Source organism: Stegodyphus dumicola, chromosome 3 (assembly GCF_044657685.1).
Source record: "Stegodyphus dumicola isolate Sdum_Otavi_A_Nest chromosome 3, ASM4465768v1".
NCBI classification, from domain to species: domain Eukaryota; kingdom Metazoa; phylum Arthropoda; class Arachnida; order Araneae; family Eresidae; genus Stegodyphus; species Stegodyphus dumicola.
Window position 1 is genome coordinate 268614334 of NC_140770.1, and position 72089 is coordinate 268686422.

The window sequence follows — 72089 nt, forward strand, 5'->3', positions numbered from 1 at the left end:
ATAATGAATAAGAAGAGTAAAGATTTTGTGGAGAGGAAATGCATCTTCAAAACAAAAGCTTGGGTCCACTTTTTTTATTACCAGGTAAAATAATCATGTATTTATTATATATCCAGAAAGCCTTTTCTTAGATATTACTGATGTATAGGAGGACTGTCATTGCTGGATAATTCTGCCCATATTCTCTTATTTTAATATATTTGTATTTGATTTATGCATTACCAATTAATGTACACTTTGCGTTTGAAAGCGTTTTGTTATAAAAACTGCATTTTGAATTTCAAAAGTGTTATTAAAAAACAAAAATGTGTAATTTGGGAAACATTTAAATTTCCATAATTTCATTTGTGATGTTTCCGTTATACAGTTTTCATTGGGTGTAAATACTTACATGAAATGCTCCAAGACTCTGCTCTAGTTTCGGATATATTAACTCCAAATGTGTTCCAGTGCATGATTTAAAAGTTATATTTTTATTTTTCTCTATTCTAGCAAACGTATTAAGACTGGCACTGCACAGTGACCTAAAATAAGGCTTTCATTGCTTTTAAAAGAAAAAAGACATTAAAAGAAAGATTTTCCTCCAAAACAATGCATTCAAATGATCTTGCGATAGAGATTAAAAAACTGTGTTATGAAAGTAAAAGATATAAGGAAACATCTTATTTTCAAGTGTTCAAAATCAGAAGATGGAAATAGCCCAGATAAGACGAAAAAAGTCGGAAACTTCAAGTCTTTTTTTTTTTTTTTTTTTTTTTTTTTTACTGTAATCAGAAAGAAAAAAAGGCAGCCTTGCGTAACAGGCGCTGGGATTCGGAAAATCACGTGGAAGGTCATTGGCTGTCTCACCTGCTTCGTTCTACGATGACTAAAAGAAACAGGTTTCTATAGTATTAAGAGTGGATGAAATGCGGATGGTGTGTATCCCGCGAGCTGCTGTGTCAACTCTTCTGCATGGCATCCGCCCACTACTTCTGTAAGCCACATTGAACCTAGCCCTGCAGATGCGTTTGCAATGTTGACGTGAATACCTACTGTTACCTGTGAAATATGCCAAATGATGATGTCGATTAGATTTTTAATGCTTCGCACGAAAGCATATAAGAATGTAGGTCAAAGGCGTGTCCATTTTCTTTTGCATTCCGTCACTGTAAAGTCGATGTTCGATATTAATGATTATTTACTGGAATAATTAAACATGCTCTTGAATTTTGACTGTTATTTATCAGTACCTGTGTTGGACTGTAAATCATTCCTGCACACAAATATGGAGATTAACTTCCGGAAGTGAAAACAATTCTCTTACTGTTCTTAGTTTAAATCTGAACTGGATAAGATGCCGATTCTGCCGAAAGAACAAAATACTGATACTCCCGCCCGGAGAGCTAGTTTAGAAGACGATTTGTATACTCCCGAGTTTACCTTCGCAGATCATATGGGGAAAGGAAGAAGTTCATCTTTCTTTAATGGAATTTTTTTTGGCACAGACCGGCAAAATGCTAATTACCAAAGATTCAGCAGAATAGCCTCTGCTCAAGAAATGGAAGACTTTGGTATTGTGATATAATGTTGTTTCTTTAGCTTGGAATATGCTTTGCTGAGGAATAGTTTCTGTCTTTCAGAGAAAGTAGTGTTCCAGAAGCTATTATTTTAAATGTTTAGTAATAGTTATTTCTCTTAATTAAAATTTACTAGATTAATTATTCAAATATATTTTAAAATTTAAACTTTTCCTAATATCTGTTTTAAGATTTCCATTCTCTGAGTTGTTGTCCTTCAGTAAACTGCAAAAATGTTTAAAAAATTAAAAGTTGTTCTTAATATAGTTTTTAAGCTTTAAATCACCTAACAAATTTTCTGATGAAATTTTTACTGTTATGCGTGTTTTATTTTATAAACATAACTTTAGCCGTGTGACATAAAATTTTTGACATGAGAAATAATAGTAATGTGGGGTCACATATTACTCTAATATATGGGACATGGAAATATTAGTAATGGGGGGTCCCATATTATTCTAATATGGGACATGGAAATAATAGTAATATGAGACATAAAAAAGAATAGTAATAATATGTCATAAAGATGTTTAATCAAGTAGTATGTATTTCACAGTTCTTTATGAAAAAAATTCACTTACTTTCAATCAATTAAACAGCTTTTTACATTTATATGTTCTAAAATGTTTGTAGCATTAAGTATTATAAATATATCGGCCATCTTATGTGATAAAAGTTTTCAGGTGTAGCAGAAAAAATGTCATCCCTTAATAGTAAAACAGTCATTTTTATGTGTTTCAACTTTACATCACAGTTTTCAGTATTTGATTATTGAAATTATAGTACACTTTTAATTGAACCATAGTACCTCCGAATTTTTAAAAAATATTTTAAGACAAAGTTTTTTTAAATCTTTTCCTCTGTGGACAAAATGTAATTTTGTAGATCAAAAAGACTAATATAGGAATTTATTTTAATGATAAGAAATTAAATGACTTCAAAATTTTACAGCCCTTAAAACTTATTATTATCAAAATATTCTGAGTTGCAAGCACATGTAGTTAATTTTCATTACAAATATTATTTAAATAATGAAAATAATGTATTTAATCTCGGGTGTGCCTTCTTACAAAGTGAACTGTATGAACATTTGTAGATTTTTGCTTAAAAGTTTGTATCAAATTTTACTTTAAAAATAAAACTACAGAAACCATTTTTTAAATTAACAGTGTAAAATGTTACTCATATTTACTTGTAAAGTACAGCCTTTGAGAAATTCAAGGAAAAAAAAAACTGTTTAAAATTTCTCTTTATTAAGAGCTTCTTTTAAAAATGAAAGGTATTCCTTAATCTGAAATATATAGTTATTCAAAGTTCGTCTAAGAATTCATAGCAGAATAATAGTAAAAAAAAAAAAAAAAAAAAAAAGTTAGTATTTTTCTCAGCGCTCTCATTATATCAAATCATTCTACAGATGGCAACAAATGCTTGAATGCTTGTGAATTTAAAAAGTTATAAAATGCTATTTGGCATAAAAAATATGTTTAGTTCTTTCTATATGTGTAATAGCTGTTTCGGCTCTATTTCATATTCTTTCTAAGGTCTTTATAACAAGAAAAACACGTTAAAGAATTAAACGTTACAGAAACTAATAATAAGTAACAAAAGTTATTTCTGCAGGTTTACGCATGTCACTAATTCCTGCTGCTTGTATTAGTTTCACTAGAGTCTAAACTTTCTCTGTATCTAAAATGCCCCATAAATACTTTAAAATTAATTTTGGTTAAGTTTTATTTATTTTAATTGTGAACTGTATGAAGTCTGAAATTATAAATATAATTCATATTTTTTAAGCTCATTATGCACTATTTATGTAATCAGAGTTAATCTCTATAGAAAACACAAGTTGAGAGGCAAATTTTCTGCTCTAAAAATGCTTGAAACTGATAATGTTGTATCAAATTTAAATGTAAGTGACAAAACTAATGGGTAATCATCTTTTAAAAATTTTCATAACCATTCTTTTAAGTAAAGAATTCTGAGTAAAAGTTATAAAGTATTTCTCCCACTTTCCTAGCGTCCTTCGTGGTATAGTGGTTCTGCACGCTGGGTCGGTATTCCAGAGGTCAGTGGTTCGATTTCCGGCGAAGGAGGTTGCATATTTTTCATCTTTTCTGCTTCCAATTTACCTAATGACTCTACAAGTGGCATCCGAACTAAAAGGGTTGTGAATGATGATTCTCTGCACCCAGGATTTGACAACTAGGTCCCCTAAAACCCTAGTCACCCTTTAAAAAGGGGAGTATATTTTTCATCTTTTCTGCTTCCAATTTACCTAATGACTCTACAAGTGGCATCCGAACTAAAAGGGTTGTGAATGATGATTCTCTGCACCCAGGATTTGACAACTAGGTCCCCTAAAACCCTAGTCACCCTTTAAAAAGGGGAGTATATAAGGTATTTCTCCCACTTTCCTAGCATCCTTCGTAGTGTAGTGGTTCTGCACGCTGGGCCGGTATTCCAGAGGTCCGTGGTTTGATTCCCGGTGAAGGCGGTTGCATATTTTTCATCTTTTCTGCTTCCAATTTACCTAATGTCTCTACAAAGTTATTTCATTGAAAATGAATCTTGGCTATTATATCATCGAAAAATATAACTGAAACTGCTTGAGTGATTTGTGGTATAAGAAAGGATCATTTAATAAGTTAATCCAAGGATACATATTACTCAGTATAGAACTGAAATAAAATTAGGAAAGTTTTCCTGTATTTCATGAGACTTAAATATAAGCATTAAGCATAACATTATTATAGTTAGTGCTTATACTGAAATCAAATTAAATGTTCTTTTTTATAAATGACTTCATCTTGATACTTTTGACATTGAAGATGTAATTGTCTGGTAGAAACATTACAGAAAATTCTTGATGTAATGCATTCTTGATATGAAAAACAGGTAATTGTTTCAATACTTTAATTTTCTCTTCTGAAGAAAGATTAGGTGTGTAATTTCATCCTCTCTTCAGTTTTAAAGTGATAAAACATTATTGTCCATAGAACCAATCAACAAAAATTGTCCAAATTTTTTTATTGGAAAATTATTGCTTATTCATTGATCCTTGTAGTATTGTACAATGTATTTTTTCAGTTTTAGAGCTTGTGCAAGATTTGAAAATTTAGTTCATAGTTAAAATAAAATATGGAAACCTTTTTTTAAGTTTTGATATTGTCTGAATACATATCAATAACCTGTAATTAATTATCCAAATAAATGAATGGATAAATTATAGTGAAAGTGAATCTTTATTACCAATATACGTTTGCTGACACTACAACTTGTAAAAATTCAGTATTTTATCAGAAATACAATAATTCATTTTAATTTTCATAGATTCGTTTTATGATACATCAGAAGAAGCTGGGGAATATTCCTTGACTTCAGACAGTGGAGCCCATGAGTTGTCGCAGATGGATCCAGAAGCTCGAGCTAAGGCTGAAGAAGAATGGACTCGAGAATTAGCAAAAGTATTTTCTTTTCCCAGTTATGTTATAAATAGTATACTTGTTTATTTGTTTTCCTGTTTTATGAGTTACTGGGATATTCAAACACATAACAGTCCTGATTATTACATAAGCTATTATGATTGAATAATACACTAGATGCTAATTCAGAACTCAAAAAACAAAAATCAGCGTTATATTTTCAAATTTTCACAGGACTTGTTTCGATGGTTTTACTGAACCATCATCCTCAGCTGCAAAAGCGCAAATGAACGAGATAGGATATAATGATTAGATAAGAAAGCCTGGATAGAAAATAAGCTAGTGGCGTGGCGCCATCTGTTGATGAAGCCAGAACTAAAACATAATTTCTTTAAAGGCCGAAGGCAAAGATGGATTGGAATTAGGATCGTTAACTAGAACAGAAAGATTTTTTTGAATGTGAAATGCCTCTAGAAAATCCAGTTCTCCAATGGAAGATGTTTTTTGAATAATTTTGGGAGCAGAAAAATTGAAAGTGTGGTTTTCGGGCCAACAATGATGGGCAACAGAAGACGTCTGTGTTTCCTTTTTTCTAACATATGCCTCATGTTCCTTGACACGAAATTTTAAGGCTGTCTTAGTTTGGCCAATGTAAATTAAACCACACTGGCAAGGAATCCTATAAATACCCCAAGAATTCATATCCGGAATGGGGTCCTTGAGTAGGAACTCGGAATTTTATTGATGGGAGAATAAACAACCCGAAAGTTAAATTTCTGCAAAATATGTGCAACTTTATAGCTAATTGATGGAAAGAAGGGAATGAAAACAGAATTTTTATAATCTCCTAAAACAAGAGTGTGCCTTTTAGTGTGTTGAGATGAGAATTTTTTAACTGCTTGATTAATAATGTTGGGTGGAAAGCCCCTGTCAATAGCTATTGCTTTTAAATAATTTAGTTCTTCATCAAGGGCTAGTTTGGAGGAGCAAACTTGAAGAGCACGGAAAACATAGGAATAAAATGAAGCTAACTTTTGTTTAGTCGGATGACATGATTTAAAGTGTGGTGGAAGGCAAACCGATGAAGGTTTACGGTAAACCGTGGTACTGAAGTTGGATGTGTTACGTGTGACCAGAATGTCGAGAAACGGAAGAGAATTGCAAGTCTCAAGTTCAAAAGTGAACTGAATAGCGGGATCAATAGAATTCATTGTTGAAAGAACTTTATTTAAATCATCTTTATTACCTTCAAACAGAGTAAAGGTATTGTCTACGTAGCGGAACCATGCTGGGAAGTTTAAAGTTTCAAACAATTTTGATTCATAATAATGCATGTAGATATGAGCCAGGATGGGACTGAGGGGGCTTCCCATGGCTAATCCCTCAGTTTGCTTGTAATATTTATTTTGGAAAACAAAATGTGTTTGTTTCAAACAGAGTTGAGTGAGAGAAATTAGTTCATCAATTTCGATGCAAGAGAAATGAAATTCGCGAAGTCTGGTTTCCAGACATCTTAATGCACCCTCCTTCTGGGACATTGGTGAATAATGATTTTACATCAAAAGAAACCATGAGTAAATTACTAGGAGAAATGTTTTTAATTTTTTTTACAAACTCTATTGAATTTTTTATGGTATAAATGTTATTGTCTAATAGAGTTGAAAATCTGGAAACTAAATATTTAGCTAATGGATACGAGGCAGTACCTAAATTTGATACAGTAGGGCAGAAAGGAATACCACTTTTGTGAATTTTGGGAAGAGCATATAATCAGGCACAATTCACAACAGATAAACGAATGTTTTAAGTTGCTTGAAATGATTTGTGAAGATTTGATCGCAGTTTTTATTTTTGACAGGTCTGAAGGTGAATGATCTTTAAGGGTAGGATTATGTGGTCCTTCGTTTAAGAGTTTAGTGACACCATCAATGTAAGTGTCCCAATGTCATCGATGTTCACGACGACTATCTGGTCACCTTTGTCGGCCTTTGAAATGATAATATCCAGGTTAGAATGAATTTCGCACATTGTAACTCTTTCTCTCGCAGTTAGATTTGGTTTCAAAGGTTTATTATTGAATTTCACATTATGAGCGATAAGATGCCTAATCATTTTTTTCTGTGAATCTGAAACTTGAAAAAAATCACTGAACTTGAAAGCTTTTTCGATAGGAGCCAGAATCTTTGGAATCGAGAGTTTACAAGTTTGTGAGAAGTTAAAATTATATTTTAGAATTATCTCTTGTTCTTCTGATAAACTAACATTAGAAATATTACCTATTGGCTTAATGTTTACGATGGGAAGATTTTTTGAACTACTTGAACTAGAAGACTGTAAAAGAAGCTTTTCGAATTTAACTGCAAGGGTGTTTTTATGACAGTTAACTGTATTCTCTGTTCTTCTAGACCAAGACTTATTCAAGGGCAATGAATTTTGCATATGAATTAGCGAATTTCAGATGAAGTTTATAGAGCTCATATTCAATTTTGGACAATTGTTGACGTGTATCCCTTATGATGGATCAAAGTAAGGCAAGCTTGTAGTTTAACAGAATTCTTGAAACGCGACTGGAAGGTTTTTGATTAGATTGAAATTGGAGATCAATTTTTTACATTTACACTTAAGTATTCCAAGATGATTCAGGAATTTTTGCCATTTCAGGCATAATTTAGTGAAACAATTAATGGATGAAGGCATGATAAACAATGCAGAAAATTGAACTAAATTAACTAACCAATAATAAAACAGCAAAAAAAATCCCACACTGAAACGAATAGAAAACAAAAAATTTCAACCAAAATGCATTAAATCAAACAAGCAAAGCACAATATCTAAATATGCAAAACACAAACAGAACTTCAAAATTGCAAAAAAGTGCTTACCGAAACCCATGCAATCACAAAAAGGCAACCACACCGCGTGCAAAAAAGGAAGCGAAAAATAAGCTGTGTTTTAGGAGATTATAAATATTCTGTTGTCATTCCCTTCTTTCCATAAATTTGCACATATTTTGCAGAAATTTAACTTTCGGGTCGTTTATTCTCCCATCAATAAAATTCTGAGTTCCATACTCAAGGACCCCATTCCGGATATGGATTCCTGGGGTATTCCTTGCCAGTGTGGTTTAATTTACATTGTCCAAACTAAGAAAGCCTTAAAATTTCGCGTCAATGAACATGAGGCATATGTTAGAAAAAAGGAAACACAGATGTCTTCTGTTGCCCAACATTGTTGGTCCGAAAATCACACTTTCAATTTTTCTGCTGCCAAAATTATTCAAAAAACATCTTCCATTGGAGAACTGGATTTTCTAGAGGCATTTCACATTCAAAAAAATCTTTCTGTTCTAGTTAACAATCCTAATTCCAATTCATTTTTGCCTTCGGCCTTTAAAGAAATTATGTTTTAGTTCTGGTTTCATCAACAAATGGCACCACTAGCTTATTTTCTATTCAGGCTTTTTTATCTTATGTAATCATCATATCCTATCTCGTTCATTTGCGCTTTTGCAGCTGAGGATGATAGTTCTGTAAAACCATCAAAACTAGTCCTGTGCAAATTTGAAAATACAACGCTGATATTTGTTGTTTGACTTCTGAATTAGTATTTGTTCGGCGTGTTATTGTGTCTTAATTAATACACTAGATGTTTGAAAAAATGGCTACAATCTTCCTTTATGTGAATGCTGATCCCAAACTTGTTCTTTCAGTCATAGAATTTCTCACAATTAGGTAAAGTGTTCCCCCCCCCTTTTCTCTTCACGCATACACATTCCTCCAGAAAAAAATACAAATAATTGTGACTGTAACAGCATGCAGTGTACAAAAATTACAGCTGCAATATAAATATCATTTTTAAATAAATTTTCAATTTCCAAGTGATTTTCAGATAAAGAGTTCTTTCATCGAATGTAACTGACATTCGGATCAGTATGAAGAGATCACACCTTTCCTTAAATTATTTAATTAATTATTTAAATGTGAATGGAATCATCACATAAATTTTACATTTTCCTCATGCAAGTTAAACAAACCTGTATGCTAATTTGCAGTATTATTCAATAAGGCGGAAGCTATATCATTAGTAAAGCATTTGCTGGCATGTTTTTCTGTTTCCCCCAATAGTCATTGTTATCAGTATTAGTATTACTAGCAAGGTTTGCATATTGTAAAAATAGCATAATGATGGCAATAAGTTACAAAAATATGGAAATTAGTGTAGGGTACACTAATTTGTAATTTAAAAGTAATATAATTTCAGAAATAAGATAGTGATTTCAAAGAAACATTTTGTAGTATAGTATCTATTTTAAATTATATTTTGGAAATAAACTAATGCTTTTAATAACACAGATGGCATTTAACAGGCCAAAAAGTTTCATGCAGTTCATGACTAGCTGTCTAACCATATGTGTTGTATAATAATTTTAAAAGCTAAGTGCAAGGTAAAATTTAAGTTTAATATTGAGAAATTTATGCATGTAATTTTTTTAAACGTATAAGCCTGTATGAAATTATTAAAAAGCTTTCTTTTAAAAGTTAAATAAAAGATTTATAAAATATGCTTTAAAGAAATAAATTCCCGATAAAAAATGTTAAAAAGTTTTGTATAGCTTTATCATATATATCATTGTATTTTATTTTCTTAATGTATATTTTAAAACTTTTAAATATGAACTTGGATGAATTTGTGATGACTTTCATAGACAATTAATGCATCATTTTTTTTAACATCTATGTGAAATTAATTTTTTTCAATGTACACAACTGTTACAAAACTCTGTCCGAATTTCATTCATTCAGTTAGTTTGCCAGTAAAGAAACAAAAAAGAGGAATAAATAAACAAAATAAAGCAGGCAATCCACTTAAGTAATCAAAATAAAACATACAGTCCACCATGGTACGAAAACATAGCACATTTCCTCTTTGTAATATTCTAAACATAAAATTAAAATATAGTGTAGCCAAAGCATGAAAAAATAACTTCAAGAAAAACATGCATTTATGCAGCAGCCATTGACAACAACTAAACATCTTTTGAATATAAATTTCAGATTAATGTTAATGGAAGAAGAATAAGGAAAGCTGTTATGCAATACATAAAAGTAGTTTAATAAGAAATCTTTTTAATTAGTATGATAGTATTTAATGATTAAGATTTAAAAAAATTAATCACTTTCTATATGGTACATTGGGGAAGTTTTATTACAAATCAATACATGTTGATATTTTCAAATATTCTGCTTTAGTATTATAGAATTAAATATTGGTAAGGCCAAAGTATGCAATATATAACCTTTAGATATTTTGAAATTAATTCTTATACTTTTCTTGCACATGAAGATTTATAACTGGATATAATGAAAGTATTTTTCAGAAGTGTGGCTGGATGAAAATACTGTTCTTTCTATCACCAGTATATTTTTATATATTATATTCTTTTGTCTATTGTAATAGCCCAGTTTTAAAACAATTTTATTAGAAAGCTTTCATTGCTAAGAAACGAAAATTCATTAATAGATATATATCTTACCTTATCTAGACTGAAGAGGAAATAAATACTCTAAGACAAGTTTTATCATCTAAAATTAAGAAGATGCAAGATCTAAAGAGAAAGCTTGGTATCACTGTCTGGAAAGAACTCAAAGATGACATGGAACAAGGAATTCGCAACATCCAAGAATCAACTGCGTACGTAGTTTGCTTTGAACAACTATTCTTTTATAATTGAATTTGGATCTTTCCTCTCTCACATTTCCATTTACATATTTTTTTTATGATTTCCTTGTTATTTTATTCAGTTCTCTTGTTTTCCATGTTCTGGATAGAATCAGATATTTTCAGAAGTCCTGGAATACTATTTTTAAAACACCAAAGGATGTCTTTATTTCTGTTTCTAATTTGAAATATAAATTTTAAACTTGTTGTCATTTTATAAAATTTCATTAATTCTTCCTAAAATTATATTTTAAAACTTTAGTATTTAATCAGTTAATTAAGACATTGATTAGTTTGCTGTTTTGATTCCTGTAAGTTTTTTTTTTTTTTTTTTTTTTTTTTTAATGTGATTACATTTTTGCCTAACATGAGTAAAGTTCTTGAGTTTACATTTTAAAGAATTTAATTTTGTTTAAGAATTATTTAATTCTAACATCAAGTTCATGTCCATGCTTCAGAAAAACCATACTGAAAAAAGTGATGTTTCTTAATCATAACTTTACAGTAGGCTTTGTATGATGTCACAGTTTCCTTCTTAGGTAGCTTGTTTAACATGTTACTGCCCATGCCAAAAATATGATGGGGTGAGGTAGTAATATGAGTTTCTTGTACCATAATATCGCTGGCTTTATTTTATATCTTTTTTCTAAAACTGCATTACGGAACTTGCGTGCATGTAATTTTAATCGTTTCCTTCATTTAGAAATTACTGTTCATATTTTACAGTTTAGGAAAGGAAAAGCATAAGTTTATGGTCGTTTTCATTAAAATTAAGTTGTGATCTTCAATTGATTAAAACCCAGATTTTTTCCATCCTTTTACTAAATCATGAGTACATGCTGGAAGCTCCTTTATTGAGAATGAGTTTTTGGTAAAAATAATTGTGCTTAATTTCAAATTTTTAATAGTAAGATGTGAAGAATAAGTATTAGAATAATTATGTGTTTTTGTAAAGGACATGTATCCTGCTATACAGAGCTATATCTGGGTATTTTTTCAAATTGAGGCAAAGGTATGAATACGTGCCCCTGTATACAACCAAATTAACTGTATTTCTATATTCAGCTCAACAACAGTTATTCAACAGTTACCTATACCAAATTATGCCTTAATTTTTATAATATTTGCAATCAAAACAATCAAAACTTTGTGTATTCAGAAAATTAGTACATGTAATAACCTTTCTTTTCAACTTGTCTTTATATTCTGTAAATAAAGATATAATCCTTCTTTTAGGTTTGTTTGTTTAATTCAGTATGGTAAACATATGAGGACTATTTATTTAAGGCAAAAAAATGCTGGTTGTGGAGGACTTTCTAAGTGAAATAGACTTGTATTTATGCTTCATGTGGGGGAATACTGTGAAAATACCCATGTAAACCCATTCGTCAGTATTCAGTATCAGGTTAACCTTGCAGTTATATGTATATTTAAAGCTTTTGACCACAGTATGTTATTTTTATTTATTAATTTTTTTCTAGTATTAAATTCCACAAAGATATACATAAAATTTTAACGGATTTGCTTAGAGACTGTTAGGTTCAACCCATTGTAATGATTTATCATTCTGTGCCTTATATAAGTTTGAGCATTGTATAAATATAAAAAATAATGAACAAAATAATGTTAAATTTGTGATAGTGATTTTTTGTCCCATTTTAAATATTAAATTTTTATTTTTATTAGGTTAATTGATTAAAGAAAAGCTCACAAGTTGTGCAAGTGCACAAGAATATACAGCTCTTTTTATTGCTTTAAGTTTATTTTAAAATGGTGCTGCTTTATTCATTTTGAAATTGAAAATTTGCTATCATAATTTATTTTTTAAATGTATTTATAAAATTTCACAGCTAATTTGGGGCCCTTCCTAGTCATTCATTTGAAGCAAATATATCACCTACCTTACCCTTGTCCCAGCTAAGCCTTGTCAAGCACCTTTATCAGCCCCACAATCTCCCTTTGGCAATAGAGGGAGTTATGTTATGCCAGCTGTTCTCTTATTGTTGTACTAACATCATCTTAATTTCATTATTGGCATGTGGTTGTTTTTAAAAGGGGTCGCATTGTTTTAAAATTGACATTTTATGCCAGAACAGTGGAACTTCAAATGTATGAAATTGCTTACAGTAAAAGGTTAATGTGTATATTATAAAATATGGTGTGGACTGTGATATACAAGTCTTCTATGTCTATTTCATCTCTATTTTTCAAATTTTCTAAGTTTCTATTTAAGGGGTTTATTATTATTATTATTATTATTAGTCCAAAGGGGCTTTTTGTCCCTGAAGGACTATTGTTTTTCGTTTTGCGATTTTGTGTTGGTTCACTATAAAATTTCGTTTCACAAACTGTTGTCGCCAAATGTTAGAGTCCTGTATTATATTTGAAAAAATTAAAGAATGAAAAATCTGCATAAATGCATATATATTTCTCGCATTGTGATAAAACAACGGTACGTAGAGCTATCGAATTTTGAATTATGTAATCCTACTGTGAATATGAGCATGTGGAAGCCCAAATTTGGAATTTGTTTTATTATCGATTTCATATTTTGTAAATCTTTAACAAATTTTCGATTAACAAGCTCAAGAATTTCAAAGCGAGCAATTCAACGTTGTACAGAAAAAAACATTTTTATCTCCAGCCCGTGAGACTACATATCGGAAATTCTAAAGATATTGCTCTTGAACTGAATTTTATGGTTTAAATGCGAATAATGTGATATTTAATAAATAAAGGTAACAGACAAAATGTTACAAAAATGCCCCTTTGCACATAATTTAAAATCTGAAACCTTTCAGTTTATTATTATTATTATTATGTTATTTTAAAATAGCATGAAAATTTCTTTTGAAAGAAATTTAGAGTAAAGTCTGTTGTAGCATAAAATCTAGAACAGGGGTGGCCAAAGTGCGGCTCATGCATATAAAATATATGTATGAAATAGGCTAAACTAAAACTATTTCAGTGTCCAAAAAGGAAGTAATTAATTAGTTTAGACTCCTTTTACAAAGTTATCAGGGAATTCTTTCTACTTAAAACCTCCTTCACTACTTCTATAATGATGTAAATATGAACTTGTTGCTTATAGAAAATCTAGATGCGGCTCTCAAACATTCTTGAATTCAAACGTGCGGCTCTTACCGACATGAAGTTTGGCCAACCCTGATCTAGAATAATTTTTATGTGTGTTAAGTTGGTTATTAGTTTGAAAATTATTTTCCATTTAGTGATACAAAGTATACTGTTTGTGGTTGAGAATGTGTACTCATCTGAATACATATCATAGCAAGCATAAAAAAATATATAGAGAGAAATTTTTTTGTATTGTATGCTATTTCAAATTGTTATCTAGAATTTATTAAGGTATTTTCAAGTACTAAAAGCTTCTCCTGTATATTTAACTGACTTTCTGATTAGCATGAATGCAATTACTTTATATTAGATTGATATATAATTTTATAAATATTTTCCGCTGTTAATGGCACATATGGCAATATGAAAACAGTTAAATTACAATAAATTTCACTTCATAAAACATATTTGTGAAATTTATGATATGACAAAAATATTAGACTGTGTTTTTAAAACAAAAAAATGTTGGGCTGTTACAGTTGATATTTTGTTATACAGCAAGAATTTGTTTTGGTATTTGAAAGTATTGGCCTTCTATACTCACTGGTGAAATTTTATGCCTATGCATAAATATAGCTATTTTTGATACTCTTTCAACTGAAGTCTTCTCTTTATCTGCATAAATAAAATTTGATTTACAAGTATTTCTAAGTTTCTGCGTGGGACTGAAAGGTGAACTATTTTGGAGTCATTCATTGTTGTGGTTGTTAAATTATTTGTTACCTATTACAGGACGATTAAGAATTTGATACATTTTCACCCTTAAATGCAAATGATTTTGCTTCTCAAGTAATAATAGTAAATATAAGTAATAATAGTAAATATAACTTCTTCTTCAAGTAAATAATACCCTCAAATGTCTCTGTGAACTTCAGCGTTTAGCATACACGAACAAAATCTATAAATCCTTATTGATAACATGCAGTTCAATAAATTTCAAATGTGGAGTTTGTAGTTTAATATATTTTTAAGAAAAGGTTTTTAATAAGTATATTTGATTATAAATAACTTGCATTTAAATTTTTGTATCTTAAATAACTTTCATTTAAATTTTTCTTTCTCTTAATTATAAAACTGTTGTAATATATATGTTTGGGTTGTATTATGCTGAAAATTCGTAATAATAAGCAATACAACTGATATCAAATTTTAGTGTACTAAAATACAAGCAAGCATGTTTTTTTTAACACATTTTGCAAATGCTTGTATATCCACCTTTTGTTTGAATGGCAGATATGTACACAACACTGCATTTTATTTCACTCACATGCCAATAAGTCACGATCAATTAACCTTAATTGTTGCATTGGCTGTGTAGCTTCTGGAGATTAGTGGGAAATCTTTCACAAAATCCCATGGGAAAGGCACAAGGTTTTTAAATCTAGAGATAAATTTTAATTGTATTAACTCATCATTTTCGCATTCCTTGTATATCCTCTCCACCTTGGAAGTACGTTTTGATGATGTACTCTCAAAAATGATATTTACTTTTTGTGGTAAATTTTATCTAAGGTAATCTTCAAAATTGTCTCAGCAATGCTGTCTGCAGTAGAAAATTGGAAAACTGTCTTTTTAAAAGTTTATCATTACTGTTTTCATTTGACTAGGGTTTTGGTTTGTTTTAGTTGATTATGTGCAAAGCACACAATCTAGTTTTAGTTGATTATGTGCAAAGCACAAAAAAATAAGGCTATCTGCCTAAAGGAAGGGAAGCCTTCATGGAGGACTGTCTAAGGGAAACTGGCTCGTATAGATGTTACACATGAGGAAAGCCACAAAAATGGCCATGCAGCCAGCCTGTCCATGGCCTTGAATCTGAACCCCAGTCAGAACTGTCAGGACTCAGCAATTGTATCTCTCTGCTGCTGTTCAGCCCATTGATCTATGGTGTTGGTCAACTTCTCAATCTGCCCAAATAAATCTTTTCAATAATGTCTGCCATAGCAAAAGGAACACACTAAATGTTTATAAAATATGTCAGTAAACTTAATGAGTTAGCCTCAGCTAAAAAAGCTATTTCTTGAGGCTTGAGAGTTGCCCTTCATTGCTTGCCAGTGGGAAACAAAATTATACATAACAATCCTTTTTTTTTTTTTTTTTTTTTTTTTTTTTTTAGAAATATGTTGCTTACTGTAAAAAAAAATGTTTGCATATACAGTGGTGGCCAAAATTGTGGACACTTTTGGAAATTTTTATGTTTTTGAACTTTGTATGCTTATAGAAAACGTTACATTTCACAAAATGCAAATTTGTATATATCATTTTAAAGAGAATTTATTACTGAATTCAATACAAAACACAAAATTCAATTATTTGCAATACAAAAAACTTAAGCGATAATAGTTATCGATATACATTAGATAGTGATAATTGCAGTGAGTTATCAGTACTTAGTAGGGTATCCTTTATTTTTTATTACAGCTTCACATCTATGTTTCATCAAGCTGACAAGAGTTTTAAGCTCTTCTTTCGTTATTACATAATGCCAGGAAACAATTATAGCCTTAATTAATTCCCTTTTATCTGATGGGTGCCTCATTTGGACAAGAGTTTTCAAACAGTGCCACAAATTTTTGATAGGATTGAGGTCAGGACTGTTTCCTGGCCATGACAACAATTTAATGCTCTTTGTACGAAACCACTCTTTCGATATTTTGGCCGTGTGGCGCAAGGAGCAGAATCCTGCTGAAAAATAAACGAAGCATTGTTGGCAAAGAGATCTCTGATGGAAGGTAGATGTTTTGTTTCTAGAATAGTGTCAATGTATTTTCTGGCATTCAGTGTCCCATCGATGACATGAAGGTGACCAATACCATCTGCTGACATGCATGACCAAATCATAACACTAACTGGGTTCTTCACAGTTGCTTGAATGCAGTGAGGATGTAGCTCTTCTCCTATTCTATGTCTTACATATTTTCGCCCATCACTACCAAATAATGATATCTTAGTTTCATCACTCCATATAACTTGTGACCACTGATCATCTGTCCAATTAATGTGTTCCTTTGCTCACTGTAGTCTTTTTTTTCGTTGCTGAAAATTAAGATAAGGCTTTTTTGTGGAATTCTACCTCTCAGTCCAACATCTGTTAATCTTCTCCTGATTGTTCTTGAACTGACAGAAACACCAGCATCATTCAGATCACTTCTGATGGCCGCTGATGACATTTTTCTATCTTGGAGACATAGTCTTTTTATTCATCTGTCATCAATAGATGTGGTGCACCTTTTTCGCCTTTTCCTTTCTTTGTTTTTTATTGAATTTGTCTCCTGATATTGTAAACAAAACTTTCAGACTCCAGATGTAGTCACTGAACCACTCACCTGTTTTGCAATTTCAGCATAGGAAAGACCACTTTCTCGTAACACAATAATATTACATCTCTTTCTAGGTGTCCAATCTACTCTTTTATTTGATGTCATTGCTTCTTGACGAAATATTAAAAATTTTTACAAAAATTCCTACTTGTAATTGCAGTGTATAAGAAACAGGTCCAGCTTCTACTGGCAGTTACTAACATTTGATTGGTTCTCAGAACAAGAACAGTGATTGGTCAGGAAAGTTAGACATTACAAACCACTTCATAACTGTGTTTTTTATTTATATTAAAGTACATATAACTCTTTTTGTATTGCAAATAATTGAATTTTGTGTTTTGTATTAAATTCAGTAATAAATTCTCTTTAAAATGATATATACAAGTTTGCATTTTGCGAAACGTATCATTTTCTATAAGCATACAAATTTCAAAAACATAAAAATTTCCAAAAGTGTCCACAATTTTGGCCACCACTATACAGTAAAACAAAAAAATATCAACCAGTTATAAATACCATCTTGTTTCGAAAATGTGTTTCTAGAATTTGATTGGTCTATAAATATAAATTTTGATTTAAAAAATGCATAATATAATTTTGAGTTTGTTTATGTACTATAGTTACTTGTGTTATTGCATCATTTGTAATATCCATCCTTACTTCCTTCTGAAATATCAGTGTAGATTCCAGACTGGGAAAATTTTAGGAATTTTCTCTATTTTTACCTCATTTTTTATTCTGTTTTTCCATGATAAAACTATTGTCTGTGTGTTAGAAATGGCAACTTTTTTTTTTTATTTATGTTGTTGGTTAACAAGTAATTTGATTTATACTACAATAAATTTGGATTTTTTTTTTTCCAGATTCCAGAAGACTAGTCAGACCTTAAAAACTGCTACTGAAAAGACTACTGAAGCACTGGGAACCATTGGAGCTAGTGTCAGAGAGAAATTAGAAGAAGTCAAGTAAGCTTGGATTTTAAATTATTTTCAGTTAATGTAATATTTAGATTTATATTTACAGTTGTTTTTAAAAACTATATTTAACCCTTTGGCCTATAACCATGAGTCTGACTCGTGGTTAAGAATTGTGCCATAAACAAAAGCTATGAGTCTGACTCATGGTAAAGAATTTGTGTCATAAACAAAAGCCACGAGTCTGACTCATGGTGAGGAATTTTTTGCATGAAATGCCACTTATTATTATTAGAACAAGCAATTGAAGTTATTCTACATCAAATATTTTTCCTGTTTTTCTTTTTTTTTTTTTTTTTTTCCAGTTGTTTCTGATGAAACTGGATGACCTTTTACTATAGTTCCCCATAAAGCTTCGTTACATTCACATGTTTCAAATGAAATTTTATATAAAGAATTAAAAAAAGTCTTATACCCATCATGCAATTATTTTTGTCAACTGATGAATTGATTATGATTACATACTAGGCGGCTTAAAATTACTATTTGTACCTGAACATTGTTTGTTATTTCACACTTCCTTTCGTTACACTGAAATATATATGTCATGAAAAGTATACATTTTGCGCCAGTTCGGGTACACGGGTGAACAGTTGAATGGCACGGCACGCGACCGACTTTCTTGTTTACTATAGCTCATGCAGTTGGCAGATATTGTATAAGCCAAGAGGTTAATCATTCCCACTCCCATTTGGAAACTAGAATTTCTCTTTTCTGTCTTTTCAAATTATGAAATGAAAGTACATTTGTAATGGCATATACTGTATCAAAATCTATTAGACAATGGAAATGTAATTATTTCTCCCCTTCTAATGTCAGATGTTTTACTACCTTACAAATTTTTTAATTCATCTGAATGATTAGATCTTTTGCAGTAGAAAAATCAATATTTTATTCATTCTGCTAATCATAATTAAAATACTTCAAAAAGGTAGCATTTCGTGCAAAAGAAATTTTCAAATATATTTTTCCACGGTTTTTTATCTTAACTATTTTAGTGTTATTGCTGTTAGTTGCAGCTTTCAGAAGGAAATATAACCAGTTATATTTTTAAGAATTTAAAGTTATTGCTAAAATGAATGAGATTATTGAGTGCAAGCATTATTTCTTAGTTTAACTTCAGAAATATGACTGATTATATAGGTTTTTACTTCCTTGTACGAAGTAAAAAGGAAGTATTGTAATCGCGAAAAGTTTCAGGCAGCATATTTCAACGAAAATATCCATTTTGACCGCTATCAAATGCAATTTAACGATGTTTGTGCGTCATATCTGTACGTAAGGACAGAATAAACTACTCTTTTCCTTCAAAAAAATTATAAAACTGCTTTAAAATTAATTCTGAAGAGAATTTTTCGTGGCGTCTGTACGAACGTATGTACGTATGTACGTATCTCGCATAACTCAAAAACGAGTAGCCTCAGAATGTTGAAATTTTGTATATAGGACTGCTATAACATGTAGATGTGCACCTCGTATTTTGGTTGCAATCAGCCGCATCAAACGTATGTAAATATATTTATATATATATCCACTCTATTACCCGGCTCGGTGATCTCAGTTTCATTACTCTTATATGTTTGTAAATTGTACATTTTTTGCTTTAAAAATGAATGAATTATGTTGTTTTTATCTTTCGATTAAGGATTTTATGCCTTTAGTAAATCTGTGTGCAATATTTTTAGAATTATCAGCAATTTTAAAGTTGTTTAATTGCCGCTAAGCCTGTGTTTAATGGCGGCCATTGATGTTTACATTTGAAACAGGAGACTAGTGGATTTGTTGCCAATCTAGAGAAACTTAGCTTCGCAACAACAAAGATAATGCATTCATTTATTATTGCCAATTAAATCATGCTTAATTCTTTCTGGAATTTTTTCGAGGAAATAAGTGTTTGAGATTTACTTAGTAATTTTTAATATAGATATTTTGAGTTTTTATGTATTTTTGCGTTCTCGTGGAGTGAGAACTGAATTAATTAAATGAGAAATACTCAATCATTTGTGAAAAACTGTTTCTTTTTGTTTTGTTTGTTTAATTTCTTTTATACATGGTTCTAGCTTTATTATAGTATTTGAATTATAGTATTTATTATAGTATTTGTAGAATATGTGGCAACGATACAGTATAAATATAGATAATTCTTTAAATGATATACATTATGTGCATTCTGAGTTATAATACGAATGAAATATAATACTGTTGAGTAAACCTAGCGGCAGAGTGTCGCTATGATAAACAAAGTGAATTTTAAAGAATGCATTTATTCTGTTGTGGTTTATGCGCTGTCGGCGAAGTAGGTTTAAGTCAATCTAATAAGTTTAAATAAAATGCAAGAAAAAATGCATATAATTTAATATTCCATACAAGGAAGTCATGTGGTGTACACATCACAGGGTTCATAGCGGTCCTTACAAGTGCTTATAAGTCCTTATATTTGAAAATAAATTATAAAGGCCCTTATAGGTGCTTATTTTTTGCTTTTAGTGCTCTTTTTTTTTTTTTTTTTTTTTTTTTTTTTTTTTTTTTTTTTTATGAACTTGCATTTTTTTCCCGTGTCGAAGCCAAAACTAAATAAACAACTTTTCTTCCTTACATGCAATGTGAGATGGTGAATCATACTCCCGGAAATTGCTTTTCCCTCCTTTCTCTGCTTTACCGTAACCTTTGGTGCGCGCAAGAGTACAGACTGGTGCACGTCGTTCTATTGGTCAAAGAATTGCGAAAATGGTAGAAAATTCCGTTACATTCGGTATTCTTTTCCTCCCACCCAAATACTACACACGTTTGAATTTCTATCAAGATTTTAATAATTTGCATTCTTGTTCCGCGTGGTCAGTTCATATTCATGTTTATTATGATCGTTATGCTTATATTATGAGTAAATACATGAATATTTATAATAATATAGTTGCAGTAACTGCTGAAGTATAGATAAACTTCCAAAAATGGACGTGTTTTTACACAGATTAGTTTTCTAGGGAATAATATTCGGAATGGCTTAAATAAAGGGAAGGTAATCGAATAGTCAAAATAATTGCTCCCCCCCCCAATACATTATACAGTACGGAGATTGGGAGGTTCTCCACTTTCTCCGCAAAATCTCTAATATTGAAGCAGCGGATTCCCTCCTCACACACACACACACACACACACTGTCCAATCTGGATTGAATAGGACTAAAAGATTTTGCGGTCTACCCAACCTAAGCGAAGATTGATTCTATTCTGGAAATTTAACGCAGTCTGTTGAAAATTAGAATCAGAAACACCCCAAATTAGTAAGTCTCTTTCTTTTCCTTTATTTAGTTCTTTATTCTCCGAATACTGGCAGCTGTTGATTCCGATTGTGTAATATCACATGTGGAAGAATTACGCCGCATTTGCACGTATTGCACAATAACATTTGCGGTATTTTGCAGAGATAATTAATTTTGATGTTCCGTCTGAGATTTGTTTATGAACACTTAAAAGAGTTTTTCTGTGCTTTCTAAGTAGAATATTTCTCAGTTCCGTTGGTCTGTTTTTATATGATGCACATATCGAAATGTCAAAATCATTTATTTAGCCGAGAAATCTAAAGAACGGCTACTATCTTCCCCCACTCCTCTTTTTCCAGTTACTATCCGGAATATTTGGCAATTTCCAAGTATGCAGGTTAGTTAAGCTTTTACTGTTAAAGGAGACTGCATGAAGCAATTTCCCGTCTTCTGATTTCAGAAATGTGCCTCTTTTTTACTTAAATTACTTTGCTTGGAATATATGTTAAGGGAAAACTGTTATGCAATGAAAATTTAGAAATTGTTCAGAATTTTGATTTAAGTTAAATTATTTAAATATTAATATGAGTGGAAAAATAAATTGTATTTTTTATTAGGTGCCAAACGAATACAATTGATATGGCTTATTATTATTTATTTTCTATATTTTGAACTGAAATTTCATCATTAAATCTTGTAATATAGTTTAGTTCTGCATAGTTTTTTTTTTTTTTTTTTTTTTTTTCCTTCTCATTGTAAACTAATTCTATAAATTGAACTGTCATTTAAAATTAAAAAAAAAAAAGTTAATTGTTTTCCGTGGTTGAGGTAATGCTAATTTTCTTTATAAATATTGCATTGCTTATATTTTAAATTACAAGTCTAATTTTTCTTTTAAGGTTATGCAGTTGTGTATAGTATAATTAGACAGGTGCTTATTTTTTCCTCAAAATGTGCTTGAAAAGTGCTTATAGGTGCTTATTTTTTTAACTAAAATGTGGCTATGAACCCGCATCAGATTTTTTTTTATTGCTTCCCCACTTGTGAAGCATGAATATGAACCACTTCCTCTTGTAAAGATCTTCATGGTGGTAAATAGACCTAAGTGTCTTAATAGATTACTAGCAGTTTAATAAAGGCTATATTTGATTTTTGCTTTTGAAATGGTTGTCTGCAAAAGTATTTGGTAGCTTTTTTCCGGTATAACATAATGTTACCTTTTTTTTTTTTTTTTTAACTCTACAAAAGCATCTTCCTTATTAGATAGGTAGATGTTGTGTACTTTGCCCTAATTAAGTAATCAAGTCCTTATTACGTAAAGTAAGAAAACTAAATTATAAAGTAAACTAAGAAAATATAGTTGTACTTAATGTAACTCATAGTTATATAAACTTTGATTTATGTGATGTGGCATTAAATGCATTTTTGTTTCCTACACAATTATAGTTCAACCGTGGCAAACATAATCTTTGCTAGCATTCTGCCAAAATATTTAAAATCATCGAAAAGAGATGTTAATTACGTGCTGCGAGGATGATGCAAGGGGATCTAATGAGAGTTCACTCTTCACTGAAAAGAGGAAGTTAAATATTAAAGTACGGAATGTCCCTCTGTCATCCGTTGTCTTTCATGAATTTGTTTCATATAAATGCGAAGATTTGCATTCATTTGTAATCGCAGAAACTAAAAATGCTGAAATTTTTTCTTCATAGTGTACAAATAGTGCATATTTCCTTAGTTATTTTTAAAAATAATATCACTAAAAATAATAGAACTCTATTTATTAGGAAAAGTGTTCTTTTTGTAGTTAAAAAAAAATGGTCAACAGGTTTCCACCTCCATTTGAGTGTTATCGCTTCTGATCGTAGTTGATTTAATGTGACATTTGCTCTTTTATTCAAGAATTTTTTTTTTTTCCTAAAATAAATTTTATTCCCTCCAATAATGCATATAGATTTTAATGCAAAAATCAAAAGGAAATATAATTATTTATTATAACATAATTATTATAATTACTACAAAAATTAAAATAATCATTTATTATCATATAATTATCATAACTAATTGTTAAGAATTTTTTTTGAGTGTGTATTAATGCATATACATTTGAGCTGTAGGTTAAAAAAGCTATATAATTAATTATTAATTATAGTATGATTATAATAATTATGATATTAGAATTTATTGTAATAATATAATAATGAAAATTCTACAATAAAATGTGATAAGTAATTATAAATCAGATTATTATACAATAATAGTTATTCATTACATTTTATCATAAAATTATGTATATGTAGCAAAATTAAGTTTTAAAAACAATCATATTTTACCTATAAATAAATAAGTAAATGCACAAATTAAAATGTAGTGTAATCAAACAGTTAATCGCTAATTATGATGAACACAGTGAAAATAAATGGGGTAAAGAAAAATCCCTACTACATGATTCATGTCCATCCACCCTATCTAAAGAAATCAATCTCTTTAAAAGGTGCATGCTTGTTTGTGGTTGTGGCTGTCGTGATTAAACTGCATTTACCTAATGAAAAGGATGTTTACCTGTTTCAAGCCAATATCAGTTCAATAATTTTTCTTAAATTAATGAGCCAAATTCATGGGATTTCTCTTTCCTTTTTAAATAATTTTAATAAAATAACCATTTGGTGGAATATTGCTAATAAGCTTTACAAGAATGCATTATTATTAAAGATGCATTTCAAGAAATAAAAAGGAATGGATTAAAAAGTTTTGTTGTTCATAATAAAGCTACTTCATCTGATTTGTGTTGCCTATAATGCAACTCTAAATTCTTAATTTTATATATGTTAAATGAAAGACTGCATTTAGCCTACAGTTCATTGAATACATTTGATTAGGTATATTCATTGTTTTATTAAAAACACAAAATTGTACTTTGCAGTCTTGTGTATTTAATGAAAATTAAAATTTATCCAGAATAGTTAACTTTAAAATAGATTTTGTATTTAAATAGTGTATCGATAATCATCAATGTTTTGGTTTATGTGTTTTTTACCATACTGCAATTTTTATTATGCAGGCAGTCTGCAGCTTATAAGAATCTTGAGGAAAAAGTTGGAACTGCATATACCAATGTCAAGGTAAATAGCTCAAGTGGATCTACAAAGTAAAATTGTTGCAGTTGTTGGTGCTTAAATATACATATGTTTTTTCCCTGGTGTTGGTAGAATCTCTGTGTATTTCTAATGTTTATTTTTGTCTTCCACTATTTTTCTTATAGGGAGTTTTATAATACTAGTACTTATGATTGTACTGTAATAATCTTTTAGTGTTATATTTATTGCACTAGTTTTTTTTTCTTGCATAAGATTACAGCATTACTTTGTTTTTATTATTATTTTTATGCACTTCAGTGCTCATTTTCATTCTGGATAAATAACACTGTGGTGAAAATTTCTAAAATAAAAATTTATTAGTTCAAATATATTAAGAATATATTCAGGTAGTATGTTTGAAATTCATTTTATTATTTAAATGCAATCTTTTATTATTTTTCTGAGTTATATTTAAATGTTTTTTTTTATATATTATCTCAGAGTTTAAGTTGTATTTTAGGTTTGATTGTAAGGTCACATAAAGGTATCTGTAAATAATTGATAGTTATTTGTATATTTTTGTATTACTTTATGTTAATAATATTAGCAAAAATATGTTCTGATTATTGCGGGCAAATTTCAGGTGTTTTATATAACCCAAGCTCCCTTTCTCATAACCTCCTAAAATGCTTTCTCTATATATCTTCTTCAGCTACTATATATATATATATATATATATATATATATATATATTTTTTTTTTTTTTTTTTTTTTTTTTTTTTTTTTTTTTTTGTAATTCTTTTATTCTATTTACCAAGAATCTCTTTAAAGGTGGAGGATCTTTATCTTCCATCAGATATAATTTTTGCAGCTTTGAGCATTTCATGTATTCTTATGTCAGCATTTACTTTTGCCAGGGCATTCTAGTCAAATGTGACTACATCACTTTTCATGCAAACAAAAAATTTTATTATGTAATTTCTAAGTATAAGATGTACAAAAGAAATATGATACTACAATCGTACATATTCCAAAAATAATTTGGTATTACTTGTTATTTATACTGAATTTTTTTCATAGTATTTTCTTTTGATATGTGAGAGATTAAATTTGTCTCTTGAATTATTTCCTCCCTCTACTGTTATTACTTAAAAATTCATCCTGAAAAATGAATGAATGTGACAAATTAAATTAGGTTTCAAAAGGAAAATTGGACTTTTTTTATTGGTATTAAGAAACTCCAGCATATTGTTTGTATCTAAAGAAATTAGTGTTTGAGCATTATGTAGAAAATTAACCTCTTTTCAGTAATCATTTAGAATTTTTTTTTAAATCTTTTTCCTTTTAAAATCCCTCAAGTCAGAAAACTGAAGTGATATACATAAAGCGAAAGATTCCTTCTGTATATAATAATGCACTGAATTGAAATTATTTGTTATTATCCTCATTGTTTTATGTAAGTGAGAAATATAGTAATTTGTGTAGATTTGTATTTTTCTTCTGATTTTATAAAACCCTATCAATTCAGACCTTTATGATAAACCAGTAAAAACATTCATTTTGTTTACAGTTATTAATATTCTCTATCACTTGAGGTAATTATTTTTATCCCATGTTTTTTCTATTGATTTCAATAAAACTTAAAAGTGTAAAATCAAATTTTTTAGACTAAAGTTAGTGGATCAAGTGTAAGCCAAACTGATGTTAGTGGGAGCAATGAAGAAGTTCTCGCTGAAAAATCTAATGGAAGCCAAATTTCATCAGAAAAATCTTAACTTAGGTCCGTTCTTTGTTCTTTTTACTGGTTCTTTTGAACTTCTAAAGCTAAATGTGATTTCCCCCCTTTGGTAATGAGTTAATGTGATACTTTTGATACCTTTTATAAGATCTCATATATAAACAATATTGCACACATATTACATGAGAGAAACCCAAATATTGTTATTTAAAGTTGCAATTTGTTAGCTTGTTAAAATTTATATATTTGAATTTTTTTTTTTTTAAATCGTATTTGAATGTTACTGCTTGGGAAAAAAGACTGCAATTTTATCATAGTGATTAAAATATTAAAAGCTTCTATGTTCTTATAAGTTTTATTTGATTACAAGTTTATATGTTTATGCATTATACAATATATAACTAGTGTCAATAGATGTCACATCTGTTCTAAATTGTGCCAAATTCTATTGAATATTCCTGAAAGGTGGTTTTCCAGTGCATTTTTATTATTGTAGTAGATCAGAATAGTAGTAAAAATGTTTAATCGATGCAACTTAATCAGTAATTATGGGATTTAGTTTAGTTAGTGGTCACAGATACTACATTTACTCAAAGGACTTTTTATAATTTCTTTCTGATGGAAAATTGAATATTAAAAATAATATTGTTTCTAGAGCAGTATTCCTAGATTTGGGTTCTCTGAGGAGAAATATTAATGAAGAAAGTTTGTGTAATATAGAACTAATTTTTTTTATTTAAGTATAAAAAGGCTATGACCTTTTTAACTGTAAAATAATAATAACTTGAAAAAATATGAACTAAGAATTAAATTTCCAAACTTGCGTCTTGTATTCTAATAAGTACTCAATGTAATTGACTGCTTCATATGTGCTGATAAAAGAAAGGGAGTACAATCTCCATAAGATGCTAAATTAGCAAACAGTAAGTAAAGGAATAAAGGACGTCATAATGAGAAATATATCTTGATGATAATCATAAAAATAGCTGTAAGCCTTTAAAAAATTATTTAAAAAAATGAGGTAAGAGAGAGAAAGAAATAAAAAAGTAATCTATTATATTAAATTCGTTCCTTTTTTTCATGCAGTTACAAAATTTTTATTTTATTAAAAATTAATTTTTGAATTTGATAAGCAACAGTTCTGGTATGAGATTTTAGAAGTCAATTTTTTTATATCTCAGTAGTTAAGGTTCATCTATTTTAACACTTTCTTGCTTTAAAACTGTTGTATTTTGTATATTTCAATATTTCACATACCTTCCATGCATGAAAATGTATTATTGTTATCTGTTCTAAACTTGCCATTTTTTTTAATGAACATTGTGCTTTATAACTCATTTAAATTTATATTATATTGAAATTTTGAAACTTTTACAAAAAAGTTGGCATTCTTGAATTTAGTATTTTATTTTAAAATATCATTTCATTACTATTATAAGTTTATCAAAAAATCTTTTTCAACTAACAACATAATGTATTAATGCACATTTTGAAACTGCACAGAGTGATTAGTATGTTACAATATGCAAAAGAAGCCGAATTTGTTTTTATATGTTTTGTAAGATTTTTGCAAATTATTTTTTATGCAAATTTCAGTTTGTATCAGATTAAAATTTTATGACTTGTAGTATTGTATAATTAATAGTTTAAAAATTCTTAAATGTTTATAGTTTAAAAGCACTCGTGCTTTTAAAATTTTTTAATGGATAAGAAATATATCACCTCTTGCTTCCTTTGTGTATGTTAAATTAGCAGTATTTTAGATGTTTTATAAATGTCTTAAACTGTAACTGATTAAGCCATGGTCTTTCATTTTAATTGTAAAAAAGGAATAATTATTCCGCTGGAAAAAATGAGATTGCTTTTAAAGAAAAATTGTAAGAGTTATTTATTACAAAGAAAGTATTTTCTGAACTTTTACAGTAATATTCAGAATTACTTTATAGTAAATAAATAGTTTGTAATGTGTATTTAAAAAATGTATTATGGAATTTTTAAAATCTGTATTGCCTAAAATATTAGATACTAAAAACTGGGTTTTCTAAAATATGTATTTTTTCCCAAATAATAATTTACAAATCCATTTCATATATTCTTAATTTTTGTAATGCTATGGATTTGTATTAATTGTTATCAATAATATATGTAATATAACTTCAATCATATTTACTAGAAAATTGTTGAGATGCAAGTGCAAATAACAATGCATAATTGTTCTTGTTAAAAGTCCTTTCTACAGGATACTGGGATTTATATTTTGTGAAACTGAAAATATCTGAGGTTATATTTTGGTAATTTTTTTAGTCTATTGCTAAAGCTGCTTTTACCAGGCAGAAAATAATGTATATTTTATAATATGTCAAATGGTATATTTTCCTGAATTACTATATGTATAGAATTTTTGAATTGTGTAACAAAAGCTGATGGGTAAATAAATATTTACTTTATCTTTTGGAGTGTTTTCATTATTTTACTAGTCCCTCCCCCCAACTATTACTTACAAATGCTCTCAGACTATTGTGCTACTCTGCAAATACACAAAAGGGACAAAATAATATGCACACATATTAAATACTGTGTTAGTCTCCATTTGCTGTAATGGCAATAAATGGACATCTTGATGATGATTCTATGTGGTGGTAATAAGAAAGTGGTACTGCTGTTTAGTACTTCAAGTAGACCAGTAGCTAAGGTTTTCCAGTTCAAACTAGTATTTCCTGTCTATACTGTAAACTGTTGAATCAGCCTATCAAGGAATCATTTCAATGTTGCTTCAGCCAGCTGCTTTCCATTGGGGAACAATGCAGTGTGACACAATCTTATCAAAATGAGGGTTGTTATAGGGAAAAAAATGTACTTGTGAAAGATTACAGATAATTATATCAGACATGTTTACTTAGGTTGAGCCAGTAACAAAAGTCCAACCAATGGAAGATATTGCAATGAATGCTATTAAATAATCTAAAGTGTTATATTCCCTACCTTATTAGCAAGATGTATAGCTTCATGTTGTTTATGCTGCTGCATGATAGAATAAAAATTGCAGTTTATCATACCAGATAACATTCTTCCAGCTAGGATATGCAGAACAGAATTTAATGTTTTTAGTTATCCTTACTCCAAAAGTACATAACTTGATACTGAGTTCCTCGTTAATGTATTCAAGTTCAAAACTTTATTACATTTACTGTAACCTCGTGCAGAGCAGGTGTTCAGTTCCTTATGAGAATAAGGAATTTAAAAGCTACTCTGAAGTCTGTCTCAAAAGTCAGTAGATGATTTATGGCCGTGTTCTCTTCTGTGGCTGCAATATTACATGTGGTTTAAATGCATATCTAAATTTTTATAAACATCTTCATAATTCTACGATGTGGCTGCATATGATATCTCTGCTTCTGTTTATCATTTCATTATTTATCTTACAATATGTAAAGAGCTACTTCATTTTACCCATTATGGTAAATTTAAAAAAATATAAATAAAAAATCTTTTTCTTGAGATCATTCAACTAAATTCAGAATTTTTTTAGCTGTAAGGCATTCTTTCTACCAGCTGTCTACACCTTATCATTGCTCCCTTAGCAATTTTGCAACAAAATATATTCCTGCAGTTCTTCCATTGCTGGCAAATTTCACAAGCAAGTGATAGCCCTCGAGGCTTTGCCATAATCACACGCAAAGTTCACAAGCAACATACATTAAATTTAAGGCAAAAAATATCGTGGTTTGAATATAGAAACCTCTATAACTTGGAACACAGTGCCGGGGAGGGAAAAACGTCGAAAATAGTATTGTAGCTTGAAGAATTATTATGGGCCTGGCTATCAAAGTTTGGTACATTCTGAAAATTTGTTGACTTCTACTAAGGTAGTTGTGTTAATATATAATATCTAATAATATAATAATTAAGTTAAGGAAAGATTTGCATAAGGTTATATCACAATATGGCTACATATAAAATTTCATTTAAGCACTAATATGCTCTGGCCAAGTGTAATGTGTGGTAATATTCATATTACACTACAAAGTTCAAAATTCGGACTCGTCGAAATTTTGGCAATTCCAGATTTGGGATTTTTCCGGATATTATGTCATCATTTTAAATCTAGTAAGATGGCATGTAGAAATTATAAAATTAAAAATAAGAAATAATGAAGTATTTATGATTTAAAGGGTATCAAAATTTACAAAAAAAGCTTAATACAGTCAAAAGTCGTTAATCTAGACTCGTCGGGACTTCGGCGATTCGGGATTATCGATTTTTCCGGATTATAGATCATCAGTTTAAATCTCGTAAGATGGCATGCAGAAATTCTAAAATTAAAAATATGAAACCGTAATTTATAAAATAAAGAACAATTATAATCTAAAAGGTATCAAAATTTACAAAAAAAGCTTAATATTTATTTGTTTACTTTATTAAACATTTCTTTCAATGTAAGTTGTTTAAGTTGCTTCGTTTTATGTGATAATACTCTCTCTTTAATTCTATAAACAGACATAATTTCTTGTTCAGTTATAAAGTTTCGCTGTTCAAGTCCCGTTAACAGCGTTGTTGCTGTGCCGAGAAAACCGACTAACTTGTCAATCGGAATTTTTTCGTTTTCATTAACCTCTCTGTCACATTCTTCATGTCTTTATCCATTTTTTGCAGCAATTACACTTTTTGTTTGATGGACATCAAAACATACTTTCGTTTTGTACGATCCTTTGGAAGCTCCAGAATCGGAAATTCTATTTGACATAATCGAAAGTTCAAGTTTACTTTTATAACATTGCTTTTACAGTCTGAAAAAAGTAATAAGCCGGATCCAGTTCGAAGATTAAGGAACAACGCAATCATCAACATTAACTGAAATAGATAATTAGATAATTTTAGCTCATACCGTCCGTTATACATTAAATGCACACGCGAAAACATATTCTGCACATGCATATGCGCAGTTGTAAAGGTCTTACGCGCACACATAAACGCATGTGTTGCGCATGTGTCAACGCGCCGCATGCACAGAAAGTTTTTAGCTTTGAGGTCCAGATTATAGATCATTCCGGATCATGGGTGTCCGAATTAACGACTTTTGACTGTATTTATTTGGTGACCCTATTAAACATCTCTTTCAATGTAAGTTGTTTCTTTTTTTGTGCTAATACTTTCTCTTTAATTCTGTATACAGACATAATCTCTTCTGTGTCTGTTTAGTTATATTGTTGAAGTCATGTAACTGCTGTTTCGAGAATTCCAACTAACTTGCCAATCGAAATTTTCTCATTTTCAGTAACTTCTCTGTAACTTTCTTCACTATCAGTAGTGGTATTTTCTGGACCTAGAATCATACTACAGATTTCACCATTAATTAATTGATTGATGATTGAGAAACATTGTCATCGCAATGCAAAACTTCTTTTATATCATCTTCATTTATTACCTTTTTTTACAAAATCCATTAATTGGAAAATTTCACCTTTGTTTTGCGATATCCGAAAACCTTTCAAATTAGCAGCTATCATCATCAAATTTAGCTATCCTTCACTATACATATTTGGCTATGCATCATGAGCTTGGGGACTAATGACAAGTTATTCCGTTAAATTTTATCTTGCTTCTATCGCACAGAGACAATTTAGCCTAAATTGTATTAGTTATTTATTATACTTAAGTATTTCTTGCATATGCTTAAGTTCTGAATAAATACATTCCCACGTATACTTATGCCTTACTGATGGCCGGCGCTAGATATCTTACCATCTGATGCAGTTGTTGTGGGTCCTAAATTCTGCGACTCGGTGCGGCTCAAGGTTCTTTAATATACTAAAGGTTAGGCCAGGAACGGAAAGAGCCATTGGTTGCTGGTAGTGACGTCAACCCGAGTGACAAGGTATATCAGTCGACGCATCTGTTGCAGTAATGGAAAAAATTTAAATTAAAGCAAAATGATCTTTTTATATGTAATATGTATAATAATATATCGGAAATACCGGGTATATACTTTCCTATTAAGTATTTTGTCAAAGTAAATTTTTATTTTATGTTCAGAATTCGTACGAATGATAAAATAATTGTAAACATCCTTTTCTTAAAGGAAAGCATTAGAATATGAAAAATGATATTTCAATTAATGAAACTAAATATTGTAAAATGCAGTATTTTTAAATATTTTTATGTTGTATTTCCTGCACTTAATAAATCTTGTTGAATAGAACACATGAAGGCAGAACTGCCAAAACCATGATAATAACATAATCAAAAAGTATTTTCCCATATGTTTTCATTGCTCATGCATTTTTTTTATACAAATGCATTTTGATACTCTGTGAGTAATATATGATCGTGATTTTCAGTTTAAATTACATATCTCAAGGAAAAAAATATATAAAAGGATTTGAATCACCAAATTCATACTCGATTAATATAAAATTTTACAAATTTCTTTACAACGCCAATATACTTTTTAAATAGATTATCACAGTCTTTTTAAGGTGATCACAGTTTTTAAGGTTTTTCTTTTTTTTCTCACTTATATTGATTCACTTCAGATGTCAGTAGAAGTACATATATTTTCAGTATTATCTAAAAGTAATCTTTTCCTAATTCTTAATTTCAATTAAGCCTGCATACAAATTAAATATTTTTAATAACTACTGTATTTATATCACCTTGTTTCTTAAAATACTTTTGTTATACTCGAAATAGTGTTCAGTATTTAAATATTTTTCTTTCCGTTATAATTAAAAACAAATTATATGGAATCAAAATTAAAGACATATGCAGCAGTTTAATAACACTGAAGAGAATATCTTACTTACTCTTTCACTATTTGTATTCCAACACAATACAAATATTTTTTTTTTCTTTCAGGGTCAAGCATGGGGAAATTCACTTAGTTATGTTAATTAAATTACATCAGATTCAGTTAAATAACACTGATGGGAATATGTCACTCACTTATTCGATATTTGCATGGTAGTGTGGTCGAGAAACTGCTCTTTCCTCAGGGTGAAGCATATATCAGTATATTTTGTACGCAATGCTTAACTCAAACATTGCTTCAATATATGGAATTACTTTTGAAATGTAAAGAAAGTAACCAAAACACATAGGCATGTGACTGAAGTGGTATAAGTGAATTTAATAATTAGCTAATCATTTAGGTAGTCAATATTGGTATACATGACTCTGAGTTTAAATATCTCATTGTGATATAAGTCTCATTCACAAAATTAAGATTATGATAAAAAGTGATTTAAGATGAGAAAAAGTTTAAATTTAAATGTAAAATATTAGTGAAATGACCTATAAATATACAATTACATATACTATATTTCCAATGATCGTTTCCTTCTTTCGCGAGACTAACACCTGCTTACTATATCTCTTTTTAACATAAATTTGGATGAATCATTCGTGTCAAAAATATTTCTCTCCTGATTAACTTCAGTTTTCTGAAGTACAACATATATAATGTATTGGTCAGTTATTTTCACACGATGATGATGTAAGATGTAAAGTGGGAACACCATTGGCTTTCAGCACCCTTTTAGAAGTTGAACCAAGCAATTCTGCATTTAGATACCGTATGCAGTCATCAGTTGTAAAATGAAGGGCACATATTCTTGCATTTTCGATGTTGGAATTATCTGCTTTTTTGCAGCGAACAATCCATAACTTACGAAGTTCTGGATCACTTGGAAAACGATGGTATGTGATACCTTGACTTCTAGTTTTCCTTTTAAATTCTGACATAACGATACAACATAATTTGCAATTTCTGACCAGATATAATAGCAAATCAACAACACAAATCAAATGAAACTGTTGATGCAACGAATGTAAACAAAAGCCAAGAACTAACGACTGTCACTCACATGATGTCATGCACACGCGGCATAATTTTCTCCCGGCACTACGCATCGCATCGCTCTTGGGTTACCCCTGGGTGCGGCTGTGCGAGCCCTGGGTTTATGTGAATAACAAATCAGTTATTATTAAATTCAAATAGCCCTAAATCTAATCTTTAGGTTTATGAGTATCATAAACAAAATCTATTTTTAATATATGGAAAGAAATATTTGGTAAATATTTCCTCGTCAACATTTTTAGCACATTTAACTTAAATCTGTAATCACTGCAAGTGTAATGTCAACATAAAAGGTTGTTATATTCCTTTATTATTCAGTTACTAACATACAAAAATAGTTTAGGCATCACTATATGAGTCATTACTCAAGTTGTCATGTTTTCACAAACATACGGTGATGAAAGGAAAGTATAATAAATAATGATTCGCCAGGTTGCCGTCAGATCAATGATGTATCTATGTGGAATGTTTCGGTTTGAGATGTGTGCCAAGCAGATGCGCAGCAACAAAGCCAAATTACTGATCATACAAATTTATGCTAAAATGATTGTTCCTTCAATAACAAGGTATTTTATTTAGTGTCAAAATAAAATTAAGAATCAGGACCCTCCAGATGTTTTATTATGCACGGATAGAAGAATCAAATGCGCATGCGTAAACGTTGTTGGTGGTTTTGAGGTCCGGATTTTAGATCATTCCGGATAATGGACATCCGGATTTCGGACTTTGTACTGTACTGAAAATACTCAAAACAAATCATTTCTCAGCATGCAGAGTTCATGAATCTACCAAAATTTTAGATGTTTTACCAGATGAAATTATGCTATTATCAGTATGAGTAATGTAATGCTTTAATAAATGCACAAAATGTTAACATTTTATTTAAACATAAAGCATATAAAATATGTCTGAACTACATAAGCATTCAACAATGATTTCAAAAAATTAAGCATATAACAGTAAATTTAATTAGAATTCCACTGTCATAAGAAATTCTGATTAATTCAAAATTTCACACAAAAACAGACCATTCACTTTCATGGTTAAAAATATATAGAAAACATGATATATTTAGATACATTTGTAATAATTTATATATTTACATCACAATTTGTGAAAGAAAAAAAATTGTAAGTTATGCAAACAGGTACTGGATTCCAATTTAAATACTCACCATAATCAATAATCTAAATCCATGATCACTATATTGGATCATTCAACTGCTTTCTAAGCAATACAACCTTTTGATAAGTAGTTTTCCTGCACAGTAACTAACTACTAACTACAGTAACTAAGTAGCAATATTTACTACTGCTAATACTAATTTCATGTAGCTGCTCATCAGTTGTACTAACCTAATAAAGCTATTACTTAGAATCAAATGGTGCATTAACTAGGAACAGGTCTCTGGACAACTGACTAACTTATCTGAAATTCTTTCCAACAGCCAAATAACAGAATAATCATCAAAAAAAATAAGTGACATTTTTAATAAGCTGGTCAATAATATATGAATATTTTCATCCATCATTATCTTTGAACTGTAACATCTGAACATCATCTTAGAAGTGATCTTATTGAATCAAAAAAAAGAAAAGAAAAAATTACAATGAAAACCAAGCATGAAAACAAAAAGCACCATCTCCAACCAATGTCTAATTGGCATACTTGTGGAGATTAAATCCTATTTGATCACATCATATAATATTTAAATATTGAAGTATATAAATACAGTGAAGCTTCACCCAATGAAACTGAAGAACATGTTTCAAAACTGAAAGTTTGTGATGCATGCTTAACTTAGAAAACAGTGCATATCCTTACTTCTGGGGGGGGGGGGAATTAAATTTTTAGAATTCTCTTCGGAGAAATGTACAATTTAAGACTTTATATGAAAATTTGTGATATTTGCCTTTAATTAGTTATAATTAATTAGGTCTGGTATTTGGAAGTTGTTGGCTTCTATCAACTGTACAAATACAGAAAATTTTTCGCTACTTATTATTTCAAAAATTTTATTAATTCAATCTGTATTATACAAATAAGTTTATACAGGTTTTGAAGTGCTTGAATTAAATTTTATGCATAAATTCATTGTTTTCAGAAATTATTATTTTTACATGCATGAGTGATTTATATTTCCGTCATCTATTTTCCCCATGAGAAAACTGCTCCAATTTTGCATTTTATACATATTTCTCATAGAACAATACTTAAAATCCGTCATTCACTTTAAATTTTATATTCAGAAAGAATATGCTTATATATATATATTTTTTTTTTTATCAAACTCAGTTTTTTTGGTAACAGACAGATTTGCTGATTCACAATGACTAATTTATCAGTGCCTTTTGATGAAGTAATATATTTTTAAGATTAACAAATTGTTCATTTCTTTTTTCTTTTATTCCCCTTGAATACTGTTTAATAATCGTACTTAGAATCCCGACAAACAGACTTATTCTCGGCAACTAACATCTGCCTCCATATCAGAATTTTGCTAAATAAGAATATGAAAGACTTCTCTCGAACCAGTTCTAAGTTCTTATTCTGGTATTTTGTCAACATTACATTTCTATCATACACTTTTTATTATGTACAGTTTTACTGCATGAAAACCAAGATGCTGCAGGTGTTTTTGTTTCCAAAATATTACGACTGGAAATCATGGATTCCTTCTATTTCACTTCTTAACATATTCAGTAAATTCATGATACAGAATGCAGTAAAATTTGAGATGAAATGCTATCCTGAAAACTTTACATGGAAAAAAGGTTAGTTCCCCGGGATGCATCAGCCGGTATAACGCTTTTTTGGTTGTCGCACGAACAAGTGGCTGTGTCAAAATGGTATATACCCATGCGAGAATTTGGTCATTACTTGGATTTTTGTCCGCTAGGTACATTTCTTCGCTTGTTAGGATATTTTTCAGATCCTTTATCCTTCTATATGTTTGAAATACGGATAAAACATCCAATGTCCGTTTGCTCGATGTGAGGATCAATGGCAAAATATCCGCCGCATTCCAAAACAGCCTCTCTTCATCTACGTAACAGCGAACGGATACAAATTATTATAACTCATTGCCAGTAATTTGATTACCTTTCATATATTCCATACCGTTAATATTTCTTTGTATACATTTAGTTCTTACTGATAAGGAATAGTACTCAGTCAATATTAATTTTAAAATATTACTCTTATATTTATAATTCATGTTTAGCATTAAATTTACCTGTAAATTTACAGATATTACTAAACAGATTAACTTCATTCACACAGGACATCTCAAATACACATCATGTAATTGTTGAACTGCGGTGCTTAACCACCAGGGTGCCTGGGCGCCATAGCCCTACCCCTCATCGAATAACATGATAAAAGTTTCGAATTATGAGAAATATAACTGAATGTGCTAAATAATTAAATGAGCAAGAGTTTAAATTCATAATTGCTAATAGTTAAATACATATTTTTTCCTTAAGTACCTAATTACTAATCCATACATAATTAACTATTTTTAACAACTATTTCACAGAAGAATACATGTACACACAAGAGAAACAAAATACGAAGTGCGACGCGTTAGTGCCACTAGTAAAAACAAAAAGCAATCAGGAGGAAAAAAGAACAATATACAATAAAGAATCTGAGCAACAATTTGCATAACACATATACAAAATTACACATTACTAACATTTAAGATCGCCCTTGGGCGCTTACTGAAATTGGGGTCCCTAGTATCATAACAATAGTTAACAACCACAATCACAAAGATCCTCTATTCTTAACTCTTTACGAATTTGGCTATTCCGAATGTACCAGGGGGCATTACATATCATACGCAATACCCCGTTTTGGGCAGCTTGTAACTGCCTTCTCAAACTTTTGCACGAGCATGTCCAGACGGGGCATGCATATACACATCATACTAGCGGCTCAAAACAGGGATGGCTGTGAACGGCTCCCTATGAGAAAATCTTTTGAACGAACTGCGCATGCGCCGTTTCTTTTTATCGCCAACAAATGATGGTAAACCTATTGTAATTTCTCGCCAGCGTTTCGCGTTTTATTTAAATTAGCGTAGGTGTTGTCAGTGAGATTAATAACAACGATAATAAAAAAAAAGTCATTTCAAATGTTTACGCAAGGAAATATTTTTTGCTCTTTTTCACACTATATATGCTATCATCGATAGAATTAAGAACTTTTAGTAATTAGGTCAAAATTAATTTTAACGTGTAAATTTCAAACTCACAAATTTGAGTACAGATTTTCATCAGATGTCTGAAGGCAGTTACTATATTTCAGTACAGCAAATCCTGGAATATAAAAGAAAAAAAAAATTAATTTAAGTCTATTCTTCAGCTTCATTCTAATTCCTATCGATACATCTCTCTAAAACAGTTTATTACAGAAGTTTCAGATGTAAAAGAAGTTCATAAAAGTATTAATCAATGAAATTATTTCCAATGGTCGGTGAAATTGGTTGCAGTTTCAGACACTGTTGCAGAAGTTTTCACATACAATTGCTGTTTATTGTGCAAGTAATATTGAAACTAACTAAAGTGCTTGCATAGATTTCTACATCTTGGCAGAAAAAATGGAACATTAGTGGAAACAAATTATGTATATATTGATACTGTAAAATTTGGGAGGTTTCAAAGACCCAGCAGAAAATATGGTGGCATTGATATCAGTTGCATATTTACTTTTCCAGACTATTATATCTGAAAAGTACGAAAAGCATTTCATCTACACCATCAGCTTCTTACAAAAATAACTGAGGCTTATCTCAGTTATTTTTGTAATATAGTATGTACGTATTAATAAAAGATGCTGTGAATGTAATTTGCTGTACAAGATAATAAACATGAGTGTCATCAGGATTTCTAAATATATGTTTGAACAATTATGTACGAAATATTCCTTCAAATTCACTTGAAAGAAATGAGGAAACGAAACTGAAAAAATTCAAGAATCAGTAAAAAGCAACTTTTTTTTATATTTGGATGATATTTTCTTAATGCTATGTTTAAAATCACAATTTCTTAAACTGTTTGTTTTAAGTATACATTTATACTTCTTGCAGGGTTAAAGTGACCCTAAATCAACATAATTTATTATATTATAAATAATGAAAATTGTACATTACTTATATAAAAAGAAACATAAAGTGACATAGTATGTTAAGTTAGGTTTGCAAAGGTAATTTAAATATTTTCATTGTGCAAGACTTGTATGCTTAAGAATTTTTCAATCTTGGTGTTATTTATTGTATAAAACATCACGATTCAAATAAAAGTACTATTTTGTGGTATAATTCCATTATAGGGGCCGTAGCAAATTGCAGCAAAAATATATGCGCAAAATCTAACGAAAGCGGCGATTTCACACCACGTAAATTTAAATAGTTCTATATTTGTAAGTCATCGCCCACACGATATATTGATTAGGGAAGCTGACTGCGATACTACAAGGCCTAGGCTCGAATTCCGGAGAAGGCATGGTTATAACTGCTGGTTCCTTCATAGATTTTTCCGCACACCCCTATTGGTTTATTAGGTGCCTCTATAATAAAGTGACCACCACCTGGCCTTAGTTGTGGCCAAGCCGAAGGCCCGCCGTTGGGGGGGGGGAAATATTTGTAAGTCGCCATTGGAATACTGGTTTATTTTTTTTTATTCTTTTTTGATAATGATATGGATCTAACAATTTGGGAATTGCCCAATGACAAAATGTCTGCAATATAATTTTTCCAAAGAAAAGACATCATTCATTATAGAATATTATGATCGAAAAACCACGAGATGAAATTATGCTTTATCGGTAACTCAATAGCGAAATGGAGATGCAGGAATGAACCTGTATTCTGAAGAAAGGATTAAGAAGTCAGATATTGGATCGAAGGAACAAAAATCCCCTTCCTTATAACTGATAGGCAGGCTCACCTATTTTTGGTATCAAGAGATGACATCTATTGAATTTTGTGAACTCCAACTGAAGATGAACCACAATACAACTGTAGACTGGAAGATATGCGTGAGGTGTGTGCCATAGCTTTAATATCTCAGCCTAAGTTGAAATTCGGCGGATGTGGAAAAAATTATGATGCAGACAAAAGCCTTTTCAGTAGAAGCAAGAATAACATTGGACGTCTTCTTCTGCCACAATGGGTTTTCGGTGGATTCTGCAGAGAATCAAAACAATGTTTTAGTCGCTATTCCAGATCGATCGGTGAAAACCTTATGGAACATCATAAAGGTTTGGTTTGGTTTATGTGATTAGAGCAAAGCCTCGAGGGCTATCTAAGGGAAGAGAGGCCTACGTGGAGGACTTTCTAAGGGAAACTGGCTTGCATACACGTTACACATAGAGAAAACCATTAAATTGTCCATACAGCCAGCCCGTTTGCGGGATTCAAACCTCAGACCGAACTACCAGTGTTCAGCGACTTTATCGCTCGGCCACTGATGTTCGAACATCATAAAGGAAAATGTCACAGAAGGAAGCATTATTTATACTGACTGCTAGAAATCATATAAGTTGGATGAACTGCGATATGTCGGCATTGAACATTTTACTGTCAACCACAACTAGAATTTTGTGGACCCCGAAACGGGGACCATACGCAAACGATACAGCGACTGTGGGGCAGTGCTAAATGGCGTAATAAACACCATCGGGGCACATTTCAATTCTTATTTGTCCGAGTTTATGTATAGACATTTTCAAAAAAAAAAAAAAAAAACCTGAAATTTTTTTTGCAATGTTGCAGGATCTTAAAAATTTTATGCCTCCCGTTTAATTTCACTTATTTTTAACCTTTTTTTTTTTTTTTTGATAAATTAAATTAACAAAAAAGTGTAATATATGAAGTTAACCTTCCATCAACTTAAATTAATAATCTTAGATAGTTACAATAATGCTTTCTTACAGTTACAATTAGCCGTTTGTTTATATTAAATTATAATAATAAAGTGTATTATATGAAAGTAAACTTTCATCTAAATTAAAATAATACTCTTAGATAGTTATTTTTTATTATTATGCTTTTCTTGAGTTAAGGTTGCCATAATTATTTTGGCATCAACAATAGTTTTGGTGATTTTTTGCGGTCCCTATAACGGAATTGTACCGTATTTTTAAATGAAAATCTAGTTATTTAAGTCCTTTTTATCTATAAAAATACATACTGCAATTATTTACTTAAGTCATAAGGCCCTTTTCAAAAGTTTATGTCTAATTTAAAATAATTAGTTAATGTCAACTTAATCATATACATAATTATTGTAAAATCGTGGTGTTTAAAATGCTTTTCGCTACTGAAAAAGAGTGTTTTTGTTATAACTTTATAGAATTAAAAATCCCTCAAAGTAGTATATTTATAGTTTAAAAGGTTAATAAAAATTTATTTATTTACATGATGTTTCTTAGAGTGAAGTAAAAAAAATGATTACTTGCTTATTTATATTCATGAAGGTATATTTCTAATACAAGTAATAATAACTTTTGAAAAATGTTTCATGATTCGAGTAAAATCTGGATATAAGGGCCTTTATAGCAGTCGAAACAATGTCGTTTCTTGTCAAATTGTATGTGCCATGTTCAAATGCATGATTTATGTGAATTCAATCACAAATTTGATTCTGCTTTGATCTGAGTGTTTCATGATTTTTTGCTGTATTGAAGAAAATTTTTTGGAAATTAGTTAATGGCATTAAGGTTCTTTAAATTAGTGTGTTCAAGATTCGGCGTATATGAATCTATTCATGCACATTATGTTTCTGAGAATAAAATCAGAAAACTGTTATCCTCCTTATTTATAAATATGTTGGTAATTTCAAATGTAGGTAATAATGGAACTCTGATGTAAATAGAATTATTATAAAAAATGTTGTATGATTCTGACAAAATTTGAATGTAAAGGGTTTTTATATCATTTGACACAAGGCTGCGGTTATTCACTTAAATCAATTAGGCCCTTTTCAGATTGTATCTGCCATGTCCAAATGCATAATTGATGTGAATTTAATCACAAGTTTGATTCTAATATATGGAGTTTTTCTAATTTTGAAGAAAGTGTTTTGGATATTGACTAATAGCATTAATACTCTTTCAAATAATGTAGCTATTATTTAATGTAGAGTTTATGTGAATCTATTCATGCATGTTGTTCCTGAAAATGACATGAGAACATTAAATACCTGTTTATTTATATTCATGAAAAAATATTTCAAACCTAGGTAATTATTTATTACTATTGTATGTAGAGCTAATATAAAGTGTTTCGCATTTGTGTTAGAAGTTGGATGTTTGAAGTTTTTGCTTTGAAAATTATTTCAAACCTTAAAAACTATGTCTTTATTACAAAGTTTGCTTTATCTAAGTGTAATCGTATAACAAGTTAGGATATATAATTTAGATATTTTATGCTTGTTCTCAGCATTAAAAATCAAGTTATGGTTATATGCAAAAAAAAAAAAAAAAAAAAAAAAGAATCTTTTTTCAAATTATGTGTCTAACATTCAGATGTTTGATTTAAGTCAGTTTATTTGAAAATGAAACTGAAGAAATTTATTACTTGCTACTATTATTAGTATGCGGTGTAGCTGAAAATCAAGTAAAAACATTTTATGATAAAATTTTTGCATCCGAAACTGCAAGATAATTTTCTTTTTTCCCTTTTTGTAATTTATTATGTACTTTAAAACTTGTTATTGAGTTCTTACATTTCCTTATTTTTCAAGTGTTAAAATAGTATATGAAATTTTTATAGATGATTACTATATGATTTTTTAGTAAAATAAAAATTTATTTTTGATTTGTGCAATTTTCTTACTTTATGAAATCACAAAACTTGTTTAAGAACTACAAAACTCGTTTAAGAACATCTTATTACAAATAATGTTTAAACATTTAATACTTCTAAAATCTAAATTTATAGGTGATGAAAGCATAAATGAAGAAGTACGTCATACTCAATTAATCACACTACATAAGAGAAACATTTACGAAAGTCAGTAAACATGTATTGCCACTATTTCATTATTATTTTTTTTTAATTTGCATTTTTAAAATTCTCTAAAATGGGGCATAAATAATATAACCATAGAAATAAAATGACTGCATAATAGGTATATAAAGCGGTTGAAATCTGATGTAAGAAAGTTAATTTTACTATATTATGCAACGATGAATTTCAATCATGAAGTTGGAAGGTTTGTTTAGAAGGAGATTCTGATATAACCCTAGAGCTTCTGTGGAAGTTTCTATTGTTGGTCGTGAGGCATTCCTCCTTAAGGCAGATATCTGTAAAATACTTTTACATAATCCAAATAATCCTAATCCCTTAGTTCTCAGTGAAGATATTCCTTCTGTTAGGTAGCTAGCACAAATTTCATTATTCTCAATTAAACTAGCAAATCTCTTTAAACGTAATAGCTTTGATTCCCATAGAACATTTTAAAATTTAGGAAAATATTTTTTTGTAATCTACATGAGCATTAAAGTTATATATAAATGGAAAATACTCAAATAATTATTCCAAAACTAAATAAATATGATTATCGTTATTAGAGAAAAAATTCTGAAATTTGTAGGTTTTTTTTTTTTTTTTTTGTTAAAGATGTCTTCAAATCAATCCATAATAAAATTATTACTTTCAGGTTAGGTTAACTTCATATGGACTATCTGCCTAAGGGAAGGGATGCTTCCATGGAGGACCTTTCTTAGGGAAACTAGCACCCAAAATATTTATTTTTATGACAGGAATTTCTCTTATTTTGTTCTCAGAAGCACTATCAAAATATTCGAAAAATGTCTCTTCTGCCTAGTGATGGCTCGGAAGCTGAACGTGATTGTTTTCACGGAAAGAATTTTAATATTTAACTGTTCAGTTTTCATTGTTCGCAATGAACTCTGTATAAATAGCATATCTTTCATTTTCAGCATTTAAAACAGTTATCATATGTGTGAAAAATATTATTTATATATAAAGTGAAAAAGGAACCACTCTCACATTCGAATTTTCCGATAATTGATAGAAACAACGCCAAGTGGCGCATAATAGCCAAATGTAGTAGCCCAATGATCATTTGGAAATAAATACATTTCACCATGTCCGTGAGCATGCGCATAACAGGCCTTCCGTAAGGAGCCGCTAGTTACACATCATGTAATCTGAACGTTGCAGAACCCAAGGAGGTTAGAATAGAAGGAGGGAGGGTTCGCAGTTTCCTCCACTATCGGGGAATGAAACTCCGCCGAACAAGCGGCGTCCATGTTTGTGACTTCAAAACATTGCATTACGGCAGTGATATGTACGTGTTAAGCTGTTCTGTGCATTTATTTTCCAGTAAAAATATGTTAAATTTATAATGAAATCCCTCGCTATTGTTGAATTTTTGTTTTAAAGTAATAAAGATGATATCCGTAATTTACTATGTACAGCAAATTATTAAGAAATAGTTCGAAATTTAAATGCATGCGCATAACATTAAAACCTTTAAAAAATGATGTTTCTGCATATTTCACGGTTTTGCTTAGGTTAGAAAATAAATCTTAATAAAATAAAACAGATTTATGTGAATTCATTGATTTCAGTTTATGCGCATTTCATATTTATTAATCTCAAAGAAACTGCCTTTAATTAAATTGAATTACAGAAATACACCTATATAAGTTTTTGGATACATCTTTCCACATGTTCAATGGTGTAAATATTTTACTTAATTTTATCACTATACTGCCCAGAAATTTGTAAGTTTATGCAAAAAATTTTTAACAACAGAACAGTTTATCTTAACTTAAAAAAATGAATAATAATTAATATATAAAGAAAAGCATTGCTTTATTTAACACCTTTAAAATTAATAAAAATAGTAACAATTGATTTTCATGAAAGTTACAAAACGAATTAACTAAAAGTTTCAAATTTTACAATTTAAATCCTACCATATAGCATTCTATCTTAAGGAACGAAGATACCAGCTATAAACAGAAACATTAAAATGTATTTAATATATTTTGATTATAGTTATATTAAATAACCTATTTTAAGTCCTTTTTTTTCACATCTGGAAAGAAAACCACATGACATTGTGATATTTTTTGACATAGTTGTCATATTACGTGTGAAAAATAATGCCCGGAATTTTTTTCGAGAATCTATTTGTGCATCCATATGCAACACAAGCTGACATGCTTCAAAAAGAAAAGAAAAAAAATGTTGCAATGACAGACTTCCTTGCACAAGTCACGGTGATAACAGGAAGATGGCCGCCAAGCTTCACCGTTTGAGTTGAACCTTCCCTCCTTCTATTCTAACCTTCTTGGCAGAACCAATGTCATGTGGTTTTCTTTCCAGATGTGAAAAAAAAGTACTTAAAATAGGTTGTTTAATAATTAAATACATTTTAATGTTTCTGTTTATAGCTGGTATCTTCCTTCCTTAAGATACAATGATATATGGTAGGATTTAAATTGTATAATTTGAACATTTTAGGTGATTCGTTTTATAACTTTCATGAAAAGTACGAAATCAATTGTTACTATTTTTATTAATTGTAAAGGTGTTAAATAAAGCAATGCTTTTCTTTATATATTCATTATTATTCACTTTTTTAAGTTAAGATAAACTGTTCTGTTGTTAAAAATTTTTTGCATAAACTTACAAATTTCTGGGCAGTATAGTGATAAAATTAAGTAAAATATTTACACAATTGAACATGTGGAAAGATGTATCCAAAAACTTATATAGGTGTTGTGATTTTTGAAAGGTTCTTTGGTTTGCTGTCATCCGTGGTGTTAATCCAATAATGGGACTTCTTTCTTCTCACACATTATTTTATTTTTTTATATATATAAGAGGTATTAAGTAGATTACAAAATATTTACATAAGATTAACATTAATTAAAGTGAATTGGAGAGTACACGCCTGCATATTATCGTGTAGTCCTATTAAGACATACGGTGAGTGCACGCCTGCGATAATCGTGCAGTCACCTTCGACGCTATCTAAACCCTAACTGACTCTTCCCTGCGGCAATCAATCGCCAGAGGGAGTTGTACAAACTTTTCCCCTCGAATACCAGGGGGAGGGAGGTATCAGACATTACTGGTGTATTTCTTCTATGTATGTAAGGTTTAGTAAATAACCCGAAGTTAAAAAAATACTTGGTTGCGTGTTTCTAGAAATGATTAATATATATATAATGAATATTTTATTATACTTATCTACTGTTTTATGAAGAAGAAAGTGTTGTAAATTAATAAAAGGAATTTGCTTGTAATTTTGTATGTAAACTTCTGAATTCTCTTTAAAACATCATTTTCTCACTTAATTGCCAAGGATAGAATTGAATATAATTTATTTTTTATAAACATCTTTAGATACCTTTGTAATCTATTAGGAATAGCTGTACTGTGGTATTGTGATGATTTTAATAAAAATTGGCAAAACTTTTTTCACTGCTGAATTTTTTTATTCAATACCAGACAAAGACATTTTCCCATTATGCGTAGAAATTTTCTGATCAGGAAAGCATATCAAATAAGTTAGAATATAATTTAAATAATCTTGTAATTTTTTTAACTTGGAGATGCACTGAGCTGAGCAACCATGTAAATCCATCGTCCCTTAATGAGCTGTCACTTTGACATATATTATGCAAATCTATTTGCTGTTTGTTTTTATTTGTTCAGCATTTTAGAATTTCTGATTCCATGAAGTTATTTCCTTTACCGTAGCTTAATCAAAATTAACACTTTTCTCAGGTTTCCACAAAAACAATCTTCCCTTCCCCTAAAATATTTCTAAAAATTGATAAAAGGATAAAAGTCACAATGTGTTTTCTAATTGAAATTAAGAATTATTTAAATTCTTAAAGTATGCCAATAAGTGCTTGAAAAAATGAAATACTATTTGCATCAAGTACCAGTCTCCTGAAATTAGCTATTACAACTGCTATAGCCAATAAATAATATGTGAATTTCTGTTTTAGTGTATTATTAATAAAAGCTGATGTATTTAAGCATAGTAAAATAAAATAACTTTCTTTCCTATACCTTAAACTTTGTATATGAAATGATTCTTTAATAAATTATGATAATATTGTGAATAAATCAGAAATATCACTTTTCAAAGGAAAAATTGGGAAGTACACCCAACAGGTTGCTAATGAAACCTAAGCAAATCCGTGAAATATGCAGAAACATCATTTTTTAAAGGCTTTAATGTTTTGCGCATGCATTTAGATTTCGAACTATTTCTTAATAATTTGCTCTACATAGTAAATTATGGATATCATCTTTATTTATTATGGATATCAACTTTTTAAAGTATAAAACAAAAATTCAACAGTAGCGAGGCATTTCATTATAAATTTAACATATTTTTACTGGAAAATACATGCACGGAACAGCTTAGAAACACGTACATGTCACTGACGTAATGCAATGTTTTGAAGTCACAAACATGGACGCCGCTTGTTCGGCCGAGGTTTCATTCGCCGATAGTGGAGGAAACGGCGAACCCTCCCTCCTTCTATTCTAACCTCCTTGTGCAGAACGGACAGACCGCTAAGTCTTTCTGCAACGATGGGCGAAAAATCAAGCATAGGTGCGAAGGAAAGGTATATAGAAAGGGGGGCAATTTCGTATTTCAGAGGAGAGTAAAAAGGAACTTCGTATATTTTATACGAGTTCGAAAGGCCAGAAAGAAAAGATGGGACAAAATAAAGTAAAAAATAAATGGCCCAAAAATAATGGAGAGGAAAAAAAAATTACATTTATAATGAAAAAAAAAGGGGGGCCTATACAATGAAAAGGAAAGGAAGTCAGAGAATTTTGTTAGAAAAAAAAAAAAAAACTACGATTGTGTCCATGAGTGTAGTCAAAGGAAGTTGTTGTCATTTACATTAAATAGAGTCTTACAGGTGTGTGTAATGAGTGTGTTTTGTAAAGCTGAATAGATGTGAAGATGGGGGAAAATTAATAATAAAATATATATATTGAGGGTCCAGTCACATAACAGTCTAGTTTAGAAGCTAACTTTTGCTATAACAGGGAAACTAAAATTTAAAAATTTTAAATTTTAAACTTTTATTTTTTAAAATGGGAAACAATATGTTAGCCTCTACCATGAGACACAGTAACAGAAGACACATAAGATCAAGATGCATATAATATTACATTAACTTAAGTAACATCATCAATTGCGGTTTCCAACGTATTCATATATTCAGAAAACACCATCAGAAAAAGTCATAAATCTAAAACAAGGCGAGAACACATCAGCAAAAATAAATAAGTAAATAAATTACAGATTTTTTTATTTTAATATTAATTAATTTTTTTTAAAAAAATAAGCATTTTATTTATTTATTAAGTTAATGGTCATAATTTATTATATGTGTTCTATTTTATCAATTTGAGGCTCACTGTATTAATATATGCTTTTAATTTAAATAGATAGGAAATATAGATTAAAGGAGCAAAAACTACAAATCTATACATTCATTGAGGCCCAAGATCCTGTTTTTTGCCTCTCGAGAAATTCCTCAAGGAGGCCGCGATGGGTGACCAACGCTAAAAGACTACACTACTGATAAGGGCTACTGATAAGGATAGCATCCCTACGAGATGATAACCAAAAAAACAAAAAAAAAAAAAAAAAAAAAAAGGAACCGCTGATTTAAAGCAATTATTAAGTATTTAATGCCAGAACATAATAAAATGAGCATAATAATAATGATAATAATAAATAAATGAATTTAAAGGTACTTTAGTGACAGATATTTGATTTAGCTTAGAGAAAAGAAGTTCTACTTATCTGAATGTTCCGTCTTGGTGTTGTAAAATATTGCAAAGAAGATAAGACCTCCAGGAGAACTTTCCGTTTTGAGAACGAGACAATGTAGAGGATATTCGCAAAAATTTTTCTTAAATAAATGGATATTTTGTGAAAAACATCTTTGAAAATTTAGGAGCTCCTCTAAGATCCTGCCTCCATCATACGTGATCACAGCGCCTACCTCCGTTGCAGAACGTAAACAAATTCAAGATTTCGTGACAGTTTTCATTGTGGGCGGAGTTATCGGCTGTACTTCGACATATTGATAAATAAAATCAGTTGAGATTAAAAATTAAAAAAAAAAATCCTAATGTTAGAGGTTAATCTGTCTAAAGTTTATCTCATTTTTGCCTTTATTCTCAGATTATCTCAAAGATAAAAGAGTTGTACAACATTCAGGTATTGTCACATGCAAAGCAAAAATCGTGTCCGTGCCTGTAAACAGTTCGCGCACGAACTTCAAAATTTTATATTTTAAAGAATTCTTTTACTTCCCTGCAAATTTGAGACTGGCGTGTCTTAATTAAAGATGGCATTCGGAAGCGCATATACTTCTCTAAATTTACAGAAATTAGAAAATTCAGAACAATTTAAAGGGTTAGAAAGGCTGCTAAGTAAGAACAATTGGTTCAAGCCAGTTCTGGATTATACTGAAAAATCAACAAGAGTTAATCGGGTCTATATTGTAGTTGGTAGGCAACTGTTTCAATATCGTATTTATCTCGAAAATATTTTTTTATTTGCACTGAATTGATAAAAAAATTAACTTTTCGTAATAGGTGCTATAGCATTGTCATTCTTTACTTTGTTATTTCATTATGGAATTCAGATGGTATGTGCTGCAGTTGGCTTTCTGTATCCAAGTTTTAAGACGTAAGTTTCAAATTTTCCTTTTTGTGATATTTTTAAAAAAAATAAGATGTATATATAATAGCATTTTTTTCCCGCATGTAATAGAATCAAGGCCTTAGAAAAACCAGGAACTGAACCAGAAAAAAAGTGGCTAATATACTGGCTGTTATTTTCTTCTGTCAATTTTTTGGAAGTATTTCTATTTTTCCTTCAGTGGTTGCCAGGATATTGGATTGTTAAGGTAAATTATTAAAATTAGTAATGTTTTTCAGTTTCAATTTCTTAATCAAATAATTTAACTTTTCCCTTGACGTCTGAGTAAAAGAAAAAAAAAAAAAAATTGAAAGTAATCTGCATGTGTCTTATAAGCTAGTAAACAGAAAATGACAAATAAGATTTGTAATTGAATTTATTTATAGAGTGGAAAGCTTACAGCAAAAGTATAAATATTAAAAGTTATCTAAATATGATAAAAAGAGGGCTAATCTTTGGAATATGGTAACAGGTAGTTTGGCAGCATTTTGGTAAGGCGATAAAGGTTACTAGCTAGGACTTTAGCAGTGTACATGGATAAAGTCAAGAGTGTGCGGAATGCCATTTTTGTGCAATTCTGGGATGTTTTTTAAGTGAAAATAGGTCGACGTGTACATGGATACCGTGTATGTGCAATTCTTAAAAAAGCGGCAAGCAGTTTGCGATTACTACTTGTTACCATATTCCAAAGATTAACCAAAAAGAGAACTTCATCAAATGAATATGATTGACTTATAGGTTTAATCCTAGTATCCAGTGCAGACGGGATTTGGCTACTTTTGGCGACTTTATGATGAGCAGTAAAAACGAGTCATTCAAAGAATATATAGTGTTATACATAGTATACTATGTATATAGTGATAGTAAATAGTGTATAGTATATACATAGACGTTCTTTGGGTCATTTTTGGTGTTGGCGATAATTTTCAAAATTGCGCTAAGGCTGCACCATATACTAGGATTTTACCGACTTATATGTATGTTTTAAATCAAAATTTTAAAAGACAGTTTATGAATATTTCATATTTTGATTTGTATCTAACAGTATCAACATTGTATAATACTTGAAACAAAAGATATGTTTTAGGCATGTTATGGCATCTTTCGACGAAAACTTCTTTAATTATGCGAAAATATTTTTATCTATTCGTTGTTAAAAAATTCAGAAAAAAATATTATAAATCTCCAAATGCGAACAACGACAACCTTCGCATAAGCGAATAGGATGAATTAACTAGGTTACCAGGTTTGAACTATTATCGCCAAAGTTGGCGATGTTTACATTTACCGGGTTCGGTTTAATCCTAGTATCCGGTGCACACGGGATTTGGCTACTTTTGCCGACTTTTATGATGAGCAGTAAAAACGGGACATATACGATGAGCAGTAAACGGGTATTCAAATAATATATATAGTTATACATAGTATATATTATGTATATAGTGATAGTATATAGTGTATGGTATACTATCACTATATATACATAGACGTTCTTTTGGTAATTTTTGGTGTTGGCGATAATTTTCAAAATCGCGCCAAGGCTGCACCGTATACTAAGATTTTACCCCGGGTTCTCTGCGGAAGTGCTTCCATCCTACTTCTTAATATAAAGTGAAATCTGCCACCTAATATAATATAAAGTAAATAATATGCCAACAACTAAATTATAATATATTTTTTAAAAAATTAAGCTTTAAACTGCTGCTTTTAGCACACTGGTATGAATCTGATATAAACAAATATACATGAAATTTATACCATTGTCTTTGCTATCTATATCATTGTTTAAGTTTTAAGAAAATATAAATCATTACTCATAAGCAGATAGCACTTTATTCACAAATAAGGTGCTACTTTGGTAAACGGTTGCACGGACTTTTGGCGATTTACGTTGGCGCTATTTTTGCAATCGTCAGCCATCTTGAAAAACGCTGTTTTTACACATAGTAAAGTATTCATCGTTAAAAGTAATTGGATTAATTTTTTGTTGAAAATGTTTTTTAAGATGGCAGGCAAGTGTAAATAAATACATTTACTATGAGTATAAAATACTAAAGTAAGGCTATTATTACTTTCATATAGCAAAAGAAAAAGAATAAAAACACCGCTATAAAAACATTGTGCCAACGTTTAATTAAATTAAAAAATTACTGAAATTGAATATCGAATTAAAAACCATCCTACCAACTTTTAAAAGAATTAGAATATTATTAAATTCAAATACTTTAAAATACGTTATATGAAATATAATTAACATTAAAACATATGTGACAATAATTATCTCAGCAATTTTTAAAAATAGTGTATTAATTTTTTTAACAAAAATTGAAGTATACAATTATAAAATAAAAGAAAAATATGTACTTACATTTTTTGAGTAATTTAACCTCTTGTTTATTGATAAGTACCACAAAAAAATCGAAATCATAATGGAATCGTCTCTTTTAACCATCTTCATCTGTTATCCACATATCTCGCACTTCATTGAAGAAGTAGTCATTTCCTCCAAAAATTTAAAATAAATTTCCTCTGACGCTATTAACAATTTATAAATAAATCTTTAATTAGGAAAGACAGGTTGGCCAAAATAAGGTCTCAAAGGGCAATTTTTTTATTCCATTACCAATAATTCTTGGTAATTACCAATAACAGCATTCATTTTCGAAATGAAGATATCCATTCCATTTGAAATCTGACAAATTTGAAGAGATGAATAATAAAATTTTAAAATGGCGCGGTAATGCACAAATATTCAGTAACCAATTAGGGAGCTGATTACATCATGCATAGAATTAAAATTATTTAAATAATCATTCATAATAAAATCATTTTTAAAACAAATGCAAAGATAAATTGTATTTTAATATTTAACAGCCATAAATAATGTTTAAAACATTAGATTAAATTTATAGATATTAATAAAACAATTACTTTTTAAGTAAGGTGACGTCATTGATTACATCATCAACAGCATAAAATTATATAAAATATTATAAACAACAAAATTTTTATTTCAAATAAAAATGTAAAATTAAATTGATTTTTAATATTTAGAAGCCATAAATAATATTTAAAACACGGAAGTTATGCATAATAAAATGCATTATTTTTTAATAAAATGACAACAAAGTATCGGTTACCATAAATAACTTATCCAGCAATGGGTTTACCATAAGTTGTATTACTCGCCAAAATCCGTGCAACCGTCTACCAAAGTAGCACCACAAATAATTCCATAAGCAGTAAAAGTTGAAAAGGTCTTAAGAAAAAAAGATAAGAAAATCCTTTCAGTTTACTTACCTGAAATATGTAAATGCAATGCCTCAGAAATTAATAACAAATTTTCCCTCTTTTTTTTTTTTTTTTTTTTTTTTTTTTTTTGAGGGGGTCCCACCAGCGGCCAAGCGGTAAAGTCACTGAACACTGGTAGTTCGATCCAAGGTTCGAATCCCGCAAACGGGCTGGCTACATGGGTGTTTTCGTGGTTTTCCCCATGTGTAACGTGTATACGAGCCAGTTCCCTTAGAAAGTCCTCTACGAAGGCATCCCTCCCCTTAGGCAAATAGCCCTAGTGTGCTTTGCCATGATTAAATACACCACCACACCTTTTTTGAAGGTACTCTTTTCAGTTAAAGAAAAAGTGCTCTTCAAATTCAAAATTTATTCTGCCTTTATTTAATTTATTCCTAATATGACTATCCATTATCCTCAGTTTGAAAATTTATTATATGATTAATAAATACAAGAACATGAGAATCATTGCAGGTGGATACAGAGTTGAATGTATTGATTAATGAATTTGATGAATGATTTATACATGTGTATTTCATTCTGATATATGTTTATGTATAGTTCAACTAAGTGGTAAAGACTTGTATAGAGCCTCAATATTCAGAACACTTGGAAAGAGTGTATTTCAATGCACTTTTCTCTTACAGAGATGTTCCTTCTTTAATTATAAGAATTGTTTGTAATGCATTTAATTCTGCAATTAGATGTATAATAAAATTATCAGCTGCATATATTTAAAAAAAAATGAAAATAAACAGATTTAAATTAAGAAGGAAACTTATTTTTTAATCATTCAGCTTGTTAAGCAATTTAAAATTGATTAAGTTGGGAAGATGGGTTTAAAATTGTATGTTCTATTGAATGGTAACCCTCTAAGAACTGGCAATTAGAAGGCCACATCAGAGATCTTATATTTTTTGCAACTTTTTCAAAGTCATGAATGATAAATGCATGTGTAAATAACAATTTCACTGAATTCAAGAAAAATGTAGGAGACTCGTCTAAGGACATTCCTAATGCTGAAATAGGAAAATTACAAAATTTCTGCTAATTTTCTATCTGTTACCGTTTTATATCCCACCCATATTCAGCTGACCATATAATGTCCATTAATACACACTTCTCTGATGATAAGATCCTATCACATCAAAAATAACCCACTGCTTGCTTCCTGTAGAAGGCAGGTCTCAACTTATTATTTTTTTAATTGTAAAAAAAAAAAAAAAAAAAAAAAAAAAAAGAGTACAATAACAGTTAATTTAGATCCTTATTTATAAAGACAAAATGTGGCTTATTGAGAATTAATTGACATTATATTGTTACAAATTTTGTAAAATTGTTTTATTTCCCCGTGCGATGCAATGCGAGATAAGTTTTAAGAGAAAGCTGTGCTGTGAAAGTAAAAATACAGGAGCATGTGCATTTAACATTGAATAAATGGATATCTCAGTAATTTATATGTAATTTGAAGAAATGTAATTGAATACTAAGTTAACTGTAACCATAATTCTACTCGTTTTGCTTTCCAGAAATCTCAAGAAGCAGAAATGCTAGAACTATTTCTCATGGCCGATTGAAAGCTATAAAAAGGCAGAGAGAGAATATCTCAGCTCAGTAGTTGTTTAGTGTTTAGTTACTGTTGTTGTGATTTATAGTTCCACGTGAACCGAGATAAGTCAAAGTTAGCCTTATCTTTAGATAACGCTTTGTACTGTGTTGTATTTTAGCAGTTTAAAATATAACTACTAATTATATTGCATGATATTTTGAACACTTGTACAAATATCTCTGAGGAAAATTCTAGCATTCTGTTTCTTTTGATAACTTTTATAGGACCTGTGCATTCAATTTGTTACAAACCCGTACCCATGCAACAATATCAAATGAAAGCAAGATGATATGAGTGTTTTTGCTTATTTATAAACGGTGCCAAACTGAGATACTTGTCAACAGGATGATACACAAGTAACCAATATTTTATTTTATTATTAAATATCCTCTGAATAGCACATCATGACTGCTTACAAGTTTGGTTACTTTATAATTTTCAGCACCCCTATCAAAAGCTGCAAAAAAGTATTGATGACTCAATGCACCATGTTGTCAAACGATATTTATGCATCCTGCAAGACAGCTTTTTACTTCTGTGGATATTTTTCTCAGTATGACTGTAGATGATGATGCCATCTATGGCAATTTTAGCATAGTTGTGAACCGCATGTTGCAATTTTGGCATCTTTGGCAAAATCTTGGTCTTAGCTTTCTGCATTCATGGGCCATAATGTGGCTCACTTAAAGGAATCATAAACTTTTTTTTTTTTTTTTGTACTTTTTTGTTATCAGGATCAGACTCAGAAATGTATGTATGTTTATATACACGCATATCAGAAAGTACTAAAAGTGGTTTGGCTATTAGTTTTGTATGTTATTTTAATTTAATTAAAGTGTCTTCAGTTCTTTTTTTTTTTTAAAAAAAAAAGAATGGTTATTTTTTAGGTCACATTCACAAAAAAAATACTTTCAAATCCTGTCAAAGAGTTTGAGAACAAGAGGAGAAAAGTTTCTTAAAAAGCAATTAGGACAATTAATGCAAAGCAAACTATTGAGAGCACCAAAAAAATTTCAAATTTTGATGATGATCTGTATTAAATTTATTAAGCTAGTCTATTTATAATTAGGCAAAACAGCAATCTTATTTTGCAGTAGATTTTGATTAAAACTCTATTGATTTGGTGGGCAATCAAATACAAGTCCCTCTTCTTCAGGGGTTGTTGCATTAATACATAAGTACCATTCTTTCTTCCTTTTTGGTTTTTATTTGTAATAATTTTTTTTATTTTTGTGTAAAAGATCTCATCAATTTTTGTCATTGGTATGAGTTCAGTTCCAGTAACAGGAAAACACCAAGAAAGTAATAATGAAACTTTAAAAACTAAAGTATTACAATTTTAAAAGTATTCGGAAGAACTGGATTGGAATTAAGATCGTTAATTAAAAAGGCAAGTTTTTTTTTAGTGTCGAAAGCCGCAAGTAAATCCAGTTTACCAAATGAAGAAGCTTTGTGGATAATTTTCTTGGAACTAAAATCAAAATTGTGGTACAGTTTCCAACAATGACTGACTATTGAAAATTTTTTATTTCCTCTTTTTGGACATAAGATTCCTGTTCCTTGATGTGAAATTTTAAAACTTATTTAGTTTGGCCAATATCTCTCAAAGGACGCTGACAAGATATACTATAAATTCCTCAAGAATTAAAATTGGGGTTCGAATCTTCCAACATTGAATTCTATTCATAGGCAAGAAAATAATTACCTGAAAATTTAACCGGAAAATCCATGCAATTTTATAAATGATAGAATCTAACATTAAAGTGTTTTTATTGGTAAGAGGGAAAATATTTTAAAGGCTTCATCAATGACAATGGGAAAAAATCCTCTGTCTCAGTCTGTTTCTCTACCAGTTAGAAGCAAATGTATGTTTTTGGTTTTGGTAGTATTAAAATTATATAGTAACTTATAGAAATAACTTCTTCAGCACAATGCCTATTATTTATCATAGCTGTAGCAGTTTTCTGAAATGCAGAATTCAGTGATCAGCAGATATTTTCAGACTACAGTACACATTGATACACTCAAAATAATTGACTTCATAATGGCTAATTAATTGGAATAGCCAGCACATTACTATCCAGGCTATGTCAGTTATATTGCCTGAAACTGTACAGAAGAGATTAGTCACCTAAATTTAAAAAAAAAAAAAAAAAAAAAAGTTCATCATTGGATAAAATAATCTTTAAAACTTGTTGAACCAATCAAATTTCATAAAAATATGTGCTCTTGCTATCATCTAATTAGACTTCTTTTTAGGAAATCGTACTAACTTTGGAGGAAAGATTTTTTTAACTTTAAAAGCCAAAATTTTTAGAGGGAAAACCTATAAACTTCATATCTGTTACAATAATGTCAAGGTTATTCAAAGGTTGTTTTACTTGCTTTACCTTGTTTTACTTACTTACTTACTTATTCAAAGGTTTATTTTCATGCAGTCTTCAGAAATAGGATTAGAGAGTGATTTTATTCTTAAGCCAGGGTTTCTTAAACTTTTTTCAGTCGTGACCCCTTTTTATCTCTGAGAATTTTTCACGACCCCCAGTAAGTATTACGTAAATCCAACACACGCGTGAGTGAAACTCAATTTTTTTTCACTTGTACTGTAATATACTATTGCAGTTTTAGGTCATTAACTTTAATTTCTAATTTTGAGACGTATATCAATGTGAAATTTTTAAACAGGTAAGAGGTGAAATGGCAGCGTCACATGCAAAGCAAGGAAAATGAATGTTTATATTATAAAAAGAATGCGTTGAAACGTTTTCTTTTTTTTATTTCTCTGTATCGTCTTATCTTTATTTTCAGATACGTTGTGTAAAATTATTATAATAAGTTAAAAAAATATTCAAAACTGCTAAAATTTTTGTTGACCCCTGCTGCAGGTCCTGTGACCCTCTGTTTGGAAGTGTGAGTATCAAAATTTACCTTTGTAGCATAATAAATTATTATTTGTAGTGACTTTTATAAGTGGAGTTTCAGATTTGTTAAATTTTAAATTGCTGTTTCTTTCTGTGTGTGCATAAGATGTTAGCTTGTGAACTGTGTCATTTATGTTTGTAATGAGGTCTGAATTTATTTTTAACAGAACTGACTATTCTGTTTTAAAATATTTTTTGTTTCAAAAAAATTTTGATTTCTCACTCCTGTCTGAAATACTTATTTATATGTGTACATATGTATATGTAAAAGAGAACTGTGATTGAAAATACGTGGAAATGATTTAGAATATACATTAGGGTTTTAAAAACAAATGAGAAATTATTTTTTTAAATAGTAGTCTGATCCTATTTTATTTAATTTATTATAGTATAGCATATCGTTATAAGTAATATCTAATATAATAATTAATATTATAAATATTATAATGAGAATCTGCAGGTTCTCCAATAATTCTTTGAAATGATTATTTAAATAATTTTCTAGTGCATGTTTCTGATTTGGTGCTATGCTCCTGTATCAAAGAATGGATCAGATATCATCTACGAATTCTTAATACATCCTTTTTTCCAAAAAAATCAAGAAGCTATTGATAACGCCATTAATCAAATAGTTCGAACAACGTATTCTGTATATACAAATGCTGAGGGAAATTCTACAGGTAAATATAATTTCTGTCTCTCTAATTTTTATATTTATTTAACTGTAAAATGATGAAATATATTTCTTACCTAGATAACAAAGTAAATCCATTTACATTCTGCTAAGGTATGAAAAAAAGCTGTTTTAACTTTAAAAAAAAAAAGTGCTTCAAAACAAATAGAAAACTATATGAAGGGGCCAAAAGTCCTTGGTACATTAAAAATAATTATTGTGAAAAAGAAAAAGAAAAAAAAAAAAAAAAAAAAAAAAAAAAAAATTGACATAAAAAAACTAGAAATTGCTATAGTAACCTGGGACCACTTGATAATGAGATCCACACCTTTATGTATGGCTACTGTTTGGAAAGAGAGAAATCTTCATAAGGGTACCAATTACTATTAAGATGGAAGCATAGTCTTCATAAGGATGCTGGCATCTTGATGTTGGAGTGTCACTATATAAGTCAGGTTTTTGTTTGCTTTATTGACTAACTAATTTAAGCAAGGTATAAAATAAATCCACAGTGCATTTAAATCACTTCATTTGCATAAAGATGCTTTCACCTTTATGACTTGAACTTTTGCCTAAGATGTTGAAGTTTTGTGCATTTGCAGTGAATTAGAATAAGGTCGTGAGTTATGCTTCTCGAAAGGGGACTACTACATTGCAAAAAATGTCATTGTTAGAATACCTTCATCTAGCAAATGGTCGAGGATCTTTATTTTGGCCTCATTAATTTATATGAAAGGATGTTTACATAATACTAGATGGCTCAATATATTGTTTTCGAATCTATCTTCCCATACTTTTATTTTTTGCTTTTTCAAGCATTTTAGCAGATAAGTTGTCCAAAACATTGTTTTGCTGTTTAGTTTTATGTGAAAAAAGTTTAAAATTTACAAATAATGGTTTTCTTAAATATATCATTTCTATAAAATAAATTGAAACTTGGAATAACAGGCAAACATGTAAATATTGCATAATAAAAAATTTCATAATATATTAACATAATAGCTTTTGTTATGAAATTTTACTTACTTATTTAGAGTAATAATTGAAATAGTTTATGCAAAATTAAGAATGAAAATTGTATCTGCAAAGAAATTGAGAGTCTTGAGTTTTCAGGTCAACCAAATTTAGGGATGTTTGTTTAGTATGTCTGAAATCAAGATAAAGATTGATAAACAAGAGAAAATCTCATAGAATGTTTAGATCATTAAATATAATTTATAAAAAATTGAACATTAGGCAGAATATTAAAGATCTGGTAAATTTGTTTTTATGCACTCTAGATCCTAAAAAGGAAGATTAATAAAGAAAAAATACATTGCTAAAGTCCTAGTTAGTAACCTTTATCGCCTTACCAAAATGTCGCCAAACTACCTGTTACCATAATTAAGACACAATAATAACACGCCGAACAAATAATAATTAAGTCACACAACAAAAATAAGCGTTATATTTTCATAATTTGAAAATATAAAATCAGCGACAAATGACAACAAAAATCAGCATTACATTTTCAAAATTTTGCTGGCAGAGAAGTTGCTTGTAATTTATATAAAAAAGGCTAAACATGACTGAATGGAAGCTGTACCAAAATGTCACCAAACTACCTGTTACCATATTCCAAAGATTAACCTAAAATACCATCCATGTTGAAGTAATTTTTTTTTAAAAAAGTTAAAAAAAGTTTAAAGTTATTAAAAAGTTTCAATAGTTAACTTCAGACATATAATATCTCATCTTCCAATTGTTTTTGTGCCATGCCTCGTACATACTATTTTAATGCACTTTAATTGTATGTCTGGGGGGAAGTGATTAGATGAGTTTATAAGCATTGTGTTTTGTTTCTGAAAGCTAATTTTAATGTATTAAAAATATCAGGTCATGAAAAGATGTTTTGTGGGTTTGTTAACAAATAAAACTATTTTGGTGCATAATATATTTCACATGAGTGATAAGATTACCGAACGTTGCCAATTCATTCAAGATTTGCTTCTCAGCATCAGTATTGCTTGTATGGAATTTATCTTCATCAGTAACATGAATTTAACACAGTTTTTCCTCTTTTAAAATTCTTCAGGAAAGCAGAGAGATAGCATTTGACTATCTTCCTGCATTAGATAAGATAATGCAATAATTAAACTGCATCCTAAGATTCTTAAAACTGTTTGAGCATTTTCATAGTTTTCCCATGTATAACATGAACTAGTTTCCCTTTGAAAATCTTTCATAAAAACATCTCTTTCCTTAGGCAGATAGTCTTCGATATTTTGTTTATAAACAAACAATTCTTGAAACTGTTTCATGAAGAGAATGTAAAACTAAGTTAGTGTTACTATTTTATTCAGATTTCTCAGCTTGCTGTTAATATTGGTGTATTGTAAATTTGTAAGTAGTAATATAATGAATATTAATATTTTACAGGTAATTTACATATGCGCCAGCCATATCAGGGAACAGATTCATGAGGTAAAATTCCCTTTGACCTACAGTTTGTAAGATAGAGCTTAAAACAGTGTGATTATTTTTATATTGTCAACTTGCTACATAAACACCTTAAAAATTATCAATTTTGTATTTAAGAGAAATTTTCAAATAAAAGATTTAAATTCTTGTCACAAAATTTTAAAATGTCACATAGTTTTATTTCATTTGATTCCTCCCTTCCAATTTCAAAGTTCAAATGCAATAAAACTCAACAACAAGCACTTTTTTAAATAAAGTATATATATATTTTAAATAAATATACAAATTTTTAATTACAAGCTAGTGAAAATGACATGAAGACATATTTACATGATGTGATATATGAACAAAGGCAAATAAATATGAGGAACAAACATACATTTTGGAAATTAATGTTTGCACGTTAGTGACCTTAAAATTTATCACATTCCATACATTGGGATATACATAACATTTTTCATATTTAGATTATAAAATAGCATATAATAAAGATATGTATATTTAAACAATTTGTAAACTATCATATTTAACGAATGAAATATGTTTAAAAAATTTATAGAGTGTTTCACAACCGAAGATTATATTAAACTACATCAATGCTTTTAAACAGTTTTTTTAATAATTGTTAAAATCAATATGTAAATATGAAATAGCGAAAAAAAAATTTAAAAAAGAAAACTGACAAGATTCACATTAACAAATGAATGTCAAAATAAATTAAACCATAACTGCTCCTGAACATGAAATGCTATTTGTACATGATTATTTGATGAGAAATAATCTGATTGCCAATCAACATTTTTGTCCATAATAAGTAATTCCAGTATAAATTAGAGCTTATTTCAAAAGAAAATCTGATGAAGGGGGAAAAATACAATAAATTAATTGACTCAACTGTTCTAAAGAAAAAGCTCATGTCCATATTGATTGTTTTACAAAAGTATAAAACATCTGTTAAAATTCATTTGTAAAAATAGCTTATTTAATTCTTATGTTTCAAAGCATTTATGAATCTTCGCCACCAACTACTTTTTACCTTCACTATAGAAATTGGTTCATCAGTACTAGACTGAGATATGTCGGAGACTTCTCTCATTTCATAAACCCTTCTGCATACGGGTGTTTTGGAAGACAAAGCAGGAACAATATCTATTTCTTGCATATCCTGATCTTGGACTTTTACCTTCCGTGTTTTCATTAGTTTTTTCCGTGATTTACGTTTTTGAATTGCTGTAGATTTTTGAAGTGTGTTTGTGGGTGATGCAAGTGCTTTCTTCAAACTAACCATGATGTTCACAACAGCTTTAGCAACTTCTTCTGGTGTGGCATCTTTCTCTGACAGTACTGACCAATCTGCAATGTCTACTCCTGGTGGCAACTAAAAGTAAAATGCATAATGAAAACATAATAATCCAATAATCATAAAAAATTGAAGGATTTATTTATTTATTTTTTTACTGTAAAAATTGTACTGCAGTTAACTCTACATTAAAACTTTACTACAAGCAAGCAGATCAGCTTAATTTACAAAGATTTCTTAAGCTATTAAAAATATCAAATTAATATTCCAGTTATTTTTAATAAAGAAATCCAGATATTTTAGATACATATATATATATATAAATGATTTTCTCAAAAGGAAACTGACTTTTTAGAATTTTTAACAAGTTAAAATTTCATATATGCTACATTTCTTTCTTATTTACAGCATATTATTTTCATTACAAATTATTACATTATTTTCACAAATTGCTATATTTCTTTCTTATTTACAGCAATAATAATAATAATAATAACATAAAATGTAGTAAATTATTTAGTCCTCTTAATTAGAATTGTTTTATACTATTCTATAAAACTGTGGAAGAAAATATTTTTCTTTTAGTTGTCAACAGACTTTCAGTAACCATGAAGGTTAATTTATAGTACATATAAAACATAGGATATCCCAAGAAAGAAATGATGAAAAGAATATATATAATATGCTTAATTTCTTATAATGCAGAAGGAATTAGTTTGTAGGAAACATTCCATGAAGGAAACAAAGTAATCTAGCCTGAAGTTCAGCAACCTCATTTCTCTTGGGGGAAGACTAAATAGCTAATAATGTCTCAACTCACTACGCACAGTATGAAGTTGTAAGAAGTGACATTTAATAAGACTGACCTAATTAACTAATAACTGACTTTAATTACACTGCCTGCCGAGATGGTGTAAGTCAGAAACACAGTTTGTGTATTTTATACACCCCAGAGCCGAGATTATCAGAGTACAAGTTTTAGCCAGTACAATAAAGAATTCCAGAAAACACAGTTGGAAAGAATTAAAAAAAGTTTCAGTACACACCTCTATGCGAGGACCATTCGTAGCTCAGACTATGTTTAGGAAAATACTCCATCTCATTCTACGCATTCAAAAGTATCATCAAAATCATTAAATCTTATCTCTATAACTGAAACACACAAATCTACAGAGGTCAAGTCTGTTCCAGTAAGCAAATCCCTTTTGAGTTCTTTCCAGGTATGTTTATCACAGTGCAATAAACACATTGTCTTGGATGTATGATTTGTGCTTTTTGATTGCTTCTTTCCTGAGCATTTTTATGGTAAGAGAAGCTTTTTTATTTGCTGTTCCCCGTTTCTTGCACAACAAACGATGCTTCTTAGAAATTAAGAAAATTCCTTTAGGAAAATGAACATTAAAACTACTCTAAGTCAATACCATATTTACTAATACAGATATCTCTTTCATATACACAGAAGATACATGAATAATTAGTTTTATTTTACTGATTAAATATGCTAATTAATTTTTTCTCCTACATTTCTTTCTGTAATTCATATAATTATGAAACATCAAAAATGTCTCAGAAAAAATTTACTTCAAAGTCAAAACAAAAGAAAGAGAAATTTCTAATAGCTGAAAAAAATTGATATGAGATTTTCAATACATTGTTATCATTTAGGATTTTATGTATGTATATAAATATAATTTACAAAGCAAGACAGAAATTATTGTATATTGTAACAGATGATATAAATCATTCTTCAAGCACATCACCTGCTCTAAGTTACATATCACATGATTCATAAGATGTAAACATTCATTTTCCTTTTTACAGGTCAGAGACAAAATGAACTTTCATCAGGACTTTGCTTGGGAGCAATGTAGCTTTACAAAATCTCTCACTTTTATTTTTATGTGTGTGTTAATTCATTAGTACATTGGATGTTCATCATACTTCATTATCTTAATTATACTGAGGAAATATATATAGTATATATTTTATATAATAATTATTTGTACATTAATTTACTGATAATTATTTTTATACACGAGAAATATAAATCATAATTAAAGTCAAGAAATTCAATTTTTTATCCTGTTTGTATTAGAAAAATGCCATATAAATTGAAAGTGGCATAAAAAAATATGCTACCTTGATCTTAACATCTATCTCCACTTGAAAGTAGAATGTTTTCTTTGCATTTTGTAATATTTCCTTTTGTACCATGTTTATTTTACATAAATATTGCACGAAAACATTAAAAAAAAATTTAATGCATTTTGTGTGCTTTTTTTAAAGAAAATATATTATGCTTTACAATATGGAATAAAAATATGAATTGCACTTGTTAAAAACAAGTTGCAATGTTTTGTAAAATGCCTTTTTAATTAATCACAACAGCATGAACTGCAGTGTCTTGTAATTATAATAATGATCCAAAACTATGGCTGAGTGATTTTATAGAGTAAGTTTAAGGTGTGAATTCCATGGTTTGGAGATAGTATTTAACTTAAGTTCAGAAAGGAGCGGACTCAAAGTATAAAATATTTTAAATTAAAGAAATTTGTCTTATTCATAAAACATTAATATGTAATAAATTACATATAAGAGAAACACCTAATTTGACCCTATGAATATTTCAAATTATTGAAATGACAAAATACTACATTTGATACAAAACACATCAGTGTTGATTATATTTGTAACATTACTTGCAAACACATTTATAATTAAATCACAAATACCTCAAATATCTTCACAGGAACTCCATACTGTCCACCAGCTGCCCCTCCTGTCGACATTATTGGGATAACAAAGTGATCATTCCAAATAAATTCTTCCACTTCGTGAACAACACCCGGACCACCTACAGAAACAAACTTGAAGAATGAGACATATTTTTTATTTATAATGCCGTATTTTAGAACATTTTTTAAATATATTTAAAAAATTTATTACAGTTTGATATTTTAAAAAACAGTTTTTGATAGTACCTTCAATTACAATGCAAGTATCCAGAAGTCTGGCTACAACAGTTTCTCTTTCTTTCACAGAATCTCCTAAAAATACTGTTTTCCCATAAGGCATAGCTTCAAAGCTTCCATCTGGATTTTGGCGGGCTTTTGCTGTCAAATCCTAAAGCATTTATAAAAAGTATGTGATTATTCACATATATACTTATATATGTGTAATATGTATGTGCTTATATATGTGCTAATTGTAAAAATAGACTTTCTATGCTTTTAATCATTCGGTTCATTGGCATAAGTCAAAACAGTTTTTTGAAATTTATGACAGCTTTCTACAAAAGAAGAGAAAAGTTCTATCTGGTCATTCCTTTTATAGTCAAAAAGGACTTTTCTATAGTGAATGCTTTTAGCTTTTTATAGCCCAGGCTTGTTGAAGTGACCTGAACAGTGATATAAATGGAAAGGGCACTCTTAAATGAATATATAGCAATTTTTCATTACTAAGCTTTTCTTGAATTGCAGTACATGATTTAGCATTATCTCTCTGAGGAATCACCTAAAGTCTGTTAATCACAGCAAGTCGCTAGTGGTTTAAGCATATTTAAAATTACCAAACTGTTAAGAAAAATTATATTTGCTCTTTTATAATTTAGGGGAGAAAATGCAGCAATAAATTTTGGTAAACATATAAAATAATTATATTTTTATTATCTGTAATATTAGTGGGCTTATTTTAAAATTTGGTAATACTAGAACTGAACTAGTATGCAATTTTATTTGCACGTTTTGTTTAAAAACTTTTTGTTCATTTCTTCAATAAAAAGCAGATACTTTTAATGACAATTTTCATATAATGTGATTTTTAAGGGATTAATGTTATTTTTGTAAATTAATTTTTTATGAGTTTATATTTTAAAGACATAACAAACATCTTTATATACTTTTTTCACATGTACTTATATGTTGATAGCAAATACATTTTTCTACACAATGAAAAAACAGATACTGAATACAGACATTAGGGTAGTAATGAAATATCAGATAGCTCTCAGAAACAGAGTAATACAATAAATTGTGGCAAAAGGTTGATAAGGTATAGAAATGTATTATTAAACTTTTTTCTCACCTCTGAATCATGCATTGGTAGAATGTGCACTACAGCTGATTCTTCTTTGCTGAATTGGCTGTTATTTTCTCGACATTCACAAAATGTTTTAGCAGTAGTGTCAGCTGCTCCAAAAAAGCCACCAGTAACTAGAGATACTCTTTCAACTTTTGCAAGTTCAGAACCTATAGCTCTGCAATTTATTATGTAAGACTTAGTCAAATAGCCAAATGCTTATTTTTAAATATTTAAACTACTCTTACAAACACTTTTCTTAAAATATTAAATTTTATACATTTATCAAACATAAACTTAATTGATTTTTGCCTGATTTTAAAATTATAATGTTTCTTTTTAAAATACAGTGATACCTCAGTATATGTCTTTGAAATATGTCCTGTTTGAAAGCTAAAATTTTTGTTTGGAATACCACTTCAATTTGACAAGTCATGATTGCATGCACTACACTAGTTTACCTTTTTCAAGACAATGCTACAACTGGCCACAAGGGTCAGTATGCATGTTGTTTTGTTTAGACATGTTAAAGATATAAATTTTTTCAGATATGTTATAGGGAGAAAAAAAGTACAACCAACCTGTTCTGCTTATAGGAATTAACTACTATGTATTCATCACATTATGCAATGATTACACTGATAATGTGCAGTGATTATATTAAAGTTTTTAAAATAAAATCGCTTAATTATCGAGCATTGAAAATTAGAAGTTAGAAAAAAAGGTCTATTTAACGCAAGTGGCATGACCGGCTTTATCCAGTTGTGAGATTTTTTGTCACTTGATACATATTAGCGTATAACTTAAGATATTTTTGCTTTCTTACTTTCTTTAATAATGTAAATGTAATCTTTAATAATGTAAATGTAATAAATGCTATTGGTATCTGTACTTTTCATTTGGGGAAATAAATTTTAGTTGGTCCTGTTTTTCAGTTTAGACTTTGCATAGACTTCATATTAATTACAGTATAAGTGTTAAGATAATAATTTTAATTTTAAATCACAGTAATGGGTTCAGACTTGCTATATGTAATTAAACTAAAACTGGCATCAAATATACATGTGTTAAAAGTTGAGAATTGCCGGATTAAACCATGAATTTAAAGTGCCATATATATGATTTAAATGCAAATAAATACTCCAAGTACTTTTCCTTAATAGCATTTTTAACTGAAAGAGCAAGTGCATTTTGTCTGAGTGGCCTTTTTCAAAATTACAGTTTTCAAATATTTTATCAGCTATAATAACTAAAAGTTATTCTGAACATATATTTAGTTAAATAGAAAAATATTCCGGGTAGAAACAGTGTACTACTCATATGAATAGCTAAAAAGTTACTCACTTGCATATTTCTTCTGCTCGTTGTGTCTGAAGTTTACTGCTACCAGCTATATAAACACACATATCTTGTAGAGGTAAATTTCGTTTAAGAAAGTTAACCTAAAAGTAGAAATGAAAACCAATTAGTTTAGATACATATGTAAACAATTATTTAGCAGCAAACTGGCATCTAAAATAAATATATAATACAATATATTTATTGATTTTAAAAGAAACGTGAATTACCAAGTAATTCATTTTTGCTTCAGCTGTAGCATCCTTGGGAGTCTCAGATGAGGAAGGATTCAAAGCTCTCTTCACACGTGCTTTTAGAACACATTCAAATTGTGGATTGTTGACTTTCTATAAAAGAATGCATTAATTCAGTATAAACATTTAGTCTTAATTGAGAGGATTACAGTATTCTGAGCTAATTTGCTACATCATTTTACTAAAAGATTTCTAATATTCTAAATGGATTGCATATATCCTCTTTTGCATAATACATACAGAGATTATAGCAGGGATGGCCAACACGTAGCACAGCGGAGTTTTAACAGTGACACACGAAGACTTACTGAATTTAAAAAGATTTGGAAAAAAAAAATATCGTCTGTATCAACTCTGTTGATAGATACACCCTTAAATACATTAGAAAAATATAATAATTCAGTTTCACTGCAAGACATCAATTGTAACCTAACTGAAATACAAATACAAATTACTAACCTACGGCAGCAGCATATTACACTGAAAAGCAAATGTAAGAAACTTATTTCAACTGGTAATCCAAATTATACTGAATTTTGGAAATTTGAACCAAAACGCAGTTTTCCAAATTTACACAATTTGGCTGTCAGGTATTGTTGTAGGTTTGGATCAACAAATGTTTTCTATTATGAACATAAAAAATACTGATCAAAATTAACTGATATGCACCTAAAACACCAAATTTTGTTAGCATCTCGAAGAACTAATCCTGATATAGATGACTAGGTAAAAAAAACTATGTATTCAAAAGCCACATTAAGTACTGACTGTTTAATAGTTATTTAGAATTAAATGTTTCAAATTATTCATTTTTATTTTATATATAACCTAGCTGACTGAACCTTTGAAAAGGTTTATTAACAATAAAACCCTAGGTTATACATTTATTTTATTTATTGTTTTTTGAATGTCCATTTGTTAATTGTTTCTAAAATGTCCGCTACTCACACTTGCATAAAATTATGCTATTTGCGTAAACATCGCATAATCAGCCTAACATTTTTTTCACCTTTTTATACTTTTTAGTATGTTGGAAAATTTGGAAACGGCACACATAACTTCCCCCCCCCCAAATAGTGGCACTCTTCCAAAAAAGATTAGCCACCCCTGTATTATAACAAAATGACTACCTGAATTTAACTAATGGTTATTTGCATTCAAATTTGAGTACTTTTCAAATATTTACATGTAACTGTAACTGTTTGTAATAACTGTAATACGGTGCAAAGTCCGAAATCTGGACTCGTCGGACTTCGGCCATTCCAGATTTGGGATTTTTCTGGATATTAGATCATCAGTTTAAATCTAGTAAGATGGCATGTAGAAATTATAAAATTAGAAATATAAAATAAGGAAGTATTCATGATCGAAATTTACAAAAAAAAAAAAAAGCTTAATATTTATTTCTTTACCTTATTAAACATTTCTTTCAATGTAAGTAAGTTGCTTCGTTTTTTTGTGTTAATACTTTCTCTTTAATTCTGTAGACAAACATAATCTCTTGTTTAGTTACATTGTTGAAGTCCTGTAGCTGCTATTTCGAGAATTCCGACTAACTTGTCAATCGAAATTTTCTCGCTGTCAGTAACTTCTCTGTCACTTCTTTACTATCGGTAGTGGTATTTTCTGGATCTAGAGCCATACTGTAGATTTTGCCATTCATAATTGATTGATGATCAAGAAGCATTGTCATCGCAATGCAAAACTTCTTTTATATCATCTTCATTTATTACCACTTCTCTACATTTTTTTTAAAAATCCGTTAATAGGAAAATTTCTTTCTTTTGCAATATCCGAAAACCTTTAAAATTAGTGGCTATCATCATCAAATTTAGCTATTCTTCACTATACATATTTGGCTATGCATCATGAGCTTGATGACAAACAAAAAGATGTTCCGTTAAATTTCATCTTGCTTCTATTGGGCACTGAGATAATTAAGCCTGAATTGTATTATTTATTTATTATATTTATGTCTATTTCTTACACATGCTTAAGGTTTATGAGAGTTTTGAATAAAAAAATTCCCACCGTATGGTGGGCTGCTTATTGAGGGCAGGCGCTAGATATCTTACTGCCTGATGCAGTCTCTGTGGGTCCTAAATTCTGAGACTCGAATCGACCATACGAGCCCTGGCACTGGTTCTGGGTTTATGTGAATAACAAATCATTTATTCTTAATTCAAATAGCCCTAAATCTAATCTTTGGGTCTATGAGTACCATCAACAAAATCTATTTTTAGCCATATGGATAGAAATTTTTGGTAAACTTTTCCCTGTCAACATATTTTAGTGCATTTAACTTAAATCTGTAATCATCGCCAAGCATAATGTCAACGTAAAAGATTACCGAACGCCTTTATTATTCAATTGATAACATAAAAAACTGTTTAGGCATCGCTACATGAGTCATTACTCAATTTGTCATGTTTTGATAAACATGTGGTGATGAAAGGAAAGTATAATAAATAATAATTTGCCAGGGTGGCGTCAGATTAACAATATATCTATGTGGAATGTTTTAGTTTGAGATGTATGCCAAGCAGATATGCAGAAATGGAGCCAAATTACTGACCATACAAATTTATGCTAAAATGATTGTTTCTTCAATAACAAAATATTATTTTATTTAGTGTCTAAGTGAAATTAAGAATCAGGACTCTTCAGATGTTTTTTGTACTGTAGTATTCAGTATCTGTACTTCCATATCAATGAAGCCAGATCATTGCTCTCATTCCCCCTCCAAAATATTATTCCCTTTACAGTTCCCCTTCCTTTTTCTATTTCATTTTATTTTATTTTTCTTAATTCCATAACTTCCTTTCCCTTGCAAAGACAGACTTTGGAGAACTTGATATAAGGTGTTAAGAGATGATTTTAGATGTCGAAGGGACTTAAACAGTCTGACAAGCGCCTTTCCTAAGCGTTAGTATTAAAAAATAATTATTAATACTATTACATACCATAATCATGTCATTTCCCATCAACAGCCTAAACCACTTTGGAATTGGAGCAGCATCACACCTCACCAGTACCACTCGCTTTCTGTGCTCACAGTAAAATACCTAATGGAAGAAATGAATTATTCAGCAAATGCTAACCATTTGCACTATATGAAAATCATATGTGATAAATTACAAAAGAAAAAGAAAATATGCATGTAAACTACAAAAAGTATAAAATTATGTGCAAGTTCCTTTTCACTGGGGAGGTTATGAAATATGTGCATGTAATGCAAAAAATTCAGATAAAATCATACTACATTTAAAATTAATAATTCATAAACTTACTTGCTGATGAGAAAAAGTAGATTTTGTGTATGCTTCAGAAACTAATACTATGACAACAGCTGCTTGATCAACCTTCTGTTGGAAGGTGCGCAGATGTTCTAGTTTTTCGGGACTCAGTGTAGACGGTTGACTTAAATCACTAAACTGAGACATTAATCGTGACAATGGTCTCCTACCTGTAAATAAATAAAGCAGTTTTAGGTATGCATATTATAGCATATATAAATATATTAAGAATTTAAATTACTTACAAGCCATTCTTAGCAATAATATCATAATATAAACATTAACAGAAATGGCTTTAAAGTAAATTTTTTTTTCAAAAATTCTACACTTAATGAAATCTGGCACCTGATTATTGCAGTCTGTTATTAAACTGACAACATATGTTGCATTGCTCATTAATGTAAAGAGCTGAGTGGGCAATGTGTTATCATTGATCTTATATTTTCTTTTTTCAAAAAATAAATAAATAAATAAATAAAATATCAAACTTTCATTTTTCATGGAATGAGGTAGATGTTATACAGTTAAAAAAAAAAAATTACCTCGCATTCAAATATGTGAAAATTGTCTTAGTCGCTATTTTATGAAATAAACACAACTTAATTTTAGGCTAAGAAATACGATACATATTTTTATTATGAAAGTTATAATTTTTTTTCACTTGAAATCTACAAATGAGTATTTTAAAAAAGGGAGAGGGTGCTAGCATTAATATAGGTTGCAATAATTAAAAAAATGCATTGTCTCACCATAAGTTTCGGGTTCTTTGTATATTGATAATGACTTTTTTTCTCCCATTGAATTAAACATCTCAACATCAGTCTGGCTGAAGAAAACATCTCCTTCTTGTATAGTTGGTAAATTTCTAGGTGTGAGAGGATCGGTTAAAACTGTATCTTCAGATCCCATATTGGCTTGAGTATCAATGAGATCAACAGAGCACCATATCTCATGACCAGCTTTTTCAAACATTGTTTTTAAGTCTTGGGCCTACAAGAAATGCATGAAAAATTATTCAGTTAAAAGATGCCCAAAAAGGCCAAGATTTTTTTTTCCTCTTATAAAAATTTATA

General features: G+C 29.6%; 3 protein-coding genes across 4 annotated transcripts in view; 2 read left to right on the forward strand and 1 right to left on the reverse strand.

Moving 5' to 3' along the window:
- Positions 1-1114: 1114 nt before the first annotated feature.
- LOC118201242 (uncharacterized) lies at positions 1115-28652 on the forward strand. Its single transcript, XM_035373303.2, has 6 exons — positions 1115-1553; positions 4890-5023; positions 10524-10672; positions 18018-18119; positions 24449-24509; positions 26132-28652. Exons 1-6 carry the CDS (start codon positions 1337-1339, stop codon positions 26237-26239), a joined length of 771 nt encoding a protein of 256 aa, XP_035229194.1. The 5' UTR covers positions 1115-1336; the 3' UTR covers positions 26240-28652.
- Positions 28653-49130: 20478 nt separating this feature from the next.
- On the forward strand, positions 49131-64282 carry LOC118182544 (receptor expression-enhancing protein 5-like). Of its 2 annotated transcripts, XM_035351910.2 has the most exons (6): positions 49131-49604; positions 49692-49785; positions 49870-50005; positions 58124-58298; positions 60710-60754; positions 63873-64282. In XM_035351910.2, exons 1-5 carry the CDS (start codon positions 49442-49444, stop codon positions 60751-60753), a joined length of 612 nt encoding a protein of 203 aa, XP_035207801.1. In that variant the 5' UTR covers positions 49131-49441; the 3' UTR covers position 60754; positions 63873-64282. The 2 variants fall into 2 exon arrangements, with proteins under 2 accessions (XP_035207801.1, XP_035207791.1); XM_035351900.2 differs by lacking the exon at positions 63873-64282 and having other exon boundaries at positions 49133-49604; positions 60710-60918.
- The window catches only part of LOC118182537 (uncharacterized), a 27122-nt gene continuing 16025 nt past the window's right edge, over positions 60993-72089 (reverse strand). The window contains exons 10-18 of the mRNA XM_035351892.2: positions 71766-72006; positions 71011-71186; positions 70684-70785; positions 67697-67813; positions 67473-67570; positions 66135-66306; positions 65033-65174; positions 64784-64905; positions 60993-62129 (exon numbers count right to left, since the gene is read on the reverse strand). Coding sequence (XP_035207783.1) covers positions 61734-62129; positions 64784-64905; positions 65033-65174; positions 66135-66306; positions 67473-67570; positions 67697-67813; positions 70684-70785; positions 71011-71186; positions 71766-72006 — 1566 coding nt within the window. The 3' untranslated portion in view covers positions 60993-61733. The remainder of the gene's footprint in view (positions 62130-64783; positions 64906-65032; positions 65175-66134; positions 66307-67472; positions 67571-67696; positions 67814-70683; positions 70786-71010; positions 71187-71765; positions 72007-72089) is intronic.

Bases quoted from the DNA above. Each gene is read 5' to 3' on its own strand.
- LOC118182544 (XM_035351910.2), top strand. From the start codon at position 49,442: ATGGCATTCGGAAGCGCATATACTTCTCTAAATTTACAGAAATTAGAA. The intron at 49,786-49,869 runs GTAAGTTTCAAA...CGCATGTAATAG, and splicing joins CTGTATCCAAGTTTTAAGAC to AATCAAGGCCTTAGAAAAAC. The intron at 50,006-58,123 runs GTAAATTATTAA...ATAATTTTCTAG, and splicing joins CAGGATATTGGATTGTTAAG to TGCATGTTTCTGATTTGGTG.
- LOC118201242 (XM_035373303.2), top strand. From the start codon at position 1,337: ATGCCGATTCTGCCGAAAGAACAAAATACTGATACTCCCGCCCGGAGA. The intron at 18,120-24,448 runs GTAAGCTTGGAT...TTTATTATGCAG, and splicing joins GAGAAATTAGAAGAAGTCAA to GCAGTCTGCAGCTTATAAGA. The intron at 24,510-26,131 runs GTAAATAGCTCA...CAAATTTTTTAG, and splicing joins CTGCATATACCAATGTCAAG to ACTAAAGTTAGTGGATCAAG.